At 52.0% G+C, this 70,508-nt stretch overlaps 1 protein-coding gene across 2 annotated transcripts; it reads right to left on the bottom strand.

Moving 5' to 3' along the window:
- Positions 1–17,973: 17,973 nt before the first annotated feature.
- Positions 17,974–62,490, bottom strand: NEURL1B (neuralized E3 ubiquitin protein ligase 1B). Of its 2 annotated transcripts, XM_027519994.1 has the most exons (5): positions 62,288–62,490; positions 39,936–40,481; positions 25,106–25,825; positions 22,678–22,803; positions 17,974–22,350 (listed from the first exon to the last, which is right to left on the bottom strand). In XM_027519994.1, exons 1-5 carry the CDS (start codon positions 62,316–62,318, stop codon positions 22,106–22,108), a joined length of 1,668 nt encoding a protein of 555 aa, XP_027375795.1. In that variant the 5' UTR covers positions 62,319–62,490; the 3' UTR covers positions 17,974–22,105. The 2 variants fall into 2 exon arrangements, with proteins under 2 accessions (XP_027375795.1, XP_027375797.1); XM_027519996.1 differs by lacking the exon at positions 25,106–25,825 and having other exon boundaries at positions 62,288–62,487.
- Between the last annotated feature and the right edge of the window lie 8,018 nt (positions 62,491–70,508).

Raw genomic sequence — 70,508 nt, 5'->3', positions numbered from 1 at the left:
CTCATTGGGGTCATAGGAGTTGAGCAGGGTGAGACATCCCCTCCGACCCAGACCCTCAGGAGGACCCCTCCCACCTCAGCCATCCCAGACCTTCCCTCAGCCCTGTCCCGCCCTGTTCAGCCCCTCAGCTGACCCGACCCTGTCCATCTGCCCTCTTCCCCGTCCCGCCTCCTCCCTTCCTCCCCACCCCATACAGTAAGCAAACCAACCCTCTCTCCCGTTTACACACACCTACACACATCCACACTCACAGGCCTTCCCATACACGCACCTTCACCCCACACTCACCACCCACACATTCACACACACACACACACACACTTTCACTGCACCCCCCACACACACACTCACACTGAATACATCCACACTCACCCTCTCACACCCATACGTGTTCACTTTCACATTCATCCAGACTCCACACCCCTACCCCCACACAAATACACACCCATGCTCACATATACACACTCATCCATGAACATTCATTCACACACATTCACCCCCTGATGCTCACACAAGCATCTGTGCTCACACACACACTCACACCCGACACCATCCACCCTCAACACATTCACATGCATGCTTACCACCCACGATCACTCACTCACATTCACTGACACAAGCAGACACGTAAGCTCACGCACTCCCCGCGCCCCGCCCCATCTCCTGTTCTCTCTGAGGTCCGCGAGCCTGCCTCTGCACCCAGCTGGCTGGCAGCTGCTCTGAGCCGTCCCTTCCCTCCTGCCTGCCGGGACGCGATACCCTCTAGGCACCTCAGGTGGAACATGTTTCCGCCGCACGCCAGTGGTGCCCAGGAGCCCGGGGGTGGATTCATATACTCCTGACTCCTCCTCCTCCATGGAGACTCTGCCACCTGACCCTGTCATCCTCTCCTGCCTCAGGGTTGCCTTTGCCAGTCCCCTGGACGCCCCTAATTCACAATGACTGAGGTCACTTGAAGGGACTCTGATACTCATGGGAGTGGGTGACCCTTCCAGACCCCAGGCTCTGCATGCTCACCCCTCCAAGTCCGGTGAACTTCCCATCCCTGCACCTCAGCCACCTACCCCACTGCAGCCCTGGACTCTGGTTTCAGAAACCGCGGCTCCATTGATCCCTCAAGTCCAAATGCCCAGCTCCCGGACACCAGCTTACGCACCCAAGAACCCCTGTCTGTTCTCACTTTCACCCTCCCCATTGCTCCTTCCTCCTCCCCCAGCTTAGATTTCAGGGCCCATCATTAACTCACTTATAAACACCCCCCTCCTCTCCAGCTTGCTTGCCTGGCAAAACCCTGACCCTGATGAACCCAACACTTGGCTTCTGCAGACCCATCCCTGAGCAGTGGATCGGTCCCAATGCCCAGCTCACTGAGGCCACTTTCAGTTCAGCTTTATGATCCAAGCAGTCAGGAGGTCCTTCCCTGCTACACCACCGTGGTTCTGTAGAAGTTTCCGTCTCCATCCCAAAAGCGCAGTTTTCCTGGGTCTCTTTCCTCAAAGCCCTGACATCTCCCACACGCTCAGCTGGTGACCTCAGCTCGTTTCGCAGAGTAACAGGTGTCTCTGGGGCAGACCTCACACTGCCCCCATCACACCTCCCACCTCCTTGCATCTGACCCACAGCGGCAAAAGTTCTCCCCACCATCCCCACCACACGTTTTGGGTTCTAAATCCCCTCCATCTTTTTCAGGAGACTTATTTGGCTTTTTCTTTCATCAGCACCACAGATGCCTTCTTTAACTGGTCCCCACCAGCATGCAGCCATGCCAGGGCAGGGATCCACAAACCCCAGCTCCAGGGCCAAGCTTGGTCTGCTAACTGCACTTGTAAATAAGGTTTTATTGGCATAGTCAGACCTATCTGTTTGGTACATCAATGGCTGCTCCTGCACTAGAGCAGCCGAGTTTAAAAGTTGTGACAGAGACCTGATGGCCTGTAATGCTGAAAAATTCTACTATCTGGCCCTTCATGGATCCAAGTTGCCTACCTCTGTGCTACAGCACTGGCTCCTGGCTGTGTTTGGTGTGACAATTACACATGAGGGGGCTTTTGGAAATGAAAGGGGTGGTTTTTGTTGTCACCTTGAGGGGCTCTACTGGTCCGTACTGGGAGGAGCCAAGGACATTAACATTTGGCAGTGCACAGACTAGTCCTGGGTCACAAAAAACTCTCAACTGCCAACCTCTCCTATGATTAAAACAAATCAATCCATCCCACAGTCAACAGTTCAGACACCGTATGTGCCCAGCTACTCCATTTCTCTACTCACCTTTACAACCAAACTTGCAGAAAGATTGGTTGCGCGGTTTCATCTTCCCTTCCCCGGTCACTTTCCACGACACTGTCATCAGACATCTGTGTCCACCATTCCATAGGAATCGTTCTTCCCAAGTTCCCTAGGCCCATCCCCACCCTTCCCTGTTCTCACCATCAGAACCTTCTAGCAGCATTGTGGCAGTTCATGTCTCTCCTTGAGAAGTTCCGCTCAGCTCAGGACACCACACCAGCCTGGTTCTCCACTGGCTGCTGCTCTCAGATCTTGGGGATCCCCAAGTGTGGTGCTGAGCTCCCTCTTTCTCTCCAGCTGAGCCCATACAATCTCATGATTTTAAGCACCTTCTGTTTATATTTCAAATCTAGACTGTTGCCTCAGCTCTGGCTGGATTCATACATCCATCTGCCTGGGCCACACCTCCTCTTGAATGTGTCACAGACAGCTCATAATGTATACATCTCAAACATAAAGCGTAGGCTCCCTGCTAAAACTTGCCCTCTCAGCCCACATTTACCAGCACCACCATCAACACAACTGCTCCAGTTGGAAACTTAGGAGTCATTCTTGATTCCCTCCTTCTATCTATCCTGATAGATTTCCCCAATCTATCAGCACATTCTGTTATCTCTGCCCCTAAAACACACCCTCCCCCTGTCCATTCGTGTCTGCTGGCCCCAAGTCCCCTGAGTGCAGACCACCTTCCTCCCCTGGACCGCTGAGGGAGCCCCGCACCTCTGTCTGCCTGGCTCTTCCTCAGATCAGGTCACTGTCAAGAGCCCTCTTCGCAGACTGACTGAACACCTACCATGAGCCAGGTGCCAGGGGAACAAAGTGAATGAGACAGAGTTTCTCTGCTTCCCTCACCTTCAATAGGGTGAGGGAGAGAGAGTGAACGGACGGAACGTGATAAATGCTATGGAAATACACAAAAATCCACATAGCGTGGTCATGAGGGGTATTCAGAGTAAATGATGTTCAGGCTGAAACTTTGACTTGGCAAAGCCTTGTGGGCCCCCTCTAAGGGGCTTTGGGCTTTCTAGGAGACTCTTGAAGGATTTTAAGCAGAGGAATTATATAATCTGGTTTATGTTTTAAGAAAAATCCCTCCAACTGCTGTGTGGACAGTGAATCTTGTGGGGCGAGGTTAGAGGAGGTGGAAGGCACTCGTGGGCCAGGCCGTGTGCACGGCTCTCAGCCGCAGCATGGAGATCAGCCAGCTGGATCCACGCAGATGGGGTGGGGTAGGGTGGGGTAGGGTGGGGTCAGGTGGGTGGCTCCCCTGGGGAAGGCTGAGGCTGTTTCCAACATAAACGGAAAGAAGCCTGGCCAGGGAAATAGGGTCAGAGCTGCCCACGTCGAGGACCAAGGGAAGTGCATCAGAGGCAGCATTCTGCAGATGCAGAGCCTGAGAAAGTAAAGGGCCTTCCGCAGCTGGGATATATGGGGGCTCAAGAAAGCTGGGAAAGACTGAGGGCAGGAGAAGGGGGCGACAGGGGGTGAGATGGTTGCACGGCATCACCGACTCAGTGGACGTGAATCTGAGCAAGCTCCAGGAGATGGTGAAGGACAGGGAAGCCTGGTGTGCTGCAGTCCATGGGGTCGAAAAGAGTCAGACACGACTGAGCGACTGAGCAACAGCAAGAAAACTTGATTGAATGGAAAGCTAACGCAGACCTAAAACATAAAGGGCTGTGCAGACCAGGAAAGAGAATCTTCCTTCTCTTCTGCTGATTTGGGAGGAGAGTGAGGGAAGGGGCGAGAGCTCTCTGCGGTGGTTCCTCAAGGATGTCTTGCCTACAGAGCTGTGGCCCACCTGGCCCAGCCTGAGAAAACTGCTGTGAGATCAAGACCAGAGTCCAATAAACAGAAAAAGCAGTGTCAACGCAGTGTGATTCCTCCACTTGTATCTCCCAGGCACCATCAAAAGGACTAACTTCCTGCCTTCCTCTCCCATCCATAGTGCTCCCGCCCTGTCTCCCAAATTCCACCGTCCTCCCTGCATGCCTCTGGTGCTTACCTGACTCTGCCTTTCTGTGGAGAATCTTCCCAGAAAGGAGGCAGGGGAAAAGTGGGACCCATTGAGCGGGTAGGAGGCAAGAAAGTTTCAGAAAACATTCCCAGAGGAGCCACGGTGCCCCAGGCATGGCCTGACCTCCCCCAGGCCGGCCTTCCTCTCCCACCAAGCAGTCTTTTGTTAGAGTGAAGAAGCGTCTGTGGGGCGTCTACCAGGAGCTGGGCGCTGTTCTGAGCATCCTGGGGAAAAGATGAACTAGAGGGGCTTCCCTGGTGGTCCAGTGGTTAAGAATACACCTGCCAACTCAGGGGACACAGGTTCTATCCCTGGTCTGGGAGGATCCCACGTACCAGGGAGCAGCTAAACCCGTGAGCCACAACTACTGAGCCTGTGCGCCTGGAGCCCGTGCTCTGCCGCGAGAGAAGCCGCTGCAGTGAGAAGCCTGCTTGCCACAACTGGGAAAAGAGTTACCCCCGCTCGCACAGCTAGAGAGAGCCCACCCGCAGCCATGGAGAGTCAGTGCAGTCAAAAATACACAAATTAAATGCTTAAAGAAATGAACTAGATATTTCCCCTGCCCTTGAGAAGCTAAGGGTTTACTGAAGGTGATGGAGAAGTAAGCAAATTACCGCAGATCAACCCAATCCGGTGGTGTGGGAGTAAGGGGTGGGATCTGCCGGGAAAGGGTTTCTGAAGGAGAGCAGATGGAAACTGTGAGGTTTGAATGGAGAGCAGGTGAGTAGGCGTGATCCAGGCAAACCGTGTGTGTGTGTGTGAGAGAGAGACAGAGTGTATGTGTGTGTGTGTGAGACAGAAAGAGTGTGTGTGTGTTTGTGTGTGTGTATGGGTGTGAGAGAGTGTGTGTGTGTGTGTTTGTGTGAGTATCTGCACTTGGTATGTGGGTGGGGGAACATTCCAGACAGACCGAGAAGCATGTGGACAATGGGAATGACTCTCACTGCATTAACCCAGGCATGCATGAACTTCATTTTTATTTCGAGACCCCATTCCGCTGGGGTTCTCTCTCTTCCCGCAGGGTCACGGCCAGGCTCCAGGGGTTTGTGCCATGCCAAGATGTTGCTGGGGAGTAGGCGTGGGACACAGAGCTGATTCTCAACTCCAGCTGCCCTTATGGCAGCAGAAGAGTCCTAGGCCATCTGTGTGCACTGCTTCCTTGCACCCTGGCTGCTCCCTGCCCTGTGGGAGGGAGGAGAGAGAGACCCCAGGTACGGGAGGGAAGTGCGGGGCTCAGGGAGACTCAGGTAACATTTAACAAGTAGGAGCCCTCTGCATTTGTAAGGCAGTGTGCTCTGGCTAGTGTGTAGCAAAGTGGAAGCTGGTGGGGGTGGAGGAACAAGGGGAGGTGGACCCCACACATCCTCTGTCCTTCATCCATGAAGAAGGGGGTAGCCAGGACTCGACAGTTGTCACTGCTCTCTCCAGAGGACGTGGGTGGGCTTTTCGAGGCACCTGGGGTCTCACAACCTCACTCTAACCAAATCATGCAATAGGAGGTCTTCTAGGTTCTTTGGGGGCTCTCATGTATCTATCCTGTCATCGGAGAAACTGAGGGTAACAGGTGCCGATGAGTCGTCCACCTCTCACCCCCAACCCAGGGCACCACGTCTTCCCTGGCAGACAAGTAGGGAATGATACACAGCCCTGGAGAAGGAGACTCCTGCTTCTGATTTAATTGAACTTACCTTCTTAGCATTAGCTGGGCAATTTGCAATTTAACAAGGAAACCACAACTCTGGGGAGAGGCTTAACAAGTGAATTAGAGCTTAAGTGTTTGCTGTTCTATGTGAAGTAGAAAACAAAAGTGAAGGGAAAATAAAAGGGACTATTCCAAAAGCTATCCTCAAAAGTGGAGTATATCACCCTCTCCTAACTGGTTCCTATGTGATATCTTTGATGGTGTTGTTTGTTTTTTGGCCATACCACATGGCTTGCGGGAGTCTCTGACCAGGAACTGAACCTGGGGCACAGCAGTGAAAGCACCAAATCCTAACCAGTAGACCACCGGGGAGCCCGGGTTTTGTTTGTTTGTTACTGGCCCGATGAGCCACCAAGGCTGGAAGGAAGCTGCCTCGGGGCCTCCGCACGGACGTTTCTTCTGCCTGGAAACCATCCCTCTTCTGTACCTGGAAACCACCTGTCCCCCTTCAAGATGCTCCTCAAGAGTTCCCTCCTCCTGGAAGCCTCGCCTACCGTCTCAGCCGTGATGAGCGCGCCCACATTCTCCTGGGCTTACCCCAGCTGTGGCGCGGGCCGCTCTTGCACCGTCTGCCTCCGTGTCTGCCCCTGCCCTCTGACGGTGAGGCTGGTGTGGACAGGGCCTGTGTGTATAGATGCATCAGCCTGCTCACAGGGCTGCACTTTGCCCGCTCTCTCCTCCTGCCAGTTCTCTTCGTAGGCCTTTCTTGCCTTAAATAACTGTAATAGTAGTTTTATTGTTCTAATGGTGATGTATATTCCTGATAGAACTTTTTTTTTTACATGCAGAGAAGCAAAAGAAAATCAAACCACTCAGGGCACCACCATCATCTCTCCATCAAGTTAATCGCTGTTCACATTTTGGCATACTTCTTCCAGCTTTTTTTCTGGAAGGGTTTACTGAAGGTGATGGAGAAGTAAGCAAATTACCGCAGATCAACCCAACCCGGTGGTGTGGGAGTAAGGGGTGGGATCTGCCGGGAAAGGGTTTCTGAAGGAGATTTTATTGTTGTTTATTTTAATGTTTATTTTAATGTTGTCAATTTGTTTATAGGATCTGTATTTTCCCCTTTTAATAGCTCATCAATATTCTTCTCCTGTTAAATGTGCTTCAATGAGGTGGACTCGAAGGAATTGAGCTGTGATGCCGGGTAGAGGAGCTCTGAGCGGAAGTTGGGAGGGTGTGGCCCTGGGGGGTCAGGACTGCCGTGTGCAGAGGCGGTCACGGCCGCACCCCGTCCAGCCTCACCTGTGGGTTTCCACTCCACACCTGGCCATCAGTACCATCCACTGCTTCCACGACGCAGGCTACTCGTGCTGGGATTTCTCCACTTCCACCCAAAAGATGGTTGCGTTTACTGGCTCATAGCTTGTCACAAACCTACATCAGACTTCCTGACTGGTTTATCTCACTTAGCATAAGGGCTCGAGGGTTTTTCTTGTCTTCCTTGTCTTCCTTTAATGTGCCTGACACAGGGCTGCATGTGGGTTAAGCAGAGCCGATCAGACCGGTGGCCCGAGGTGGGGACCAGAGCTGGGAGCCGTGTCCCACCCTCCCAGCACCGCGGGGTCTGGGGAGGACCCCGTCCTGGCCCCAGCCTGAGTCCCCTGCCACTGTGTCCGCCACCTCAGCTCCAGCCCGACCAGACTCAGATGGAACCTCAGCACACCATTACCCTAACATGCCTCTCCGTAAGCTCACGCAGATCCACCGTGCCATTTGCAGAAGCCTGGATTCCCGGGTCACCTGGGGACATCCGAACACTGCTGGTGATGCGGTGGGAGGCAGTAGAGCCCACCCAGCACGTGGACCTTGACTTTGATTTCTGCCACCTTGTGCCAAAGCCACTAGAGGGCAACAGTGCTCCATCTTCTAGAAAGAAACCTCTGCTCCCTCTCAAGGAGGAGCCAAGAAAGCCCCCTTCTCTGGAGCCTGGGACTTCCAGGTCACTGCCTAATGGTGGGAATGGGGAAAGGTGATCCCAGGAGAGGGCGCCCCCACCCAGCATCACAAGGCTACCCTCCAAGGGCTAATCCCTGGCCCTTGGCCCACCCTTCTGTCTGTCCCTCCTGGAGCCCTGTCTTCAGTCTGTCCAGGAGCCTCCGGGTAGGGGAGTCGTGGGAACCTCTTGGAGGAAGAGAGGCTGGTTGGAGCAGAAGGAAAATGTCTCTGGGGACCTTTGCCCCGCCTTGGACAGCTCCTTAAACAGCTGCCCGCAGCCTCTGTGCTCACACCACTCTATTGCTGACCCCACTTGCTCGGTCTGATCCTCTCTGCTTGCCAACTGCTGTCCATCCTCCATGGCCCAGCTCTTGGGCAACCTCCCCAGGGAAGCCTCCCCCAGCACTGGCACCTCTGGGAACAAGCCTGGGAGCAGGGAGTAGGGCCGACAGCAAGGCTGGGCTGGAAGAGATGGCCCTGCAGGTGGCTACAGACAGCCTTGGGACCACCTGTTGGGGGACAGAGGCTTGAGGGAGACCTGGATTGTTCAGAATTATAGAGAAGATTCCTTTTCTTCTGGAGGTGGGGATGACCCTAGCAAAGGCAGCAGCAAATCTGAGGGTAGATGGGGACCACCAGAGCATCTCCCCGGCACCTCCCTGCATTCCTGCCCTGTGGTGGCATTGGGCATCCTCCCCCGGAACCCGTCTCCATGGCTCCACAGTGGGGCAAGTCCCCCTTAGGGGATGCCAAAGGGGATGCAGGCCAGTGCCAATTTGAGGATGGCCCTGGGGGCGGGCAGCTCCCTGCTCAGCTCAGTCAGTGGGGGAGGCCTGGCCCTTCCCACGCCCTTCCTGGAATGCAGGGTTGCTCCGGGGAATTGAACGAAAGTGTGACTTTCCCTCTGGAGTCTGAGGTCAGTCAGCCTCCCAGGCCTGGGCCAGCATTCTTGACAGGGAGCCAAAACAAGCCAGGGGCGAGGGGCTGGGGCCAGCTCAGAGGCCTGGGAGCCCCCGCCACCTGATCGCCCCTCACTTTTATTCCTTGTGGGTAGGAGGTGGGCTACTGCCAGAAATTCCACGCTGCGGGAGGGAGATGTTGAAACCAACATTCTGCTGTTTGGGAGCCCTGGGCTGGTCACCTGCAGAGGCTTCCAGCGGTGTCCTGAGCGCACTCCTTGAGGGAGTACAGGCCCAGAGGGAGGTCCAAGGGACTTCAGGGGGCAGAGGTGGATCCCCGCCAGGCTGCGAAAGGGAGAGGGGAGTGGCGTGATGGCCTACAGTCCCGGTAGAAACAGTGACCACCACACTGAGTGCCGCCGACGTGCCAGCCACTTCCTGACACAGAGCGTCCTGATCATCCACGGGGGCTGACACCCTTCCCTCAAGGATGCAGAGGCTCAGAGAGGGCCTGTGACTTGCCCCACAGCAGAGGCAGGACAGGACCTTCAGGCCTGTCTGTCTCCCAAGCCTGCGTTCTCATCCCCTGACCCCCACCCCATGCTAGACTTCATCACACTGGATCCACCTGCTGGGAACTGAGAAGCCAGGGTGTAGCCCCCTCAAAGGGCTTCCCTGGTGACTCAGACGGTAAAGACTCTGCCTGCATCGCAGGAGACCCGGCTTTGATCCCTGGGTCGGGAAGATCCCCAGGAGAAGGGAATGGCTACCCACTCCAGTATTCTTGCCTGGGAAATTCCATGGACAGAGGAGCCTGGCAGGCTACAGTCCATGGGGGTCACAAAGAGTCAGATAGGACTGAGCGACTAACGCTTTCACACCAGCTTGTTCAGGACCTGGGGAGTGAGTGCTTCTACAGCCCCACCTAGAGGCAGTGACGCGAGGCGCAGAGAAGGCGCCTCCCACTCTCATCCACACAGACTCCACATGAACGGCGCCCCCCTGGAGGCATCTTGGGGAGACCAAAGTACCCCAGCTTGTTGTTCTGAGTGCGGCCATGACCTCTGGCCTGTCTGGCTGACTCCTGAGTAGTTCCCCCAGACTCCTCAAAGGATGGCTGAAGTCTTTCCCTAGAATGGGAGACAGGCAAGAGGGGAGTCTGAGGCTCTGAATTCAGAGAGAAAGGTTTAGACCTGGGCAGGTCATAGCCAGGAGGGGCAGGGGCTGAGGAAGTGGGACCAGCCTGCTCAGAGCACTCTGTTGCAGCTGCCCCAGGGGCTTCTGGAAGCTTCTCCTGGGTGCATTTAACAGCCAAGATTGGGGCTTGGTTCCCATAGCTGGATGCCTGGAAAGTTCATGTTTTCCACATCTCTGTGTGGGAGCCAAGATCAGCTTCCAAGAGCCAGAAGACGAGCCTGAAGGGAGAGGCAAAGATTTTCTGTCCCTGGAATTGGACTAGTGGACATTATGTAAGCTAAGGGCCCAGCCTGACACAGCTTTTCTCTCTCCTTCCCCTTCTAGATGCTGAGTCTGGTTCTCTCCTCTCCGCTTCTCTTCCGTCCCCTCCTCTCTCACTTTTCCTTCTCTCTCTTCTCTTTCCCCTTCTTCTCTTCCTCTGCACCCACCTCCCCTCCCCACACATAATTTACTCACAGACAAGCTGTGATGCCATGGAAGGAGCCAGACTTGATTCCTATCCTGGGCTCCACAGCTCAGAAGTTGTATGATTCAGGCAGGGCAGTGTACTCTCTGAGCCTCTCTTTCCTTGTCTGTAAAATGGGACCATAATACTTCCCTGAATGGCTGTTTGTAGGGTCAATGAAAACACAGGTGCATAGGTTTCAGGCCCACTTGCCCTTGAAAAATCACTAAATTTAGATTCTGGGAAATCATTACTAAAAGAAAGTGAAGAAATTCTTTTGTTTTTGAGAGGCCATAGACCGTGGGGAAAAGTTACTTAAGCTCTCTGAGTCCTGGTTTTCTCTCCATTTGTTTTAGTGTTATAGTTGTTAAATCATGTCCAACTCTTTCGCGACCTCATGGACTGTAGCCCACCAGGCTCCTCTGTCCTTGGAATTTCCCAGGAATATTGGAGTGGGTTGCCATTTCCTTCTCCAGGGGATCTTCCCAATGCAGGGATTGAACCGCTGTCTCCTGTACTGGGGGGCAGATTCTTTACCACTAGCACCACCAGAAGCCCCACCACATAGTAAGTAGTCATTAAGTGATTTGCTATTATCATTGATTGTTGTCATGCAGGAACCCAGGGAACGAGGAACGAGGAAAAGAGAAATCTCCATGTATATACTGTGGCAAAATTCCTCTGAGGCCAGCTGCGTCAGGGATGCTCGGGGTCAGGGCATGGGCTTTGTCTGCTGAAGCATTAGACAAGAATATGATGTGACTGGGTGTGTGGTTCAGCTTGAACTTCCAGGAAAAAGAAGGATGCTTAGTGCAATTATCACCAAATGGTCCAGAGCCTTTGTGATTGGATTTGATCCAGGAGCCTCAGAACTGCACTGGTCTGGAATGTGTCTGGTTTTGGGCTTCCTTCCCTTTCCAGATTGGTTGATTCTTGAGGGAAAAGGCCATGTCATACCTAGTTTTGTATCAGGTGTGGGTATGTGACAGAGATTGGTTCAGGGGATTAAGCTTTTCACCGAAGGGGTCAATGGAAATACAGACAGCCCTGAAAATTTTCCTGAAACTTTTTGAAAGAGCACTAAGCTGGCATGATATAAGCTAGGAGCTACTGGAGGATTTCTTTGTTAACACAAAGGGAGAGCCTGCCTGAGCATGATGTCAGCCAAGAGGACAGCAGAACAGAGAGACAGGGGCAGATTTCCAATAACACCATGTGAACACCGGGATCCAGCCGTTCCTGAAGCTAGAACGACTTGTTTAGTTGTGTGAGTTGTTTCTTAGGTTAGGTTTTTTTCTGGAGATGGGTTTCAGTCTCTTATAACCAAAGAACCAAGATAAATATAGTCTCCCCCCGCTCCAGTTTCCTTAAAAAAAAAATCTTGATTATTAGATGGCATCCGTGAAAATATCTCCTGGCCCAGTACAAGTGGCTGATATCATGAAAAGGAGACATAGGAGGAGAGAAAGATGCCCATGTTCTGGGCAGACTCTGTCGTCGAGACCTAAGGGATGGGTGCACACTGTACCTCTGACAGATTTGGCCTTTACTCTGGAGCAGGCATTTGTTGTTGTCGCCAAGTTGTGTCCAGCTCTTTGCGACCTCAGGGACTGCAGCCTGCCAGTCTCCTCTACCCTCTGCGGGAGCAGGCATACCTGGGGCCTAATACTACTTATACCTTGGAGGGGGTCTGGTTTCCCCCCTGCCAGTTAAAGAGACAAATATGTTTGTGCAGGTTCATTGAGAGAATGTGTGCAAATCATGATTTCTTCTGTTTAATAAATCCTGGTTCATTTCTCTTTCACCCCTAAAATTCAATGTCACCAAGCTGGGCTGTTCTAACAAATCAGGAGGAATATGCCTGGGCAGTGTCTCACTTCCCCCTTTGCCCCATGCCTGATAGCACTGCAAAGTTCCACCCCAGAAATCTGGGCCCTAAAGCCTGTCCTGGAGGAAGCCCAACCAAACTGGTCAGCCTGGCCTGGCCTCACCTAGAAACTTACAGGTCCTTATCTCTAACCTGACTAAATTTGGATCTCAAATGCAGACAATCAGCCTGGGAATTTCTGATGAACTGCAGCAAGGGCCAGTTGTTCCTGTTGGTTTTTGCTGAGTAGAGAGGTAATTTTTCCTCATAAGAAGTTTAAAAGTAATAATTGGTTATTAAAGAAAAGTTGGAAAACATAATGGGAAAAAAGTTACCAATAAGGCCGTCACCCAGATACATCCCCACGGGCATTTTGCTTCTTTTCTTTTGATCATTCCAATGCTTGGTCAGATTTTGAGGCTATTGGTCGTTAATTTTTTAAAACATCCATGAGATCAGAGTGTAGGTGCAACTTTGTTTTTTGTTTGTTTTCGCTTTGTCTTTTGAATTTTTATTGAGGTGTAGTTGATGTACAATGTTGTATTAGTTTCAAGTATAAAGCAAAGTGAGTCAGTTATACATACACATGTATCCAGTCTTTTTTTAAAAATTCTTTTCCCATGTACGCCATTACAGAGCATTGAGTAGAGTTCGCTGTGCTACACGGGAGGTTATTATTTGTTACCTATTCTGCACATAGTAGTGTTTATATGGGGCTTTCCAGGTAGCTCAGCTGGTAAAGAACCTGCCTGCAATGCAGGAGACCCCAGTTCGATTCCTGGGTTGGGAAGATCTGCTGGAAAAAGGCATGGCAACCCATTCCAGTATTCTTGCCTGGAGAATCCCCACGAACATAGGAGCCTGGCAGGCTACAGTCCATGGGGTTGCAAAGTCAGACATGACTGAGTGACTAAGCACAGCACATCACAGTGTGTATATGCCAGCCCCGATCTCCCAATTTATCCCACCCTCCTCTCCTTATCCCCTGGTAATCATAAGCTTGTTTTCTACATGCATGACTCTACTTCTGTTTTGTAAATAAGTTCATTTGCACCCCCCTCCTTTTTTAGATTCCACATATGAGCAATATCACATGATATTTGTCTTTCTGTGTCTGACTTACTGTCACTCGATATGTTAATCTCTAGGTCTGTCCATGTTGTTGCAAATGGCTTATTTCATTGTTTCTAATGGCTGAGTAATATCCCATTGTATATATGTACCACATCTTTATCCATTCCTCTGTTAACGGACATTTAGGTTGCTTCCATGTCCTGGCTATTGTAAATAGTGCTGCAATTGGGATGCAGGCGTGCTTTTGCATCATGGCTTTCTCTGGGTATATGCCCAGGATTGGGATTGCAGGGTCATAACTTCCGTACTCTTCTCCATAGTGGCTGTACCAATTTACATTCCTACCAACAGTGTAGGAGGATTCCTTTTTCTCTACACCATCTCCAGCATTTATTGTTTGGAGATCTTTTGATGATGGCCATTTTGACCAGTGTGAGGTGATATCTCACTGTAGTTTTGATTAGCATTTCTCTAATAATTAATGATGCTGAGCATCTTTTCATGTGCTTTTGGGCCATCTGTATGTCTTCTTTGGAGAAATGTCTATTTAGATATTCCCCCATTTTTTGTTGGGTTGTTTTTCTATGTGCAGTTTTATATCTTGATTTCCCCAGTATATTTTAATATAAACATGTTCCTGTGTTATAAACTGTTTGCTGAGTTCCAGATGCTGTGCCTAGCACATCACTTGAATGAGCTCAGTAATACTCACGTTCATTCTAAAACCAGGAACTCTTATTATTCTTGCTTTGCAGGTGAGGAAACTGAGACACAAAAAGGTTAAGCGTCTGGCCCAATGTCGTGGTGAGGACCTGGCTGTCCGGCTTCACAGTCCACATTATTACCTGGGGATGTATCTGTATCATGTTTTATTCAACATTCTTTAAACATCTGTTGTTCCTCCCTGCCCAGTTTTCCTTCTTCATTGCTCCAATTTTCCCCACCCCCAACTCTTAATTTAACAGGTGTGGCTATGGGGTGGAGGTGAGTGCATGTCTGACCAGTTAGAGCCCTGGATCTCCCTGGCTTCCATGACTGGCTAAGGAAGGGACACATGATGCACTTTGGTCCACTCGGGGATTTCCTCAAAGGCAGGGTGTAGCCTGGATCTGCTGTCGGCTGTCTCGTGGAGCTTCCTGGGAACAGGGGACAGAAGAGAGCAGAGGTAAAAGGGGAAAGGCCACATCCTGTCGCAGCTTTTCAGATTCCAGGTCAAAAGGCACCCAAAGTGAGTTCTTGGGTTTTGATATGGGAAGTCTCAGTTACCTGAGCCTTTTAATCTCCCCAAAGCCAGTTCCAGCTGGGTTTCTTTTTTTTTTTTTAAGAATAGTAAAAGATGTTTATCAGTTTTCACAATCAACAGTCAGACAAAAAGTAAAAGATAACTACAATTGCAAGCCATAATGGAAACATGATTAACCTAACAATATAAATTACAATCTGGGGGGTTAAGGAGACTGATGTGGTAAGTGGAAGTGCATACATGAACACGTTCTCATCCACCCAGCCAGTCCAGTCTATGTCTTCCGGTTGATGCACTTAATCCATTTACATTTAAGGTAATTATTGATATGTATGATCCTATTACCATTTTCCTAATTGTTTTGCGTTCATTTTTTGCAGGTTTTTTCCTTCTCTTGCATTTCCTGCCTAGAGTGGTTCCTTTAGCATTTGTTGTGAAACTGGTTTAGTGGTGCTGAATTCTCCTAACTTTTGCTTATCTGTAAAGATTTTGATTTTTCTGTCAAATCTGAACAAGATTTTTGCTGAGTAGAGTATTCTTGGTTGTAGGTTCTTCCCTTTTATCACTTTAAATATATCATGCCATTCCTTTCTGGCTTTTAGAGTTTCTGTTGAGAAATCAGCTGATAATCTTATAGGAGTTCCCTTGTATGTTATCTGTTGTTTTTCCCTTGTTGCTTTTGATACTTTATTTTTGTCTTTAATTTTTGTTAGTTTGATTAGTATGTGTCTTAGTGTGTTCTTCCTTAGTTTATCCTGCCTGGGACTCTGCACTTCCAGGACTTGGTTGACTATTTCCTTTCCCAAGTTGCTGCTAAGTCGCTTCAGTCGTGTCCGACTCTGTGCGACCCCATAGACGGCAGCTAACCAGGCTCCCCCGTCCTTGGGATTTTCCAGGCAAGAGTACTGGAGTGGGGTGCCACTGCCTTCTCCGTTTCCCACGTTAGGGAAGTTTTCAGCTACCATCTCTTCAAATATTTTCTCAGGTCCTTTCTCTCTTCTTCTGAGACCTCTATAATGCAAATGTTTGTGTTTAATGTTGTCCCAGAGGTCTCTTAGGCTGTCTTCATTTCTTTTCATTCTTTTCTCCCTATTCTGTTCTGCTGCAGTGATTTCCACCGTCCTGTCTGCCAAGTCATTTATTCATGCTTCTGCCTCAGTTTTTCTGCTCTGGATTCCTTCTGGTGTATTATCCATCTCTGGTTGTTCTTTAGTTCTTGCATCTTCTCCATTCTTTTTCCAAGATCCTGGATCATCTTCACTATCATTATTCTGAATTGTTTTTCTGGAAGGTTGCTTATCTCCACTTCATTTAGTTGTTTTTCTGGGGTTTTATCTTCTCTCTTCCTCTGGGGACACAATCCTCTTTGTTTTCATTTTGATTAACTTTCTGTGATATAGTTTTCATTCTGGCAGCTACAGGATTGTGGTTCTTCTTGCTCGTTCTGTCTGCCCTCTGGTGGATGAGGCTTGTGTAAGCTTCCTGATGGGAGAGACTAACGATGGGAAAAACTGGGTCTTGCTCTGGTGGACAGGGCAGGCCTCAGTTAAACTGTAACACAATTGTCTGTTGATGAGTGGAGCTCTGCTCCCTCCCTGTTAGTTGTTTGGTGTGAGGCAACCCAGCCCTGGAGTCTATAGGCTCTATGGTAGGGTTAATGGTGACCTCCAAGAGGGCTCATGCCAAGGGGCACCTCCCGGGACTGCTGCTGCCAGTGTCCCAGTCCCCATAGCGAGCCACCGCCACTGTCAACCCATGCCTCCACAGGAGAGCCTCCGACGTTAGCAGGTGGGTCTGGCTCAGTGTCTTATGGGGTCACTGCTCCTTTCCCCTGGGTCCTGGTGTGCACAAGACTTAGTGTCAAGACTGGAGTCTGTGCAAGTCCTATGGTCAAGTCCCACTGGCCTGCAAAGTCAGGTTCCCTGGGGATTCCTATTACCTTTGCTGGATCCCCAAGCTGGGAAGCCTGCTGTGGGGCTCAGAACCTTCACCACACTGGAAGGACTTCTTTGGTAGAACTGTCCTCCATTTTGCAGTTGCCCACTTAGTGGAATTTGATTTTATTATGATTGTGTCCTTCCTACTGTCTTACTGCGGCTTTTCCTTTGTCTTTGGATGTAGGGGTACGTTTTTTTGGTGGGTCCCAGCATCCTCCTGTCAATTGTCCAACAGCTAGCTGTGATTTTGGTGCTCTCATAGGAGGAGGTGAGTGCATGTCCTTCTACTCCACCGTCTTGAACCAGTCTTCATGCCAGCTGGGTTTCTGTCACTTGCATCCAAGATCTCTGACAAGAACAGTTGGTTCACCGTATTTGCAGGCTCTGCATCTGTGAATTCAACCAGCCTCAGATGGAAAGTGTTTGAAACAAAAGTTTCAGAAATTTCCAAAAAGCAGAACTTGAATTTGTTGCACGGGCAGCATTTAAATAGCATATGTGTTGTGTTAGGTATTGTAAGTACTCCAGAGATGATTTAAAGTATACAGAGGGTGTGTATAAATCAAATGCAAATACTACACTATTCTATATAAGTGATCTGGGCATCTGTGGCTATCCCAAGGTGGGGTGGTGGTGGTCCTGGAGCCAATCCTGTGAGCAAAGAATGATGAGGGACAACTATAAACCCTAGTTGTTGGTCATTAGGGTTGTTTCTAGTTTTTCATTATTATAAATAATGCTGTAATGACCATCCTTAAATATGGAGCTTATCCTCAATAAGAATTAATTCCTGAGGATATTTTCTTAGGAGTTCCTAAGCAAAAGGTTTGAATATGCTCAGGGTTCTATAGACATTTTGCAAATTATTTTCTCAAGGCGGGCAATGATTTGTATCCCTCACCTCCACTTCCCGACAATGTAGGTAACTGTGATTTTTAAAAACAGTCCTGAAGAGACTTTGTCTTTTAACAAGCCAAAGTTGTATTTGTTTTTTTTTTTTAAACAGGAAAATTATGTTAATATAAAACAAATAAAAACAGACAAATCGAAACACACAACACACAAAAGCACAACACGCAGGACCAGCGCAAACCCTTCCCAACCCACTGCCCTCAGGCTTAGAAACCTTTATTATAGACCCCCAAAGATTAGTCTGTGTTGGAGAGGTCACAGTATCGAATCAGAAAAATAAGAGAAACACATTTTTTAAAAGGTCTGTACACAGGTAGTGGAGGGGTGGAGTGGGGAACATACACTTCTTCACGCCAACATCAAACACACGAGGCAGAAGCTTCAGTGATCACCACAGATCTCTAGAACACCACCATGTATGCTAGTCCCTGGCCCACTTTTTTTTTTTTTTTTTTTGCTGGCCCACTTTTTAAAGTTGCTCTTAAAGAGGGTTAAAAGTGCACAGACACTTTCATAAGGCACGGACAGATTGTTGTACAAGTCATTTCGTTAGAAAGACGGTGAGACAATTAGACACGGAGAGAGGCCCCGTGTTCCTGAGCCAGAGCCTCTCTGCCAGAGCCAGGGCAGAGACCAGACTGAACGGCGGAAGGAGACTGCCTCTCATTTGCCAACTCTGTACACGCCTATTCTGGAAATGACTGCGGGTTCCCTGGCCACTTGGGGATTGATCTCCAGCCACCAGTCCCAAGGCCTGAAAGAAGCAGGTAGCCCTCTCCCCACGTCTCCCTCCCTGGCAAGGCCTGAGGGCAATCATTAGTTGGTGGGGCCCTGAACGGTTCTGCCAAAGGCCATCTCAGCAGAAGTTTGCTGCCTATAAGGTGCCCGGCATTCCTAAAGCAGAGAAGGATTTTTGAAGTGTGCAGGGGTCTCTGGGTCTGGAAAGCAGTTGTGTACTGACCAAGATAGACCCCCGAGGCAACAGAAGGGCCAAGAGAGCCCTCGAACTCTGCCCCAAATGTCTCATGATGTCCTTCCTCTGATGTCAGAGCTGGGCTCCTGTCCCTCGGTTGGTCCTCCTTGTACTCCACAGGCAGTAGATGCTCAGCACATGTTCACTGAATGACTGTGTGCACGTGTACGTGATGTTTTACCAAATCCTTGAACACTCATAACCGGATCTCTGGACTACTCAGGAAACCTTTAATGAGTACCTACTATGTGCCATCACAGGACCCAGCACTGGACGGGCCAAATACACGTCTACAAATCTGTCCACCTCCTGCTCTGAGCCACGAGCTGCCCGCAGGCTTGTCTTTTGACCCAGTTCCCGTCCCTGTGTCCAGAACACAGGCCACGCTGACCAGGAGTTGTAGATGGCTGAAGAAGTCTTGCTACACTTCGGGGAGCAGTGCCCCAGGTAGCTAAATCCCAGAAGACTCCCAGGCTGAGAGCGGGCTAGACAAAGGTGTTTGTCTTGACTTGGAAACAGCCAGATTTCTCTGGTGGCACCAGATCACAACAAAGGGGGCATCTTCTGGTCTCCCCTCCCCACCCCCAGGGGGCCCTGCTTAAGAGGGTGGTGGTCACAGGGCCCAGGAAGGTGAACAGGACAAGGCTCTCCCCCGGGCTGCCCCAGATGGGTGCCCACATATAATAGGAAGAGGCCAGGAGAAGGTGGCAGTGGGCAGATGAGCCTGAAAGAAAGGACAGGAGTCTTCCCAGGCTTTGGGTGGCAAAGAGGCGTCAGTCTGGGGCTGGAACCCTCACACAGGGGCATGTGCCCGGCTCTCTCCAGGGGCTGCCCAGGTAAGCTTCAAGGAAGAAAACTCAAGCGATTGCTTGAGCTTTCTGGACCTGGGGAGAGGCAGTGGAGAGCGTGGGGTTCGGCACCAGGCACCACTGGGCTTGAAGCCCAGTCCTGCCACCTCCTGCTTCACTTCGTGGACCTCAGTTTTCTCACCTGCCAAATGGGGTAATAGCAGATTCCACTGATTGTAAAGAACACAGCTTTTCTACATAACATGTCTGAATAAAATGAGTTGTATAGCTGTGGCACCTTACAGTTAAAATTGGCAGTGTTTTTCCCTTAGTGGCACACAGAATGGTGTATTTTATAATCGGTGGTGTCTTCAATATAGTACAAAGACCTGCCTCGCAGGGTGACGTGGGGACACACCTCTGCAGCGCCGTGCAGGGCACACAGGGCTGCCAAATAAAGGAGCATGGTTCCTGTCCCTTTACTCCTGCCCCTTCTCCAGACAGAACCTAGAGGGCAGTGTGGGCAGCTTCTCTGCAGTGCTGAATAAATCAGTTTAGAGGAAATGTCTAAACTGGAAATGTCTGGTTTTGAACAGATAAACACCCCTTTAATTCCTCTTGGAAATCGGGATGCTACTAATAGCGGCTGCAGAGCGAATTACACAGGCCACGAGCTCCCTCCTTCCCAGGTGACAAGTCGCCAGGCACACGTCCTGGTCTGCCCTGGGTCCAGGCCCCAGGTCCCTGGATTCCTGGCCGTGGCTGCACTGAGCCCGGCTGGAACCTGAGGTGACAGGAGAGAGGCGCTGGCTGCAGAGACTTCCGGGGCTGTGACTGTGGCTCAGTCCAGCCAGGGGAGCTGCTGCCTGGAGAACACCAGCCTGGGGGGGTGATGAGCTCTCTCTCCTGGGGCCTGTGTGTGGCTTTGCCCACACCCAACATGAGGGGGAAAAGAATTCAGCTGGCTGCTGAGCACTGCCTAGGTTTGCAGACTCTTAATCTGGCAAATGGTGAGGTGTCAGTTGCTCCCCTGAAGGTTCTGCTGTGAAATTAAAATCTGGATGTAGTTCCCAAGTTCACAAGGGAAAAAAAAAAAACAAAACAAAACAATCAGGGATTCCTGCAGGGGCAAGAGGAGGGTTTCTGAAGCTGAGAGCAGGTCAGAATACCAGGTGAAGAAGCAGATAGTCCAAGACCCGGAGCACCACAAGGGCATGGACTGACTGGCCTTAGGAGACTTGATCTACAGAAGGGGCCTCCAGACACCCAGCAAAATGTGTCGTATGAATGCATAAACTCTGAACGTCCTCCTTTGCTTGTCTTCCTCAATAGATGAACAGATTAGGAACTGGGCTAAAAATACCTGTTCTTCACAAGGTGTCCTGGGCTTTGTAGAATGTTGTTCTGGTCCTCCCAAGAGCTCCGGAGTGGGCAGGTACTAGGTTTCTTCTTAGATCGGGAAGTGAGAAACAGAGAGGCTCGGGGCCCTCCCTAAAGATACAGCACAAGACAGGGAAGGTGGGGCCCAGAACTGGGGCCCAGATGGGAACTGCAGGCCGGCCAACTTGTCAACCCAGGCGTGGTCTGGGAGTCTGCAGAGACGGGCCTGGGCAGGGGTGAGTGGGTAAGGGAGGGGAAGCAGGGCCAGGGGCCTAGAAAATGCCCAGCAAATTGCCCTGGGGACGGGGAGAGTCACAAGGTCAGCATTTTCAGAGTGTCTCAGTTCCTAGCTAACATCCTAATAATCAGTTAACATCTCAGCAATCAGCAGAGGAAGATGAGCTGAGAATCAGAACAAAGATGGTGGCAAAGCCGCGCTTCCTCCCTCTACTTGGCAGCAGGTCACCTTGGTGATGCTCACAGCTGCTGGCGAGTGCCAGGCCTAGCATTTCAGCAGGAAATGTGGAGAGCTGAGGAGTGGCCCTTTCCAACCCCAGGGGGCTCACTGGCGTCTAGGATTCTTTCCCGCCCCCAGGAAAAGCGGACCTGCTGTTTTATTTTCCTGCAGATGGTAAGGGTGGTACAGACTGAAAGCATTTGTGGGTGGAGTCAAGGGGTGTAGCACTTACTATTAGGTGGTCTGGGGGTGGAGGGGTGACAAGGCTTTAGAGGGGACACCACCCAGAGCTCTGGCCCCAGCACTCCTCAAAACTGCTCTCTGAGACTGAGAGACTGAGTTAGATACTAAAAAAGCAAATTGTTCTTTTAGGTTCTCCACCCACCTTCCCCCTGCCCCCCGCAAGGAGTTGCCGCTTTGGAGCTGTAAACAATGAGCTATTTTTTCCTCGCCTTAGAAAATCTGAGTGTCCCTTTCCTATACCATCCGTGGGAGTTCTGTTTAGGTGCGGGTTCCGTATATTCAAAACCAGCTGACGTCATAGCACCAGAAAGTGAACAGCTTCTTGTCCCACTGCCGTCTGGGCTCCAGATTGCACATTCCTTAGTGTTAAATAACCTCCCAGAGCCAGGATCCCTGGATAAATACCAATGGGTTTCTCTCAGTCATTCTCAGCCCGCCCCCTCTCGCACTCACACTCAACCAACCCCAGCAGAAGGCATTGCGCACGGGACAGTTTCCCAGCTGAGACCACCGGGGGACGGCCTTTTGGGGGCACAGCACTTTCAGGCCAGAAGCAACCCTCACTTGAACTCAGGCCCCCGGGGGCCTCATCTCCATGACTGTCACGCCATGCCCACCACTGCAGGGTGGCGGACGAGATGGCAGTGCCCTTGGGCTCCCTGGCGGCCATGGTGGTTGCCTGGCCCAGGGGGTGGGCTTCAGAAAGCTGACCTTGCTCTGGTCAAGGCCCGTGGGCGGGCCAGGCTACGGCCTGTAGGTCTTAATGACGTCCTTGATGGGCCGCCGGCAGATGGGGCAGCAGGCCCGGGCCTGCCTCTTGAGCCGCAGGCCACAGCCGTGGCACAGACACATGTGTCCGCATGTGTAGATGACCGTGTCCACCTCGCCGTCGAAGCACACGGTGCACTCGCTGCTCTTGCTGCCCACCAGCTCCGGCGGGGAGGACACGGGCGACACTGGTGGGCTCAGCGGGGAGCTGGGTGCCGTCACTGCAGAGAGGGAGAACAGGCAGACCTCAACTCACGGTCCCAGGTGGGCTCTGCTGGGCAACCCCACGAGGGCAGAGCTTCTGTGCCAGAAGCCATGGGGGGCAACTCTGGGAGACACGGCGTTCAGTTTTCCTCTGGGTTTGGCCCCTTTTCCTATGCTCCTCCCCCCAAGCAGCGAGCACCGTTATCGCCCTTTGGAACGCCACGTCCAGATGTTTGTCCTCCCTCCAGGAAAGGGTGCAGGGGTTGGGGCAAGGGCAGGAGGAGCTGGCACAGCCACCAGTGCAGCCCATCTCCCTGCACCCCCGAGGGTCCACACGTCCTTACCCAGGGATGACTCAGATGCCGAGGAGGACTGGTTGACACTGAAGGCCATGTCGGAGTCGCTGTCGTCCTGGGAGCCGCTGAGGGACCCTGATGGGGATGTGGTCGCAGGGCTGGACTGCAGGGTTCCTGAGACCACAGAGAATCCATCAGGGACATGGGAGGTGGGCTCTGCTCTGCTAGCCCCTGGCTCTTTACTGCTTTGCACCTTCACTACCTCATGGATCTAATGGAGAACAAGAGCTACTGCATAGGATTCTGCTGAGAATTGATGGCATCGTACAAGTGGGGTAGACATCTGGTCTGTGTCTGCCTGACCTCCATTCCTGTTTCAGAAACACCACTGGAATTTTGTTAGAGGTCCTACTTCACCCTCATGCACATGATCCAGGCCAAGCCAATAAGAAAGAACTTCTACTCTTGGTCTCAATGGTGGTTCAAGGAAAGTGGAAGTGAAAGTCGCTCAGTCATGTCCGAATCTTTGTGACCCCATGGACTATAGCCTGCCAGGCCTCTCTGTCCATGGAATTCTCCAGGCCAGAATACTGGAGTGAGTTGCCGTTCCCTTCTCTAGGGAATCTTCCCAACCCAGGGATTGAACCAGGCCTCCCGCATTACATGTGGATTCTTTACCATCTGAGCCACCAGGAAAGCCCAGGAATACTGGAGTGGGTAGCCTATCCCTTTTCCAGATCTTCCTGACCTGGGAACTGAACCAGGGTCTCCAGCATTGCAGGTGGATTCTTTACAGTGAAGGGCGCATAACTCAAGCGAGGCCTGCAAGCCCAAATTCTGTGATTTTCACTAGCACCACTAGGAAAGAAGGGACCCATTCCATCGAGAGAAAAGCCTGGTGCTGTAGGGTGTGCCTGAGAGGGAAGGCAACATAGAGGAAAGTAGAGCTTTGAGATGGAAAGAGAAGTAGAATCCTGATGACATACTCTCAGCACCTAGATCCAGCTGTCCCTGAATCCATCCAATACACTACCAGACTTCTAAGGTATGTGGGTACTCCCCAAATTCCTTTTGCTTATGGCACCGTGAGTGGGGTTTTGTTACTTGCAACTACAAGACTCCTGACTAGTGTTCAACGTGGATGGGTTTTCTTCCCTGAACTGTTGGTTCAGGAAATGATAGTTACTTCTGACATGAAGAGACACCCCGTTCTGTGCCCTACTAGAGGACTGATGGACAGATTACAGCACCAGAGCTGCTGTCAGATAGGGATCAGGAGGGCAAGTCTCTGGCCTCTAAATGCTGTTCTATCTTCTCCTCCTGACCACTCAAAGGCTCATTCTGGTTCGCCTAGGGGAGCTGGGGAGAGGGAGAAGGACTCTAGGCTTAGTTCTTGCAAAGCCCCAGTGGGAACTCAGGCAACTTATTTCAGGCTGAAATGATGACTGTATTTGATGGTCCCTTAAACAAACCCCAAACCAACCAAATGACAACCACTGCCACCCTGTTCCTCTGTCCTCGGTTAAACAGCAAGTCACTGTCATTACTAATGCTACTTACTAAACACGCTGCATGTGGCAGTTACCTGCTAAAAGCATTATATGCACCTGATCATTTCATCCTCACAAACGCACGATGCAGGTCATCGCTCCCTTTCTACACTGAAGGCATCTTCGTGGATAATGATACTGGTTTTACAGGGTTATCAGGAGGATCAAACTGAATGATGTGACATATGAAGCGTTCATTATTTCTGTCATTGTTTGGACTTTCTAAAACTTGAAAACAGAGCTATGCTCTCTGGAAGCCTTCCCTGATCACCAGCCCGGCTCCACCAAGCTGGAGCAAGGAGAAGCCCCTCTGCTGTAGCGAACATCACACCGTGCAAATCTCCATTTGGGTGCCAGAGAGGATGTGAGGAGGTCCAAGGTCTGTATCCAGTCCTCTGCCCTGCCCATCTTGGGAGCTCACAGATTGGCCCATAGCTGGAGACGGGGTGCACTCCGTGTTTATGTGCGGCATGAATGAATGCAAAAATCAATCTGAAAACGTGGTGGGTCCAGCCTGCACCCTATTTTCTGTGGATGATGTTATTCTCATTTTCCTCTTTTAAATGCAGCTGTATTTTCTTTATCTCTGGCACGTAACATACTCTATATAATGTGAAAATATGCATATAATAAAGCATAATAATGGGGGGAAAAATTGCCAGGTCCTAACACCAGCGGGTTACTTGGGTTGGTATGGACAGGGTGTGGTCCAGGGATGAGCATCCCCGGGGCCCTGGTTAAAATGCATCTTCTGGGGACCCACCCCTACTGAATCGGAAACTCTAAGTGGAGGACAGACGGTTCTGCTGCGCGCTCAAGTCTGGGGGACTGCTGGCTGGGCTTCAGCGGCTGCGGGAGCGGCTACCTATCCAGAGGCGCCGGGTTTCCGGGGGCGAGCCCCGCGCACGCGCAGTCGGGGGACTCACCGAGGAGGCGCAGCTGGCCGGCGGCGCCGCCGCGCACGGCGAAGAAAGCCCAGAGCGCCTGCGTGGTGTCGACGCACAGCAGGCGGCCGCGCGGGCGCCCGTTGACGCCCAGGAGCACGTCGCCGCCGGGCCGTAGCGTGAAGCTGAGCGCGTCCCCGCCGCTCGGCACGGGTCCGGCGCGCGCCACCACCCAGTACTCCTTGCGGTCGATGAGCGCGTCGGGGTCTGCGGGCAGCTCGGCAGGCCGGAGCCCTCCCGGGTCGCACGACGTGATGCCGAAGGCCAGCGCGCCGGGCGCCGCCAGCCCCGGGCGGCCCACTTCCACGAAGAGGCTCTCCCCGGGCCGCAGTGGGCGCTCGGAGAAGACGAGGGTGCGGCCGCCGTCGGGGCGCGGCGCGCAGGCCACCTTGCGGTCGAGCGACAGGCTCACGTCGGGCCCGCGCGTCGCGTGGAAGCGCAGGTCGGCCTCGAGCAGCGCCGGCGACGACGAGGGCCGCTGGCGCTCGCGGGGCCCGCACGGGATGGCTGCGGCCGCGTGGTCGGCGGGGGCCGGGCCTGGGGCGCGGCCCAGCGCCAGGTGGCCCAGCTTGGCCACCACCTGGTTGTTCTCGAGCTCGTTGTTGTCGAAGTTGGCCGCGTCGTGGCTGCTGGGCGGCAGGCAGGCGCTGAAGCGGGCCTGGCCGAGGCGCGCGGGCGTCAGCGTGTCGGCGAACCCGCTTTCTGCGCGAGGAGGGCAGAAGAAGGGCGGTGAGCGCGACCCCGCAGAGCAGGCCCGCGCCCCACCCCGCCCGGCCCGCCAGTTTCCTTTCCTGATTCCTTCCTGAGCTTATTTAAGATCTCCCGGTGCGTAGAACTGAATTAAGCATCGCCCCGAGAGCACACTGGCATAATCGTATCTTTGGGGTGGTCCAACCAGGCCCTTCATCCCTTTTTCCTTCTCTTACTCGCACCCCTCCATCCTTTCCTCTCCCTCCTTTCTCTCTTCTACTTTGCCCCTTCTTCTTCCTTCCTCCCCCCGCCCCACCCCCCCGATTTTGAAGATTTAAAGGGCGTTTAAAAATCATTACTGTCTCCCCAGCGAGTACAGAAGCTCCAAGGGAAGGAGCAAACCCTTGAGTTTGTGGCCTTACTCTGACAGGGCGTTACTTTACGCTCCTTTTCACAGATTCACATTTAGTCTTCATGCTATCTCTGAGGTGTGTACCGTTACCACCCACCATTCATTCACCAAAGAAGGGAGCTGAGGCACAGGGGCTAGGGAACATGACCAAGGTCGCCCCGCAACTAGGTGACAAAGTCAGGACTGGACCCCGGGGCTGTCGGGTTCCATGCTGCCTCTGAAAGGCCTGTCCTCCTCACTGATGTGTCTGCAGCAGGGAGCACGGTACCTGGGTGCTGTTCGAACTTTTAATGTGTAAGGTTTCTGCAAGAAAGGGACTCATAGAACAGGACACCAAGGGGGAGTTTTTTAAAAGTCACAGTCATGAAAATATTTTTTGAGTAACTTAGTAATATGAAAAAATGTCTTGATCTATAGTGTTTGTTATTCAGGTAATACAGGTCTTCATGCTTTGGTAGATTACTTGTTGATCATCTCCCCACCTACACCGTGAGTCCGTGGAGGGCGGCGTCTGTGACAGTCTGTTTACCACCAAGTCTCAGGGCTTAGCAGAGTGCTTGGCAGATAGCGTTCATTATTATGTAGTATATTAGATGAGTAAGTGAATGAGGTCTCTAGAAGAGTCTGACTGCCGGTCAGTAAGAGATATCAGGGAAAGAAAGAATTATTTTGAAATTGTTTTTGTGATAAAAATATTCTTGTTAACAAGTAAATGAAACAAGAAAAAGTGTTTTCTCAAACTTTTAAAACTGGACCACTCCAGCTAAGATTTTCTTAGCATTCTGTCATTTATATCATGGGAAAAAATATTTCTTTCTCTTTAGTTTTTCAAATATTAAATCATAACAGTAAACATGATTTTCAAAAAGCACGCCCGAACCCCTGGTGAGAGCCTCATACGTTATTCCCTACCCCGACTCCCTCCATCACCAACTCAGTGGCCATGAGTTAGAGCAAACTCTGGGAGATGGTAAAGGACAGGAAAGCCCGGTGTGCTGCAGTCCACGGGGTCACAAGGAGTCAGACATGACTGAGGGACTGAACAACTCCCTCCATGTACAGGGCAGGCCATCCAAGTTCTGATGCTGGTTCACAGACCTGTCTGGTTGGCCTACTGGTGTTCTACCTTGGTTTTGTTTTTCAAACTTTTTGAAAAAAATAAATGCATACAATTGATTATAGAAAACATACCTAATCATTGGTTCTTACCCAGATTTCACAGTTATCATTCATGACCAATCTTGTTTCATTGATGCCCCCATCATTCTCCCTCCTGTTATTATTTTGAAGCAAATCCTAGACATGCCATTTTATCTTTACAAATTTCAGCATGTCTGTGTCAAATTTAAAGACTTCTTGTCAATATTATGTGTGAGAATATGCTTTTTTCCAAGTTTGTCTGAATGAAGATCCAAATAAAATCCACTCATTGTCATTGGTCTCTTTTAAGCTATGGATGTCTCTTCTTTTTCCCCCTTCTGTTGGTTTGTTAAACAAATCAACACTTGGTCTTTAAAAAAAAAAATTTTTTTTTTTTTTAAATTAGTGGCCAAGACTTGTGATTCAGGATATTTCACTTTAAACTGGATTTGCAGCCTCTTTTGGAAAATCAGTTCTGGTAACGCCAGGGTCTGGATCCCAGCACGTCACCAGTGGGTGAAAGCTTGCTCCCTTTCCCCACGACCCTGAGCTGGCCCCTTTGCCCATCTCGGCTACTTGGTTGGGTTCTGTGGACGTTTGAGTTTGTCTTGTGTTAGAGGATGCTTCCCCGTAACATGAAGGAAGAAGAACGATTTCCGTTTGGTCCTTAGAAGAAGTGTATATGTGTGTGTGTGTCTCTATCTGTCTATACTACTATATGTGCAGAGGATATCAAGGTCTAGAAAACATAAAATGTTAATGGTTATTACTTCTCAGGTAAGGTTATGAGGGTGGGTAAGGTTATGAGGAATTGTCTTCAGATTTTTCTGTATTTTTCAACTTTTCTGCAGTAAACATGGATACTACAAAGTTTTATCAAAACCCCTGATATTTTTAAAAATCAAGTTTTCAATTAATATTTAACAATGTGGGAAAATGCCTTGATACTGAACAACAAAGAATACTAAACTGTATGATTTGGTTCTAATTATGTGGGAAATGTGTGCATGGGATGCACAGGAAGGAACGAAATACATAGAGATTTGACGGTGATTGTCTCTGGGTAGAAATTTGCTTCTTAAGAGTTTTCAGATTTTCTCATTTTTCTTTAATGAACAGATATTGATTTTCTGGGGCTTCCCTAGGAGCTGGTGGTAAAAAAAAAATCCACCTGTTAATGTAGGAGACATGGGTTCCATCCCTGGGTTGGGGAGATCCCCTGGAGAAGGAATTGGCAACCCATTCCAGTATTCTTGCCTGGGGAATCCCATGGACAGAGGATTGCAACTGTGGGCTACAGTTGCAAAAAAGTCAGACATGACTTAGCGACTCAACAAAACAACTGATTATGTAATCAGAAAAAAAAAAAAAAAAGAGTAGACTAACATAAGCACTTTTTTTTTTTGAAGAAGCATTTAAGACAAGTGGATGTTTCCAGGAGCCTCTTGGTGTAATGCATTTTCCCAGGGTTCCCTGCCTACCACAGTCATCCTGTGAGGCCATGCCCAGAGCTCTTCTTCCTCGCCCCTAAGAGCTCCACGGAAGAGCCCGTTCTTCAGCAGAGCACCCTAATCAAGATCATGGCCTGGAGATGGCTACACTGAGGTTCAAGTCTTGGCTTCAGCCCTTCCTGACTGCGTAACTGTAGGTTAGTCACTTCAGCTCTTGGAATCTCAACTTTCTCAGCTTAAAATGGAATAATGGTGATACCTGGCCTCCACACTCCTACCCATGGTGTTACATAGGTTAAATTAGATGCTTTTATAGAGTCTAGCACAGCATGGCACAGAGTAAGTGCTCAAAAGATGTTAATTATCATTATTCCTTCAACATTTATTAACAAAATGTATAGAGTGCTTGCCATGTGCCAAGCAGTGTGCTGGACCCTGGGCAAAGAGAACAAGCGGGCACAGAGCTCCCATTCCAGTGGGAGGGACAGACGGTGATGAAGCATCTGACAGAAAACTAACTCTTCTTCCAAACTGTGATGAGTGCCGCCATACAGGTGAGAGCTGCCATCTCACGACGCTGGAAACATGGGAACATGCCAGTAGGGGACTTCGGAGACTCCGAGAGGCGAGGTGAGTTACTCCAGGTCCCGCAGCCAGGCAGTGACAGAACTGGTATTCTCTGAGTGTATCGAAGGTCAGAAGTGGGGCCTGAGAATGGGTCAGAACAGCCCTCTTGGAGCCAAGACACAAAGGCTGCGGGAATGGTGGCTGGGGGTGGAGCGTGAGCATTCCAGAAGAAAGAACAGCATGTGTGAAGTCGGAAGCAGTGCAAGCTTGGTCTGCTTTCCAGGCTAGTATTAGAGTGTGTGATAGCACTTCACCTCGGACCTGGCCCCCAGTAGTCCCTCAGAAAGGCTGGGTCTCCTTGCTTTATATAGGGCGCTCTGTCCCCATCAGGCATTGTCCCTGAGTGAGACAGGCCCAGGATGGCAGAGTGCTGGTTTACGCCTGACACTTGAGAATCTACCTATCAAAGATTCTCTGGAGAAATCAGACAGGTGGCTACAGGCAGAAATCCAGCCACATCAAGAGACCACCTCGGAAGCTTATCAAAACTGCCTGGCTCTAACCTGTGACTCGACTCCAAACACGCTCTCTGGACCTGGTGAAAGTACATACAGCCATTTACTTAAGCATCAGTCAGAAGCAACTCCATGTGTTCATTATCCTTAGCAATCCTTACCACTATCCCATGCAATCACATTTCACGGTGGGAGGACACTGAGGCTTTGTGAGGTAGAGTGTAACTGAAGGTCACCTAGCCAGGGTTGACAGAAATGGGATTCCATCTCAGGCTGTGACTCGTAAGCCAGGCTCCTTATGACTAGCAATACTGCCCCCCAGATGTAGCTATCTTTGTTGTTCTTTGAGCTGCCCAGCGCGGGAACTCAGTCCCAGGCCAGGTGGAGCTGTTGTCCCCAAGGGACCTGATTTCCCTGAGGAAGCGTCCAACAGGCATCCCTTTCCTCCACGATCACCCACCAAGCACCGCCACACAGCAGCAGTCCCAGGTGGGGCACGTGGAGGCTGGATTAGCTGGGATGGTGCCCTGACTTCCCAGTCTCTCTAGGCCACCTCCAGGCCTGCTGCTGGTCTGCGATGGAGTTCAGTTCCTCCCCTTCTGCCTGGCTTTCTCAGATCAACCATGTCTGGGCCTGGCAGTAAAGCAGAATTTATGCCACGAAAGAAACTATCTTTGTGTGAAGATGAAAATGAGGACTGAAGAACCGGAGACAAGGGCCCACCCCTCAGTCACTTCAGTGTCTCAGAAGGGCTGCTTTGGGATGTGTCCTGGAGGCAGACGTGACAGAACAGTCTGACAGAAGGGGTGCTGGATGAGAAATCAAGCATGACTCTTGAAGTTTGGACCGATGCACCAAGTGGGTGGTGCCATCCACTGTGACGGCTGTCTGAATGTGTTCTGTGTGGGAAGCCTCTTCAGACGCTAGGAGGAGATGTGAGTAGGCAGGGCAAGTCTGGAGTTCACGTGTGGCATTAGGGCTGGGAATATGGATTTGGGAGCCAGCAGCTTAGACATGGGATTCAAGGGCCAGATCATCTGGAGAAAGGAGGGGAGATGATAAAAAATACTTTGCCGACAAAGGTCCGTCTAGTCAAGGCTATGGTTTTTCCAGTAGTCATGTATGGATGTGAGAGTTGGACTATAAAGAAAGCTAAGTGCCAAAGAATTGATGCTTTTGAACTGTGGTGTTGGAGAAGACTCTTGAGAGTCCCTTGGACTGCAAGGAGATCCAACCAGTCTATCCTAAAGGAAATCAGTCCTGGATGTTCATTGGAAGGAGTGATATTGAAGCTGAAACTCCAATACTTTGGCCACCTGATGTGAAGAGCTGACTAATTGGAAAAGACCCTGATGCTGGGAAAGACTGAAGGCGGGAGGAGAAGGGGATGACAGAGTATGAGAAGATTGGATGGCATCACCAACTCAATGGACATGAGTTTGAGCAAGCTCTGGCAGTTGGTGATGGACAGGGAGGCCTCGCATGCTCAGTCCATGGGGTTGCAAAGAGTCGGACATGACTGAGCAACTGAGCTGAACTGAAATAGAAATCGCCTTGCCTCAGTTGTTAAATTGGAGAAGGAAATGGCAACCCACTCCAGTGTTCTTGCCTGGAGAATCCTAGGGACGGGGGAGCCTGGTAGGCTGCCATCTGTGGGGTCACACAGAGTCGGACACGACTGAAGCGACTTAGCAGTTGTTAAATTGTACGGTTGTTTATGCACTTTTCTCCATGCATATTTAAGTAAGATGACGCTTTAATAGTGAGAAGGAAAGAGAATGAAGAGGGCCTAGGACAGAATCCTGGGGCTTTTAGCATGTGGAGCCAGGCAGGGAGGAGCCAGCAAGTGGGCCACGGAGGAGAGGCCCAGGAGGTGGGAGAGGTCACCTGGGGCAGGAGCGAGGCCTGGTGAGAGAATGGGGACGACCGCTCTGGGCTTGGCAGCACAAGGCCGAAGCCCACTGAGCAGCGGGGACGGCTCCGCTGCAGCCAGATTTTGGTACATGAGGGAGACGTTTCATAAAATGGGAGTGAGAAGGGTTTCTGGTGGTCCACGAGCACTGGCTGCCCACGTGTTACTGTGGCGGCTGGGAACACCTCTCCTGCCTCGCCACCCTGCTTCTGGCCCCAGGCCTCCAGAGCTCCTGGTTCTCCTTCCACCTCCTGGGCCTCTCCTCCGTGGCCCACTTGCTGGCTCCTCCCTGCCTGGCTATGGCACTTGGGGCAGGATCGAGGCCTGGTGAGAGAATGGGGACGACCGCTCTGGGCTTGGCAGCACCTGAGGGTGCCACAGCCAGGAGAAGACGAAGTTGAAGGGCTAACGCTGACCGAGATAGGGGCGTGGGGTGAGTCAGGCCAGATCGGTCACTGATGACTACGTGGGTAACTGGTAGAGATCAAGTGTTGAACCTCCTCAGGATCCATCCATTGCTGCACATACGACAAAGCCTGGGAATATAAGCAGCTGTTTTTGGTTTAACTTCAAGAGAAAGCCTTGTTGGCAGAACCTAAAAATTACCGGCTGGTACCTGCCCCACTGTTTGAATGGACGATACACCAGGCTACGGACCCACCATTTCTTGTGTCCTTCAGCTCCTAAGCAGATTCAGTTTTCCCCACAACTGCAGTCCTGTGTCAGTGCAGAAACAGCAGAAACTGTCTGGAAGCACTGCGATACGCAGCATAGAACAAACATGGTCGAAGAGGGTTTTGAGCTTATCTCTTCCCCAGTTCTTAAATTGCTAGCTATACTTTCTATTGTTTGAATAGTAATTATGAGAAATCAGAGGGTGGTGTAAAGGTGATAATGTTTCATTTCCTTTGGGGTCTACTCATACTGTTTTGTACAATGTTAAAGTTGCTTTCTATTTGTGTCTTTTTAATTTCACATTCAACATTTTTTTTTTAATTAAATTTCACTGGGCTGAGCTGAAGCAGGGATCGGGAGGGGGTGGTATAGACAACACCTTTAAGAAAGTTTCGCTCTGAAGGAGAGCGGAGAAATGGTAGTAGCCAGTGGAAGAGATTGTCAAGGGCATTTTCTTTAAAGATGGGAGCTACCTGTGTGTGCTCATGGGGATGGTTCTGCGGAGAGGGAGCGGGAGGCTGGAGAAAGGGACAAATGACCAGAGAGTGTCCCTGAACAGGCAGAGGGGGCAGGAGCAGAGCTCCTTCCACCATGGGCACGGGAGGGCAGGCAGCAGGCAGGGTGCTGGGGACTGAGACGGAGTGAGGATGTCGGGCACTGAGCCTGCGCTTTTCTGCATGCCGCCTAGCTGCCGACCAAAGGCGGGCTGGACAGGTCAACAGACAGACCTCGGCTGGTCCCTGGCAGTGCCGGCTGTGGCCTCAGCTTCCCCTTGCAGTGTGGGGAGCCCCACCCCCGCCTCCCAGGCCTGTGGGGAGGACGGATGGCAGAGCTGTGGAAAGAGTACCCATGTGCCTTGCGCTGCACCCAGCACACAGTGGGCCTGCAGGGCCCCTAGTAGGACATAACCACAGAGCGGTGATCCCACTCCTGAAGGGGAAAGAAGCCTTCAGGCCAGCCTGCCAGGCGGAGGCCTGACTGGGGGGGCGGGGCTGGCGCTGGGCTGGGCTGTTTGTAAAGGAAACAGTAACTACCGAAGCGCATTGCTCTGAGCCGGTCCCCATCAGGCTCCGGATGAAGCCAGCGGCAGCCACTACTGCCAGCCTGATGCTGGTGCTCACAGGTCCCACGCCAAGGCACCTCTCTGCGTCCCGGGCCACACCCTATCACCCCCCACAGCCACTGGTGAGGTGGCAGGTCCCTACCCCTCTCTGGGCCTCAGTTTCCTCATCTGCAGCATGGAGTGATGCACTCAGACCAGCAGGTCATGATTTAGATCGACAAGTTTGTCTTTATCACATAATTTGTTCATAACCCTAATGAACAGATACTGACTCTGGAACCACCAACCATTAGGTGACCTTGGCCAAGTTATCCATCCATGCTGGGTGTGCGGATGGGGACAAAACGGTTTCCTGTCTCATGGGGTTCTTGTGAGGACTGGAGGTCATCACCAGGTAAAGCCCTCAGAATGGTGCCTGGGCTGAGTAGGTCCAGTAAGTTAACAGAAGGGCTCAAGGCTTTGGGGTCAGTGAATGACTCCCATATAAAGCCTTTGGAGAGCTGCTGTTACTGGCTTCTGGCATCCAGTCCCTGCTGCTTCTGGTCTCAGCACCAGCTTTTCTTTAGAGGGAACTTCTCCCCGCCCCGTTCCACTCAGTACCTTGAGCAGGGAGCCTTAACTTGGCCAGTCCCTCTAGCTCATCCCTCTGGCCATGGAGATCAGTGAGGCCAGATATTGAGATTGCAGCAGCTTTCCTGCTAGACTTGTTAAGTTCACGAGACATGGAACTGGAGATACTGGTGGCCTTGCCCCCACCCCAAAGGGAAAGCCTGCTGGAGGATGACACAAAGACAGGAAAGTAGAGGCAGGCCGATGTTCTGGGTGCTATTCCTCGGGCCCCTGCATTGAGCCAGGCTAACAAGCAGTTGCTTCCTGGAATTTGCAGTCCATGAGACATTAATTTCCTTTATTTTTGCTTGAGTGAGATTGAACCAGTTTCATCTCTTGAAAGCAAAGGTTTCTGAAGCACAGTTTGTGATGCTGTGGCCTTGGGCTGGTGTCCCATATTCATTCTGACCAGCATTCTGCCACTGGGCAGCGGCCCTGACGTGGACCACTCCCGAGCTGCCCACAAGAGGGACAGGGCTGCCTCAGGACAGCATGAGGCCTCCACTCCAGAGCTCGGGGAAAGGGCTTCTTCAGAGAAAAAGGGGCCAGGAGAAGGGGGACAGGTGTGCATGACTTGGCTGAACCTTCCTCTCCTGGGTCCCAGAACTGCTCGACTCAGCAGAAAGTAATTTGCTCTTTTTCTTTGGTCCAGAGGAGCATCCAGGGAAATCACAGGCTCTCAGGATGGACCACTCCGGACCCCACTAAGCCCATCCTGATCAGTGCCCCAGAGAATGTAACCCCAGCAGCCACAGGGCAGCCCTGGGGAAGAATGTATCCAGTAATGCTGTCTGCATGGGGGCAACCCAGGTATCCGTCAGTTAGGAAACACGGAACCAGACAGACAGACACTGATAAATCTTAAAATGGGGCAAGTGAAAAAAGGGAAACAGAGTAAGATCTTTAGCATGATACCATCCACCTATGCATGCCAAACATACAAAATAGCTCTATGTATTTTTTAAAAATACATGCTCAAGGACTTATGCCAAACATCAAGAGTGGTGCTTATCTGGGCAGGGGAAAGCGTGAGTGGGAGTCGGGATTGGAGATGAAGCAGAAAAGTCAGAACAAGAGAAGGAGCTTGTGTGATGCTGCCATGCCCTGAATTAGAGGTCTGAGGAACTCAACTCGGTACCAGAAAGGGAGGAGGAACAGGAGCTCGTGCAGAGAGGATCATTGTGATCACAGTCCTAGCTGCACCTGGGGATCACCCCAGGAGCCTTAAGAAACCTGGATGCCCGGAGCCAACCCCTAGGTTCTGATCTAATTGGCCTGGGTGCAGCCTGGGAAGTGGAGTTTTGAGAGCCACAATCCCCCCACCCCCCCACAGGTGATCTCAATGTGCAGCCAAGGCTGAGACCCACCAAACTAAAGGGAGATGCACCTAGCCTCTAATCCTGGTTCTGTCACTCTCAAACCAAGATACTTCCCTTCTCCAAGCCTAAGTTATTTCCTCCACCAGGGGATCTTCCTGACCGAGGGATCGAACCCATGTCTCCTGTGTCTCCTGCATTGCAGGTGGATTCTGTACCCACTGAGCCATCAAGGAAGTCTTTCTAACATAAATCCACAGTGATGAGGGAACAGACGCTATGATTTCAGTACTTTTAGACCATGAAATTATTGTACTTTATGTCCAGCGTCTCCTAGTTTACAGTCTATGGGAACCTGAATAGAATTTGTATCCTACTGTTGTGTGAAAAATGTATAAATCCTAATTATGTTGAATTGGTTCATGGTGCTTTTCAGGTCTACTATACCCTTCTACTTTTCTGTATATTCATTCTGTTAATTTTTGAGAGCTTGATACTGAAACTCCAACAAAAAACCTTAATTTATCTACTTAAAAAATAATTTTAATATATAGTGGAACCATAAAAATAAATAAAAAGGGGCTAAGTCACCCTGTCTTGAGGAAAGACTGAACGTCACAAGAGGGGGTACCCCAGGGTCTGGCCTCAGAGAGGCGGTGCTCTCTGCTGCACTTGGAGCCCCGTGCAGGAGGCCGGGCTGAAAGCACAATTCCAGCATGTGAAAGGAGCAGGCAAGGACTACGAATCCCTTTTTATTCCTGAGACTGAATTTTGGCTCAAGATCCAGGGTGAATACAGTGCACCCCCATTCCATCAGATGAGGGCTGCCAGATAAAGTATAGGAAGCAAAGTTACATTTGAATTTCAGATAAACAACAAATTATTCTCTACCGAGTTTTCTGTAATAAGCTATATGGGGAAAGAATCTGAAAAAGGATGGATATATGTATAACTGAATCACTTTGCTGTACACTTGTAAATCAACTATACTCCAATACAAAATAAAAATTAAAAAACCAAATTCTAAGTATGCCCCAAATATTACATGGGATATACTTCAGGAAATTATTCATCATTTTTCTGAAATTCAAGTGTAACTGGGCATCCTAAACCTGACAGCCTTACCCAGAGGCTGCTGTAGCTTGTTGGCATTGAGGCTCTATCCAGTGGGACCCGAGAGGTGAGGGAGGGACAGATGGACGGTCCTACACTTGAGTCGTGTCTGACTCTTTGTGACCCCACAGACACATGGACCCCGCCACGGACCACACGGACCCCGCCAGGCTCCTCTGACTATGGGATTGCCCCTGAAAGAAGACTGAAGTGGGTTGCCCCTTCCCTCACCATGGGATCTCTGGGCCTGGGGTTTGAACCTGTGTCTCCTGCACTGCAGGCAGATTCTTCACTACTAGCGCTGCCTGAGGTGGGGATGAGGGGTCCTTATTCTGGAGTCTCACAGCTAAGACTCTAGAGGAACTGTGTTAACCTTCTTGTTCCTTGTGAGAAAAAGGAGGCCAGAGCCTCCTATTTATCCAGGCAGTACAGTGGACACCACCCTCAGAAGCCCAGTTCTTCCAGGAATTGGGAGGGTGGGACCCCACTTATGGTGGGATTTCTGTGGTTCTCATGCTGTGCTGGCAACAGCAGAGTACCTACTGCCCAGACTCAAACCATACAGAATCATGACTACTTTACTTCCTTATTTTTATTATAACTTTTTTTTTTCTGATTTAAATCATTGTTGATAACTTGGGAGAGGAAAAAAAAAAAAAAAACCACCCATAACCCCTTCACCCTGATATAACCAATGTCAATTTGCTCTTTCCCTGGGAAGGAAACATTTATTGAGCCTCGATCACATGTCAGTAAGTTCTCCATTATCTCATATAACCTTCAGAAAGGAAAGTAACTTTATTGCCCTTTCTTCTTGTACAAGCAATATCAGCCCTTTCCATACGTATTAAAAAGATAACTCAGAGAGGTATAAAGAAGGAAGTGAGATTCACCTATGCTCCCTTCCCCTGTGGATGGCATTCTTTCTGATCTCATCTTCCCTTCCGTGTGTCATTGTGAACATTGTCCCACGACACCAGTGCTGGGTGCTCCGCATCAGCCGCCCATCACGGGCACTACTGGCAGATTAGAAAACGGAGACTCCCATCTGCCCCCTGACGCTGGTGCTCCACAGGCCCTCTCCTTTCCTCCCAGGGGCGTGGGGTGCTGGAGAGGCTCGGTAAAGGCAGGGAGGTGAGAGTCCATGACTCCTCACAGGTCTGTTCAGTTCATTAAGTCATCAGTAGAGGCTGCTTCCAATTTGTATTTTTTTTTAAAAACCCTAATCCACTTGTGCTGATTATGGAGTGGCTATGATTTCTCGGCTGGTACCGAGACTTGGGCTGTCTGAAGGAGCAGGTGAATGAGGCCCGATTGTTTCCCCGCTCCACAGGAATAAAGAGCTTCAAAAAAGAGTGGTCTAGAGCGGGGTCTAGACAGGGGGTCTAGAGGAGGTTTTTAGAAACCTGCATTTCCTGCGGGTAAAAAACCAGAACCTTCCATGGAAAAGAGCATGGGGGAACATGGTTAAAATGCCCGAGTAAGGCCCCAGCTTGGAGGATGGGTAGCTATTTATACTTTGGTCTGCCTAAGCCTGGATTTCAGACATGTGCCTCAGCGCCCGTGCAGACGGGCAGAGATTCTCATTTCTTAGCTATTACTTCTTAAGCGCCTTCCATGTGCCAGGCATCATGCGGTGTCCCCTTCATACACCATCTCATGTCCCCTGCCAACACTCCCTTGAGGTAGGTACTATCATGAACTCATTTTACAGATGAAGAGACTGAGGCACAGAGAGGTTTGGTCACCTGGCCAAGGCCACACAGCTGGCAAGTGGAGAGCCAGGTGTGGAGCAGAGATCCACGGGACTCCCACCCCTCTGCTCCTAGCTGCTCGGTTCTGCCGCCTTTCTTCTTCTGGGGAGTTGGGGGCCCGAATGCATGCATCTCCCCTCCCTGCCCAGTGGTGGTGTGGGCAGTGGCGGGGGCAGCAAGGAGCCCAGGGCCAGGGTTTTCCCTCAAGATGCAGGGCTGAAAGACCAGAAGCCGCCCAGACATTCAGATATACAAACCGTACTCCATCCAAATCAAGGCATGCTCCTGGGCAATGAAAAAGGAACACATTTCTGATACAGTAACAATGTGGATGAATCTCAAAGATCTTGTGCTGAGATTAAGGGGCCAGTCACTAATGCATATACTGCATGGTTCCATTTATGTGACGTTCAAGTAGTGGTGCAATAGTCTATGGTGAAAAATCGGAACAGTGGCTGCCCTGGTGGGGAGGGGGCTGCCTTAAAGGGGCAGGCAGCAACTTGGCTTATGGTGTACAGTGTATAATTCCATCAAAACTCAAACTTTAGATCTGTGCATTCATTGCAGGTAAATACATACAGGGCTGTGTCCCCTGAGAAACCTGCTCTCCTTTTTCTCCCCCAGAAGTGGAGGCTGGGCTGCTTACGTGCAACCCGAGTTCAAGAGCTAATGCCACAAAGAGAAAGCAGGCCAAGAGCTGGGGGGAGGATGGGAGTGGCAGCTTAATGGGTATGGATTTCTCTTTGCAGTGAAGAAAATGTTTTGAAACTAAACAGAGGTGATGGTTGTCAAAACTGTATGATGAATGCCACAAAACTGGACACTTTACTTTTGTGTTAAGGGAATTTTACCTCAATTTTTAAAAAACTTTGAAAACAGAGAGAAATAGGGTCTTAAGAGCAACAGACTTGTATCCCGTGAGTTCTCACCACCAGGACTTCAGCATTAGTCACTCCTCCTTTGTTGGAGCCAGGGCCACACTTACCTGCCTGCATCCCCAGTGGACCCTGAGCCCCTTAACCATGGACCTTGATATGATACCTACTGTCCACTGCCTGGGCAGTGTAGGGACTAGAAGATTAGGTCGTGGGTTTGATTGCTGAGTGAGGAAGTGGATTGTGAGAGAATGAATGAGCAAATGCATAAACAGATATGTGAATGAGTGAATATATGAATGAGTGAGCAAAAGAATAAATGCTTGCATGAATGAATGAATGAGCAAGTGAACAAGGGAGTGAAGGAACACACCCTGGAACGGATGAAAGAATGAGTGAGCGAGTGAGGACACAACTGAGTGAAGGAGCAAGTGGAGGGGCCTGGACCGGACAGTGGACTCTGGGCCACACCCGTGTGGATTCCCACCCAGGTTTTGCAAGGCAAATCGTTTAATCACTCCGGGCCTCAGTCTTCTCATCGGTAAAACGGGGATGGTGGGTTGTTGCCAAAGATAAATGAATGGAAATGTGTAAACTGCTTAGAAGACGCCTGGCAAAGGGAGCCCTGGGTATTCCTGAATGTTAAAGAAACACACCCTCATGCGCACCTGGTCCCGGCGGGGCCACCCTATCTCCCATCCAGTGGGGACCACGACCTACCGAGGAGCTGCACCTCATCGGTGATGCCGTAGACGTCGATGAGCGCCCAGAGCGGGCCGCCCACCGCCACGCCGCAGTGGAAGAGCACGGGCTCGCCGTCGTTGACGCTGTAGAAGACGCGGCCGTGGCGGTCCGCCCAGTAGGCCAGCACCGTGTCGCGCAGCGCCAGGTTCTCTGGCAGCGCCTTGGCCCAGTAGCCAGGCCGCGTGACCAGGTCGGGACAGGCGTACTTGGGGATGTCCTGGGCACTCATGAGCGACGGGTCGTGTGCCGTGAAGCCAAAGCGCAGCGCCCCGCTCCAGCCCGGGCGCACGGCCACCAGGCGCAGCCGCACCTGCTCGTACAGCCGGATGGGCCGCTGCGTGAACGTGACCCCGTTGCAGAAGCTGTTGCGCCGCGTGGCTCGGCGCGAGTGGCCGTCTAGCCGCACGTTCTTGCCCTTGGCCTGCGCGTGGAAACGCGGCGCTTCGCCCAGCACCGGGCGCCGCTCCGGGCCGGGGCCGCAGCAAGGCCGGGTGGCCAGGAGGCGCGCCGGCGGGCTGGACTCTGCGGGAAGAGACAAACAGGAGGGTTAGGCCCCCTGGCGACACTGTGGCCCCGATTTGTCTTTAATCATGTTGTTTTTAAATTCCATCTTAATTTGACCTGTAATTGCAAGTTTCAGTCACTCCAAACTGCTCAAGACTGCTACAGCAAACTCACTCTGCCCACTTCACAGATGAGCAAGAGCAAGGGTTAGTGTGTCTGGGTCCGTCCAGTGAAGCACTGTTCAGAGCCGTTTCACTCGCAGACAGGCCAAACCAGTGAGCTTGTCACGACAGCCAGCATGGGGCCAACTGACTTTTCTGTCCCCATCAAAACCCTCCACATCTAGAAAGAGTGTGAAAGTCGCTCAGTCGTGCTGGACTCTTTGGGACCCCATGGACTATACAGTCCATGGAATTCGCCAGGCCAGAATATGGAGTGGGTAACTGTTCCCTTCTCCAGGGAATTTTCCCAACCCAGGGATTGAACCCAGGTCTCCCATATTGCAGGTGGATTCTTTACCAGCTGAGCCACTAGGGAAGCCACTTCTAGAGGCTTCCTCCAAAAGCCACTTCTGGACTGCAAAGTCCCTCTCAAGGCTACAGCAGCCTTGGATTCTTGAGGAGTAGTGGAAGGTGTTTGGCTGCTTTTCTCTGTGTAATTTTTATTAAAAAGGCAACTTGGGGGCCCTCTTGGGATCCCCAGTACAGCCTGGAATCTCAATTCTCTGGCACTTTCTGGCGTGCGACACACAGCAGACCCAATCACTTCTCTAGCGTGTTTCCTTGCCAGTAAAATGGGAACATCAGCTTAACTCACACAGCTGCTAAAAGATCATGTGGGTGAGTTCCTTGAAGACTGCCTGGCACAGAGCATGTGTTTAATAGGCAACTAATAACACGAGTATAATACTGAGTTCCAAAGGACACCCGAGCCAGAATTCTGACTTCTCCTCCCCTTTACCCACAGAAGAGGAAGGCATTCTTTATAAGCAAGGCTGGCTTTTCTAGAACATACACCTTTCATAATTCATTTCTATGGGGATTGTGCCCTGAAGGCCCTGGAGAAACTTGGGACAGTCTCCTTACAAAGGATCTGGTCGCTGGCCACAAACTGGGGTGACCCGGTCTGGAGGTGGGGGCATCGTCCTTCCCAGCTTTCCTCCTCCGTCACGGGGGCAGCTCCTGGGAGGCTCCGGTAGCCTGGGAGGTAGCCAAGTGGGTGATTACTGCACAAGTCTCTAGTGCTTGCTCACAATAGCAGCTGAGAACAATTTTCAAGGCAAAGGCTCACAACTCACAGCAGCCCCTGGCACACAACGGTCTACAGAATGGCGACCATGGGGAATGAGAGCCCACTGCAGGATCATTCTTCCCACACCAGCCCTGGGGCTCACTGTGCCCGGGGGGCATCGTGGGGTTCCACTAACACTGAGGTTCTGGGGAGTGAGGACAGGAGAAAACGAAGAGGGACAGGCAGTGAGAATGCAGGCACATCACGGCCCCCAGGCCTGGGGGGACGGAGGCCCCGGTCACTGAGGCAAGGGTTCCTGCTGGAGGTCCTGCCGCAGACGCAAGCCACCGACCCACGGAAGACAAATAACAAGCAGGAAAGCCAAGAGGAAATAAGGAAAAGTAACCCTGAGGCTTCAGTCATTCATCCACTCAGCAGGTGTTTAGCAAGCACCCGGAAAGTGCCAGGTGCCATGTTGGGCACTGGTAATGCAGCTGTCACCAAGACTGATACGGTTCCCACTTGGATGGCGCTGTCGTTCCAGTGGGCAAAGTAAGACAATAAACAAATCATACCTGATGGGATGCAGTCAAAGGAGGGGGAAGAAAGCAGTGCTATGCCAGACAGGAGTTTTCAGGGAGGGCCTCTCTGATAAGTGACTTTTTTTTCCTACTTTTTTGGTCATACCTTGCAGTGTGTGGGATCCCAGTTTCCTGACCTGGGGTGGGACCCGCGCCCCTGCAATGGAAGTGTGGAGTTTTAACCACTGGATCACCATGGAAGTCCTTCTGATGAGTGACTTTTGAGCAGACCCAAAGGTGAAGGTATTTGGGGGAAGAGCATTCCAGGCAGGGGTAACACCAAGTCAAGGCCCTGAGGTGGGAATGTGCTCGTGTGGGTGGAATGGTGTCAGTGGGTTTGGTGTGGAAGGAAGTGACTAGAGCTGGAAATTCCAGCAGAGCAGGAATGGTGGGGGGTGGGGGATGGGCTGGGAAAGAGACCCTCTGGTTGTGGTCTGTTTTTTCTTTCACCATTTCACTCTGAGTGAGATGGGACATTACTGGAGATTTAGAGCAATGGCACCCCACTCCAGTGCTCTTGCCTGGAAAATCCCATGGACGGAGGAGCCTGGTGGGCTGCAGTCCATCGGGTTGCTAGGAGTCCGACTCGACTGAGCAACTTCACTTTCACTTTTCACTTTCATGCATTGGAGAAGGAAATGGCAACCCACTCCAGTGTTCTTGCCAGGAGAATCCCAGCGATGGGGGAGCCTGGTGGGCTGATGTCTATGGGGTTGCACAGGGTCGGACACGACTGAAGTGACTTAGCAGCAGCCGCAGAGCAAAGAAATGGTAGGAAAGTTCAGGCCACAGGGTGGAGAGTAGACTGTTGGTGGGGGGCGGGAGGGCGGGGTGGAGTCTGGGCAAGGAAGCTAGGGGCTAGGACAAGGCTGCAGGATTCCTCCAGGGTGGAGATCATGGTGCCTCAAATGTGGGGTGGGGAGCTGTGAGTAAAGGTGGTGAGAAGGGGTCTGATTCTGGATATGTTTTGAAGGTAGTAGAGATTTGGAGGTTTTAGTTTTTCATGAGAGAAATAAAAAACATTCAACACATAGTCGGCCCTCTGTGTTTTCCAGCTCTGTATCACTGAAGTCAACCAACCACGGATTGAAAATATTCAGGGGAAACAGATTCCAGAAAATTCCCAAAATCAAAACTTGAATTTGCTGTGAACCGGAAACTACTTACATAGCATTTGCATTGTATTTACAACTATTTACATAGCATTTACATTGTATTAGTATTATAAGTAATCTAGAGATGATTTAAAGTTATAAGGAAGGATGCGTGTAGGTTATATGCAAATACTACACCATTTTATATAAGTGACTTGGGCATCAGAGTTGGGTTATCTGTGGGGGGTCCTGGAACTAATCCTCCTGCCCCCAGGATACTGAGGAATGATTGTATTTGCTCTGGATGTTTAAGCTGTATACAATAAATACAGCTTAAATTATAGTTTAAAAGTATACAAAATTTTTAAAAAGGCGTCTTGGTTCTATGACAGATACTGGAAGTGGCAAGGAAAGGATGGGCGTTACCAGGTGTGGACCCTGGAAAGCAGGGGCTTGTCTATTTCATCTGTGATTCCAGTGCCCAGCAAAGGCCTGGCACACATCAGGTACTTGATAAATGCCAGCTGCTGCCTTTATTATAGTTAGAGCAGACTTTGGAGAGCATCTCCTTGAATAAGTCCATTTTGCAGATTGAAAAAAATGGGTCCACAGAGGGAGAAGGAACCCGCCCAATCTCAAGGTCACTAAGGGCCCGGGCAGGAACCCCTTCCTGGGTTCTTCTGGCCGACTACCCCTGACACAGGGAGGCAGAATGTCAGCGGTCACTCCTACCCAAGGAGGGTAAGGAGAGCCCTGGGCGGGGTGCTGGCCACGCACCACCTCCCACAGGCCCTGGGCCATCGTGAAAGAGGTCCAGGTTCTGCAGTGCCCATGGCAGGGCAGCTCTGTGGGCACATGCTGCCCCTCCCTCCTCCTCCACAGGGAGGAGAGATCTAGCATCTCTCCAACTAGTGGGTTGATCTCACCCCAACTCAGAAACTGGGGTGTGCCTCAAGCCTGGCCAATCAGATCACTATAAACTTTTCAGGTAGGGGAGCCTTCTTTTGCTTATAATCCAGGTTGAGCTAGGTTTTTGATACTTGCAAACAAAACTGTTCTGACTGACAGTTACCATGCATTCAATAACCTTGTATAGAATACCAGCTTTGGCCTGGCTACTTACCATGCATTTCCTCATTTAATCTTTATAACCCTTTGAGGTAAGGACGACCATTAACCCCATTATGCAGATGAAGACATGGAGTTTCAGAGAGGTTGAGTTATTTGCCTAAAGTCACACAGCGGGCTTAGCTAAAGGCAGAGCTGTGACTGAAGCCACATTTGTGTGACCTCCATCGGCCTTTTGAGCTATTTTACCATGTTCTCTCTGCCCTTTAGGAATCAACACAGGATGGACAGAATGAGCTGTAGATCCCTGATGTAGAGAGGGAAGCAAGAAGCCACCTATTGATTCCTTGTACCCCTAGGTGGGTCTGCTAAGCATTGGACAGGTATATGAGGGCAGCAGGGAAGATGCTCACTCCATTATTCATGCATCCATCCACCCACCTATCCATCCATGTGTCCATGCGTCCATCCATCCATCCAGTCATCTTCCATCTACCTATCCATCCATCCTTCCATACATCCATCGTTCATCTTCCTATCCATCCATCTAACCATCCTCCCATCCATCTATCCAACCATCCATCAGTGCATTCATCTATCCATTCATTCATCCATCTGCCCATCATCCATCCATCATCCACCCATCTATCCATCTTTTCTGAGGATATATCTGCTGAAGTGAAGCACTGAGGGAGCAGAGGTGAGGGCACAATCCTGCCCTTGTGGAGATCTGAGTCTTTCCGTGGAAGAGAAGACATACAGGTGAATAGACATGAACATTAGGGACGAATAATAACAATAGAGACCACATTAGGCATTGGGACCGGGGAGCTATCAGGCCCAGAGGAGATCCCAGATTTAGCCAGGGGCTGGGGGGCAGGGGGTGATGCCCGCAGAGCCAGGTGTTAAGGGAGGAGATGAAATACTCCAGGCGGTAGGGGCAGAGGTTGGGCAAGCTAGACCTGGAAGGAAGGTTTAGTCCTATGGAAGGTGTGGCAGAAAGCATCTGAGGTTAGGCAGCCACTGCTTTGCAGGGGTGAGGGCCGAGGGGTGAGGGTGCGGTCAACGTCATGGAGACCAGATGGGAGGGCCCTGAATGCCTGCCAGGGAGGCTCAGAGTACACAGCATGGGCAGAGGGAGCCACAGGCTTCCAGCAGAGCAGGCCAGCACTGTCTGTTAGGGAAGGTCCCTGAGGCGCAAGGAGGGTGCACACAGGGCCAGGCTGTGGGCCATCTGCAGAACCACAGGGATGAAAGCAAGGGCCCGCTGGACAGCAACACCCGTGGGACAAAAATCAAGCAGCTGGGAGAAATACTGCCCAGTGTGAACCGTCAGGAGAGGCTGCCCAGGACGGTAGAGCCTGCGTTCTCCATGCCCACTGCGGCCTTGTGCCAGCCACCTGACTCTGGATGGCAGCGTCCTCCAGTGTCCAAGAGACCGGACTCTCTCCAAGGTCCCCGCGGCTGGCAGACTCTCCAGGAAACATTAAACAGGACCGCAGATCAAAAGCACCAAAGACCACAGGCCACCCTTATTTGATGATTTTTATCTCAGCTCCCATCATTGTTTTTCTGACCTTATCTCTTCATCAGAGTTTCTTAAGGAAACTGGCTTGGGGACCCTGAGTAGATGTCCCTTCAGAGTGGCCTGGTGATTTCGGTGGATGCTGGAGTCAGGAGAAATGCTCCTTTGTTACTATAAGGGGAAGTTTCCTGCTAAACCAGCTATATGTTAGGATAAAAGGCAGCCAAGAAACCAGGGAAGTTTACGTATTTGTTTAATTTTGATTATAAGATCCAGCTTCCTTCAGGGAATGAGGGATAAACACTATTTTTCCCCCCTCCTCTGAGGCCAGAGTCCTGATGGGAGATAAAGAAAACCAGAGTGGAAAAGTCTATAAGAGGAAGTGTTATTTACTCAAACTGAAACTGCTTAAATTAAAGGAACAACATGGAGCTGCCTTTAAATTGTACACCCGCGTCAGCTTAGGGGAAGCAGCTTCTCCACGAAACAGAAAACTGCAGCGTGGACCCCAGGGGGCCCGTCCGGGGATGTCAACAGAAAACCTGAACTTTATTAAGTTACAGCAGTAAACACTACAGCCATCCTAGAGAAAGTTTGGGAAGAAGGAGAAAAATTCCCATCTCCCCACACTCTCACCTTAACTCATAATACATTTTGCATCGTCCCTGACTGGCCCTCATCCACAGAAGCACCACTGGCTCTGCTCTCACTATGCGCCACGTCTGGAGCCGCATGTTTCTGCTATCATGGTGGTGGTGGTGGTTTAGTCGCTAAGTCGTATCCTACTCTTTGTGACCCCATGAAAGGTAGCCTGTCAGGCTCCTCTGACTACGGGATTTTCCAGGCAAGAATACTGGAGTGGGTTTCCACTTCTTTCTCCAGGGGATCTTTCAGACCCAGGGATCGGACCCACGTCTCCTGCATTGGCTGGTGGATTCTTCACCACTGAGCCACCTGGGAAACCTTTTGATAACCTGGTGATGGTGGTTTAGTTGCTAAGTCGTGTCCGACTCTTGCGACCCCATGGACTGTAGCCCGCCAGGCTCCTCTGTCCATGGGATTCTCCAGGCAAAAATACTGGAGTGGGTTGCCATTCCCTTCTCCAGGGGATCTTCCTGATCCAGGGATGGAATCTGGGTCTCCTGCATTGCAGGAAAATCCTTTACCAGCTGAGCTATAAAGGAAGCCTTTTGATAACATGGTTGTAGTTAATTCTCAAAACAAATCTTCACCTACAGGATTCTCATCTGCATTTTCCAGGAGAAAACACTTCCTGCAGATCTAAGGAGCAGCATTGAGATGTGAACCCAGCTCGGTCTGACCCCAAACCAGTGCTCTTTCCTCTTGCCTGACTTTCTTCCATTTGTAGTGTGGAAGTACTAAGCATGAAGTAGTACTGAGTACTCTTTCTAATTTCCTTGCAATCAGAGAACACAGTTAATTCTGCTTCCTGCCTTTTCTAACTCAACATTACATAAAAAGCATTTTCCGCACATGGCTCCCAAGCATTCACTGTTCTGTTTCATGGCTGCAGAATATTCCACTGAGAGCCAAAAGGCCCCCCACTGTTCCCCTCCTGGGGATCACTTCAGCTGTTTCCCCAAATGGCTGGGTCTGTGAGCACCGAGTTTCCTGGCTGCTGGTACCAGGACCAGATTCAGATGGACCCCTTCTTACTGGTGAGAAAACCTTCTGCCAGAAAGGGGCCACAGCCCATGCCAGGGACCAGACCTTTCCCCCCAAACAAGGCCGAGTCCCAGCTGGCCTCATGGGGGTGCTGCCTCTGGCCGGTGAGCCCCCTTGCCCTCTGGCCAGGAACTGGGTCCTGGGACTCCAAGAACAAGGCAGGGGGAGGAGACTTCTCTGCAATGGGAACCAAGAGGAGATCTCTGCCTCAGTCCCTTCCTATGGGTAGGAGGGAGGGCACCGTCCTGGCCCACCCCTCAGAATTAACCAAAGGCTGCTCCAGCCTGCCAAGAACAGAGGGGCAGGGCTTTCCAATATCTAGTCACAGAAGCAATGCCCCAACTCAAAAGTGTAGGAGCAGAGGTCTTCCCTGGCGGTCTAGTGGTTGAGACTCTGCATTTCACAGCAAGGCTCGCAGCTTCGATGCCCAGTTGGGGGAAGTTCTGCACACCGTGGGGTATGGCCAATAAAAAAAAAAAAAAAATTGTATGAGCAGAGATGTGGGGGCTAGAGGATGAGTGGCTGTGGCAGTTAAGGAGAAAGGGGCTCTGTTTGAGAAAAACAAGTGTTGGCACTGCCAACCTTGGGCTAGCTGTTCCAGAAGGCAGGGGGACAGCAGAGCTGTTCCCTGAGCCGGTCCTTCAGGGGTGGCTCTGCAGTTTACTCGCGTGTGCTTTAGAACAGCCTTCATGGGCTCTGGATTTGAGCCCTTCTTGGCTGCTCACTAGCCTGAGGGGCCTTTGGGCAAGTCACCACCTGTTGATGGTGTGTGAACACAGACCCCCCCCCCCACTCCCCGTCCCCCCCCGCCCCCCCCACCCCGCCCAGCCCCGCAGGCTGCAGGGACGGGCGGTGAAAACACAGAAAGCGCCCAGCGGGAGTCCCAGCACACCACAGACGAGCACTGAACATTCACCCCCTCCCTTATGGGCAACATCGGGGTCCAACCCTTGGGCAAGCCCCTCACGCCATCTCTCCCACACTTTTATTGCCTAGATCTCAATTTGAGAAGTGGTTAAAAAGAGCACAGGCTTAGAGTCAGACAAGGGTTCAAATTCTGATTTTTGCCATTTTGCAGCTGTGTGATCTTGAGGTACATGCTTAACTTCTCCGCGCCCCCCACCCAGACCTAGAAAACTGGTAAGAGTCACCTCCACCCTGCATGATTGCTGTGAGGACAGATGAGGCCAGCTAGTCAGACATGGCATGTGGCACATAGTAGCTGTTCAGTTAACCCTGGCTTCCTCCCTTTAGCTGCCTTTTGTTGTTCCTTTATGGAGAAAAGGTTTACTCCTGGGTCAGAGATGGCTGTCTGTGGGTCTGGAGAATACATCCTGCAATGTTTCTCCCTTGGAGGGCTGGAAACCTTGGCCAGGAAAGGCCTCTTGAAAACCCCAGGGTCAGTTTCCCTGTGTCCAAGGACAGAAGCCTATTTTTAAGCCACCCCAGCAGCATCCCAAACGCGCACTGTACCACCCTCTGAATGATGGCGCTCATTGCCCCAACCCAGCCTTTCCTTTGATCTAAAAAGAGTCCAAGGAGATGGCATTTACCGCCAGGAGGATGGCAGGAAGCACAGCTCTGGCTTCTCTGGATGCCGAGCTGACGGCCTCCAGCGTGCTGGCATTCAGCAGATGGCATTCTGGCTGAGACTTTCAGCAGATTCCACTCCACTGGTAAAGGGAATTGCCAACCCTGAGGACAGTCTATCCTGCCCCCTCCCTCTCCCTAGAGGATGTAACTAGCCTTTTACTGAGCCCTGGGTACACACCCGCATGGCCCTCTGTGTGTAGAGCTGACAGTCTTACAACCCTTCAGGGGGAGACTGCACTGCCTTCACTTTCCAGATGAGGAGGCCAAGGCAGCAGAGCCGGGCAGTGGCAGGAGGGGCCCTTCCCCACCCCCGCCCCTCTCCAAGATGGCCGGGGCCTTGCTAAGGGTGATGAACGCTGTGCCAGCCTCTCTCCCCGGAACACACCCACACGCCACTCACACAATTTGATGGACAATGTCTGGGGCTTCCCGAACCCACACACATCTGACCTCAGACTGTGGACCTTCAGTAAGAAGTCTCTGGTTCAGTGGCAATGGGAGGAAGCAGCACGGTGCACGTGTGTGTGTGTGTGTGTGTGCGCGCGCACACATGTGTGCACACACTCTAAAGAGAAAAGGCAAGGCCGGTATTGGCAGGCTTTCTGTCACCCAAAGCAGGGCAGGGATGTCGGTCTCCTTCGAAACACCTTTTCTATTGGTGGGTTTGAAAGTGGGTTAGAAAGAAAACAACCACGCCTCCCTCACCTCTGCCAAAAAGAGCAGTGACATGCACCCAGGAGACAGATGCCAGCCTAATGGGACTTTGTTCTCTGTTTCCAAGGCCTGGTCAGCAGCACTCGGGATGGAAAGGGGCCAGCCCACGCTGGAAACCACCACCCGGCTCCTCCCCGCTCCTATTCTTGGCAAACAGAGTCCGGTCAGTGCAGTGCAGCGGCCTGACACTCCTGTCGACAGCTGCGAGGAGGCCTGGCAGCGGGGCTGGAGGTCACGCGGCACTGCTCGTTGGGAGAAAAGGCTGCTCCTTCCAGGTCTAAGCGGCAGCCCTCTTGGCTCAAGTGGGCTCTGATGCACTGAGTTCCCAGGGGGTGAAGTCATCCCCACCCCCCACCCCCAAGTCTGGTCAGCAGAGTTGGGATTCCCAAGCTGGCTCTGACCCTCTTCTGGGCCCCTCGGTTGAGGTCTCTTCTTGATAAAGGGGCCCGGGAAACTCCAACTTCAGAAGCGCCGGCTCGCAGGGTCAGGGCCCCCTGCTGTGGAGGATGGTGGGGGGATGCACCCTCATTCTTTCTCGAGGACATCACTTCCTCCTGCATCTGACATTTACAAAGCATCTGCTCCAGGCCGGGGCTGCGCTGGCTGCAGGCGCTGACGACTCACACGCAGAGCCGAGACCAGTGCGGGGTGGACACAGACACCATGATTTCATGTGGGGGTCAGCACCGAGGGCTGCAGCCAAGCTTCTCAGGGGGCCACTCTGGGGGGTGACAAACAGTGGGGAACTGTGTTTCAGGCTGAGGGAACAGTACAGAAAAAGGCCTGGAGGAGAGAACAAGCTGAGTGCCCTTGGGGAAGGGCAGGGAACAGAGTGTAGAAGGCAGAGGGGAGGGTGGAGAGGGAGTCAAGGGCTCTATCACAAAGGGCCTTAAAGGCTGAGCAGAGGAGGTTAAGGTCCTCAAGAAGCCTGGGGGCCTCTGAAGGGCTGGAATCGAGGAAGGAATCCCCAAGGATCCATCTCTCTGAAGAATGAGATTCAAGTCCTGGGTCTTCCCATAGAAACTGTCTTTTCCTCTCTTCCCTGCCTATCAGAAAGACCTGGCAGGGCGGGAATGGGAAAACCAGGCCAGGTTTCAAACACTGCTTCCAACGGCTGGCACAGTCCTGCCCTCGGCACCTGCTTCTCCTCCAGGCAGCTTCTGGCAGCCGCCTGCTGATAAGCCAGCTGATTGGCCAGCAGGCTCCTTGTCTTTGCCCTGAGGGCAGCCACTCCCCCAGCCTGGGTGGGGCCCAGAAGCCTGACAGTTCACTCCTAGCCTCAGCCCTAGGGGAGCCTGCAGGGACCCGGTCCCAACTTTGAAACAACAGATCCACTGGCCCTACTTTTCAGGATCAAATGCAGCTGGAAACTCTCCTAGAACTTCACTGCTCTGGCTTCTGGAGCTGAGGAAATGCTCTTCATAAGCATCAGGGGTGGGTAGTGTTTGCTGGCCCTGAGGGGTGGGAGCCTACCCCTGCAGCTCTCCCAGTGTATACCAAGGGTGAACCATGCTGCCCATTCATTTATGGCCTCACCCTGCCAGGTGGCTTCCTCAAGAGGAAACTGAAGCCCAGAGAGGCAGACATCCGGGCCAGAGGCCACCCAGACTGTGAGGGCAGTGCCTGTCTTTGAATCTGGTCCTGTCTGACCCTGGAAGTTTCATCCTTCCTGTTTTATGCCTCATTCCTCCCCAAGGTTTCTCACTTATCCCCTGAACTGCAAGGAAAAAAAAAATGGCTATGTATAAGAGACAAAGGTGGAGTAAGGCCTGGCTTGGTCTCGGGGGGTAGGGGGGCGTAGGCAGGGGTGGTGTTGCTTGTCATCAATCAGCCTGTTTTGAGCAACTCAAAGGTCAGGGGATGGCAGAACTTGGGATGAAAAATCAGCAGCATCTAAAAAAAGAAAGCAGATTATAGCAGGGGGTGGAGCCCCAGTGCCTAATGGCCCCAAGGTCAGAAAAGGGGATTGGAGGTGGGCATGATCAGAGAGGGACACTCCCAGGGGCCACGTAGAGCCCGGGGCTGGTCCTCTGCCCACCAGATGTCCTATGACCCTCCTGAGAGCACTGAAGGAGGTGACTGCTACCAGACCTACTGCCGCTGAGGAAGGAAGGCTCAAAGAGGCTGGGAGAGCGGCCCCAGGCCACTGGGCCAGGAAGTGGTACAGTCAGTGTCAGAACACACGCCAGCCGGGCGCCCACGGCTAGGAAGAAGACGCTCTGGGTGCTTCGGGCAAAGGGTAGACGTTATCCCTACAGGGAAGGAGCAGCACAGTGCGTGGGTCCTCAGCTAAGGTCGAGTCCTTCCCTGCCATGTTTGGCTCTGAGGCCCGCAGAGAAGCACCTCAAGGGCACCCCTCCCACTCTCCTCCCTTCTCCAAAGATGCAGGTTTCTCTTTCTTCTGCCCCAGACCCGGCAGGCTGGCCTTTCTGCAAATACCCGAGGGCTCCAAGTTGGTGAGTGTAGGCTGAGGATGCCTGAAGGAGTCTGCATGGCTTTCTGCCCTCTGACCTGAGGGGTAAAGGGCAAATGTTGGAAATACACACTCCGGAGTCCTGATAAGAATCTCCATTTCATACATCCTCAGCACTGACGATCCTAGAGTTGCTGGCTCCCTGGGGCCTCTCTACATCCCTATGACCCTTTTTCTCAGATGAGAACATAGGTCCAGATGGGGAGGGGTTGGCCCAGGGTCATGGTGCAGGCAGACAGCTGGGTCAGGATTTGACTCAGATTTGAATCCAAAGCCATGCCCGCTCTTGACACTATGTGGCATCGCCTCCCTAGCCAGCCAGGGAGTACTTTTGGACTCGTCACAGGGCCTTGAGAGTGTGACCCCACACTATTGGGTCCTACTGCTCCTCTCTGCTTCACCAGCTTCAGGAGCACAGATTCCTTGCCTTCAGTGAATTTGAAGTCCACTTATGGAGTCCCCATCTTATATCGGCTCAGACTTCTCATGGAGTCTCCTATTTATTCCTCATCAAACTCCCATGAGGGAGGCACCATCATTCTCCCCACCCTAAAGATGGGAAAGCAAGGTTCAGAGACGGGGAGTGACTTGCCAGGGTCACACAGCTTAGACATAGAACTGAGATTTGAACATAAGACTGCCTCCAAAACCAGTGCTCTTTCTACCCCCTCTCTTAGGGATTCCAGCCGAAGACCCCATCTGCAATCTCTCTGTGACCCTTTGTAAGGCTCTGGGCCTCAGTGTTCTGATCTGTCAGATGGGAGGTGGGACGTGGTGATTCCAAGCATTCTCTAGTCCTGGGAACAGAGTCCCTGAGAGACCTGTCTGCAGGGATGAAGGTCCACACCATCCCCAGAGACAGGGAAATTCTGCTGTTCCATGCTCTGCCCTTGAAGCACCCAGAGTCTTAAGGGGAAGGGAATGTCTTTTGGGGGTAAGGATCTGCCCCTGTGGGGTGGAAAGTTACCAAGCAAACCGGGCTTGGAGACCCAGGGCACGCGGGTGCCCACCCATCTCATAAATCCATCATCCTTGGGGAAAAGGAAAGAAAATGTGTGTCTGCGGGACATAATTATGATATAAACAACGCGTAATGTTGAGGACATAAACAGAACACACATGTTAATGGCTGTGGGCATTCTGCCAACTGCCAGTGCTGCCCCGACTCTCCCACCCCACCCATACCCCCGAATGGCTTACTCATTAAAGAACTTTCTCCCCTCTGTCCAGCATGAGACGAGAGGCTGCCCTGAGCCCCAGTAAAAAGGAGAATGAAAGGGAAGGGATGAGAGTGAGCTGGGACTGACATCCAAGAATGGCTGCTACTCAGAAGTACCTGCTGCTAAGTGTGGGAAAGTGCTGAGGCCTGGAGGTCACGGGGAAGGTACAGACCCAGAAGGGGGAAGGTTGCTCCATCTTTCTGTGCCCCAGCTTCCTGATCTATAAAATGGGCCTAAAACCTCTCAATATGCAGAACTGGCAGGGGGATCATATAAGCGAGAGATTATGAAGGGCCCTCCATGTGTTCAGCAGATGAGCACTGGGGAGCACTTCCTATAAGACCCCAGGGTCAAAAGGCACCTTCGCGGACAATTTATCCCAGACCCGTCTGCTGCTCCAGTTGTGTCTGCCACGTCCATGTCAAGCCCCAGTCGGGCCTGACGCCAGTGCTGCTCCAGCAAAGGACAATTCCCACCCTGCCCTACTGCCAGACAGCCTCCACAGTTAGAAAGTTCTTCCTTTGACTGAGCTGGGATCTCACTGATGTCCACACATGTCTGGTCGTGTCTGTGCTTGGTCCGTAGTGCCCTTCCCTATCAGTCTGCTCCCCTGCCTCATGCATCTGAGACATGTAGGATGTGAGACAGACAACTACAGAAGTTGAAGAGCAACTAAAAAGAAAACTGCCAGACAAATACAAATGTTCACAGTTTCAACACTCCGAAGGCTTCCAGGGCAGATGTGAAATGCCCCCACCTGACCCCCTGTCCCGACCCGGCAGTCATCCATCCAGCATCAACACCCCTTCCTTCTCATCGGAATCGCACTGGACTACGTGTGCTGTGCGCCCTTAGGCAAGTCACTTTCCCTCTCTGTTCTCCCAACAGTTATATGGGGCTAAAAGCAGTAGCTGTCTCACAGGGCTTGTCCTGAGGGCTCGATGCAGGTGCCTGCTGAGAATAGTGTCTGGCACAGACTGGCTGAGTGATACGAGCTGGTGGTTATTATTCTTCTTTTGTGTCTGTCTCCCTTGGGAGTGCCGGGCTCAGCAGGGAGCAGGGGCTGGCTTGCTTAGTGACTACACAATCATACCAGGTGCCCCCCTGAGCATTCACTATCTGTCAGACACTTTGCAGGCCTGAGACGTAACATCATTATCTCCTCTCTGCAGAAAAGGGAATCGAAGCAAAGAGAGGTCAAAGCGTTTGTCTGGAGAATAAGACTCAGACCCAGGGATGGGGGCACCCAGCCCATGCTGCCACCAGCTCTGCCAATGATGACAGCACAGCATGGGGACAGGATTCTCCTGGCCTGCAGGAGAGCCCGGGTGCGGGGTGACGAAGTGCCCTTGCTCGGGCCACGTGCCCTTGCTGAGGGACTGGCAGGGGCTGCCTGTGGCTCTGAGCCCCGTCAGTGGGAAGGATGCGGGTGGCAGTGGGGCTGGGGGTGACCAAGCACAGGCCAGCTTTTATCAGGCAGATGGGGCAGGAGGAAGGGGTGCAGAGCTCCAGTTCACCCCGTCTCCTCCAGAGCAAGATTCCCAGAGGCCACCTCCACCTTAGGAGTTAGAGTCTCCAGGCCGGGGGTGAGGCGGGTGGGGCTGGGGGCTGGGCCTTTCTATAGGCAGTTTCACTCTGGCTGCTGGGCACAGAGGTGCTTCACCTCCCCAGGACAGAGAAAGTAAAAAAGTGTGCCTGCGGGAAGGACAGCCTGTGGGGAGGGGGGTTCAGGAGCCCAGGATGAGGACAAGAGGCCCCGGGGGCAGTGTCCCAGTGACGGGGAAGGGGCTTTGGGGTCAGGCAGGCTTGGGATCAAATTCTGCTCTGCTACTTCCTTGTCTCCTAGGCCGGGGCAGTTCTCAGGATCCTTCTGAGCTCAGTGTCCTCATCTGTGAAGTGGGAGCCAACGTCTGGAAGACGTGTCCTGATGGTTTAAAGGGGATGAAACAGAGAAAGGGCCCGGCACGGGGCAGGCGTGCTGCAGTGCTGACCACTTGGCTACACCCCCCAGGTGGGTGCTCACAGCCTACAGCACGTTGGCCCCCTTCCTCTTCCCTCTCTGCTTTAAGCTCCTGCCACACACCTGGCCTCTGGGCTTCTATTTTCAGCCCTCATAGAGCACCACCAAGTACAGAGAGCCCTTTGGTCCAAAAGAGGAGAGAGCTGACTCTTTCTGTCCACGGAGAAGATTAAACAGCCTGTTCTGAGCAGCCTTTGTGGCCCAGCCCAGCAGACACAGAGCTTCATCCCAGTGGGCAGTGTGGCATCTGAGAAGCTGAGTCTCCTGACTGCAGGCCAGAAACCCCTCTTCCTCTGACCTGATCTTCTCCCACCACTCTGACTTCATATTGCCACCCCCACTTGCACTGGGACCCCCAGAACTCTGCATCTCCCCCTCTACATGCCCTGTTCTCCCTCTCCTTGGGCCTTTGCACATCTAATCCTCTGCCTTGAGCAGCCTTTCCCATTCCGTTGTGGCTAACTTTTCTGCTTTCTGGTCTCAGCTGGACAGCACCTCCTCCAGGAAGCCTTCCCTGCTTCTCCTCCCAGCCCCTGCGTTCCCCTCCCCGACTCATCATAACTGCCCTGTCCTTGCAGCCCCTGCGTTCCCCTCCCCGACTCATCATAACTGCCTTGTCCTTGCTCGTCTCTCCCACTAGACCTGGCGGTCTGGGGGGCCAATGCAAACTGCAAAATGCAACCTGCCATGCAGATTCTTCTCATCAGAAATGAGATGTTTTGGACAGGGCTCAAGGAACCTGGGGGAGCTGCTGTCCGTGTTATGAAAGGGAGGCCTCCCAACCCAGCCCTTTGACTCAAGCCTTGTGGTCACCTGGGGCAGGGTTGTCAAGGCAGGAAGTGACGGGCACTTGTCAGTCACCCCCCTCTAGGGACCCCAGGAACGGGCATGAGGGCTCTCCTTTCCATGGAGGCAACAATAACCACGACAGTGGCCGCCCTGGGCGTTATGCTAAAGCCTCTGCCTGCTCTATGCTGTTTAACACTCACCCCGCCCACTGTGAGGGAGCTGTGCACCCCCACTTCAACTGAGGAAACTGAGGCACAGAGGGGAGTCCTTGCCCACCATCACTGCCCTAGGAAATGGTCACGCTGAGATGGACCCAGGCAGTCTGACGACGAGGTGCGTCTAGACCAGGACACCAGGCCTCCCACTGCTGCCAGCCACTGACCATGCTCATCACAGCCCTTAACCGCTGCCACCCCAGAGAGAAACGCATTTGTACTGTAAGATGCAACATACACACGCACACCGGAAGCAAAAATTTCGGAGAAAAGAATACTTCCCACCTGAATACACTTGATATTTTACTTTTTATCCTAGTCTAGGTAACTAAAGGGCTTCCCTGGTGGCTCAGCGGTAATGAATCTGCCAGCAACTGCAGGAGACCCTGGGTTTGATCCCTGGGTTGGGAAGATCCCCTGGAGAAGGAAGTGGCAACCCACCCCAGTATTCTTGCCTGGAGGATCCCATGGACGGAGGAGCCTGGTGGGCTGCAGTCCGTGGGTCGCAAAGAGTGGGACACACTGAGCGACCAACACTGTCGCTTTCATGTCGTTAAAGGCTTTTTAAAAGCTGGGCTCACACGATCCACAGTAGACCACCTGATCTGGTGGCCAGGCCTTGTTTAGGTGTCAGCCCCTCCCTCTCTGAGGCACAGGGTGACGGCACCTCCTGCTCTGCAGTGATATAACCAACCACCTGACTGTTTTACTAGAGCATTCCATCCTTCTTCCACCAGCGGCCAGTTCCCAGGGGAGGGGAGCTGCCAGCGGCTGTCCATTCATTCATTCCAGGGCTAGTACACAAGATGTGCCCAACAGATAAAGGAACGAAGATGCACACTCGGGAAAATGCAGAGCAGAGCGCACCCCAGGGTCATCCCAGCCTGGGTGCATAGCACTTAAGCAGAGATCAGGGTGGGGCAACTGAGAGATCAGATTTAGGGCAACTGAGCCACAGAAGACCCTGAAGGCAGACAGAAAAAGAAGACATTTGAGTTGGGGAAGGCAGACATGCAGTGGGATTTTCCTTCAGATGTCGCCTCCTCCAGGAAGCCTTACTTACCCCCATTACCCCCAGGGCTCCCTCCTTTCCTGCCAGGGGAGACAGAGAGGAAAGGAAAAGAAGTGGGATCAGAAAGAGGGTAAAAACAGAGGGAGGCCTTAGTTCCTTTTGGCTCCAGATTCTCCATGGCAACTTCTCCACGTTTCCTATGCATTAGACAGACTGTCCTTCTTTCTCAATTCCACGGATGAGTAAGACTGCTGCTCCACTCTACCCTGCCCCGCCCCCAGCATCCTCCCAGGCCATCACCAAGGAGCCTTGACTGGTCAGGGTCCCTAACCATGTGCTGACAGCCTGGCAGGTTTCAGGGCTGTCGGAGGAATCACTGTCACTTCGAGAGGCTCAGGCTCAGGCTCAGGCCTCAGATGGAGGGCTACAAAAGTGATTCTTCAGGACCTGTGGGAGGGAGGCAGATGGGGCCAGACAAGGCAGGCAGGCCCAACCGAACTTCGTACTGTGACTGGGTAAGGGAGGGAGAGAGGTGCAGAGAGAGAGGGACGGCACTGGCTGGGTGATCCGTGCAGCCGCCGGGATGGGAGAAAGGCCGCTGTCCTCCTGGAGCTAAGACCGTCCAGGTCTAGGGAGAAAAGTGGCTGCTGGGTCCTTGGAGCATTGGCCCCCTTTGCCAGAGGGCCGAAGACCCAGGAGGCCTAACACCCACACGGCTCTGGATCCACCAAATAGAGAGAGAGGCCGGGCAGGGAGGGCCCCAGAGCGGCCCTGGGGCAGCAGGTGCTTCTGGTCTGGACGCAGCATCTGCAGATTGACTGTCCGGGTTAGGAAGACTGGCTCTCCCCCTTATACTGGTATGCCTTTATCCTTTATGTCTCCAATCCTCCATCTGCTTCCCTGTAAGATGGGGATAAATATAGTCCCTCTAAAGGGCATTAGGAGGATCTGAAATAGGTGATGTGGGTAAAGCCCCTGACTCAGGGCACAGAGCAGGTTGAGCATGCTTCCCATACTCCGGAGCTTCGGGACACCGCTCACTGATGTAACACTAGAGAGGGCTGTTGACTTGGTCGAGCATGGACTGGCTTAATGATTAAACCCAACCAGCAGTTTGAATTCAGCCTCTTCTCCAACCAGAACTACCAGTGAGTCCTAGAGTGAGCCCCAGGGGTGCACGGAGGGAAGGGACTGAAATGGGCTGGTGGGAGAAGGGGGAGAGTGCCTCCCTCCCTCCCTCCCTCCCTCCCTGTGGAATTCTGCTCTCCCCTCCCCCGCCCTGTGTACACTTCTTATTTTTTTTCCCTTGCAAAACCCAGATTAAGGCTAACGGAGTGCAGGAAAAAAAAAAAGGCCATGTGGTGGTATTAGAAGAGAGGCCTGGGTCTGCTGAGCCCAGCTTTGCCACTGCCTAACTGTGTGAGTTGGGGCAGGTGTTGCAACCTCTCTGGGCCTCAGTCTCCTCATCTGTGAAGTGGAAGAGAATGACAACTTATTTTGCAGGACTGAACTGAAACTAGAAAGGGAATGGGTAAGCACACAGGAAGAGCATAGCAAACCTGAGTTCCCATGCTGACCCTTAATGCTTGTTTATAGGGCACTGCAAGGGACCGTAACGGTGCTGCCCCTCAGTCGATCACAAAAGACATTCCTTTTGGGGGGGCATTTCCTTATCACATGCAATAGCACAGCAGGTGTACTCTGGGGCACTCAATAAATGGTATCTGAACCATCAGCTGGGAGGCTACTGCATGTCATGGGAAGACTGCAGGACTTTGGAGCTAAATAAACCTGGATTTCAATCCTGGTTCTGCCAATTGGATAAGCCATGTGAAGGGGAATGAGTCATTTTACCTCTCTGAGCCTTGGTTTCCTTATCTGTAAGATGGAGATGATAATGCCCACTTTACAGGGCTGTTGCGAGAACTCAGTTCATTCATTCATTCAACAAATATTTACTGAACATCTATTATGTCCTACCCACTGCTGCAGATGCTGAATATATGGCAGTGAACAAAATAGGCAAAATCCTCCTGGGGGAGACAGACGATAAACAGCTAACTACACAGCCCATGTAGCACGTGGTGATCCACGCTAAGGAAAAACCCAAAGCAGGGGAGGGAGTGGGGAGTGCTGGGGGCAGGGGCAATGACAAGAGCTGCCTGGAGCAGACACCATGTGGAGGTCTGGGGGAAGAATGTTCCAGGCAGAGGGAACGGCAAGTGCAGGAGCTTTAAGGAGAAGTGTGCTTGGCATGTAAATAAAGCCACATATGCAGGAAGCCTGGCATGGAATCCAGGTGCTCAGCAAATGCCAGCTCTCTATTTCAAGTCCCATAGAAGGAACACCACGCATGTGTCCTTTCCCTGAGAATGAAAGCGCAAGGATTTCTATAGGGCAATGCTGAGCCAAGGGCTCTTTCCGCCTAAGATGCAGGCAACATGTGAGCTCCACCACCAGCTTTGGGGCCCCACTGAGCCCGGCTCTGCGCTGGGCAACCAGGGATATAAGATAATCAAGATGTGGTCTCTGTCCTCAGGTAGCCCCAAGGAGAGTCATGGAGGTGGGTGATGACAAAGCAAAGTGGTCCGATGAACATGCAGAGACAAGAAGGTATTGGGGTGGCAGAGTAACAGATGGGATTGGGCGTGGGTGGTCAGGGAAGGCTTCCTGGAGGAGGTGACGACTGAGCTGGGTTTTGAAAGATAGACTAGACAGTGAAAGGATATTCTGGGTGTGGAGAGCGTCAGGTACTGAGCACAGAGGTGTAGAAAACGGCCCCGCGTGTGTGAGAAACTAAGTACAGGCAGGTCAGAAAACAACACATGGTTCTTCGTGTTCTTGGCACCTGCAGCCTGATGTGGCGCAGGAATTCCAGTTTTAAACGCAGTGCAGGCTTCAGTCCCAGTGGAGTCTGAATTTTTCACGCTTAGCTACTGCTGTGAGTAACCAACCTTAACCCCAGGTTCCCAGCCCCGGGGTGACCCAGTCCAGAGAGAGAGGGCTGAGTGGGATGGAGACTTCATAAATATCCAGCTATATTTAGCCTGCCTGGCAGGCGTCTGTCCCTTCATCTACCCCAAAGCCGACCCACAGGTGGCAGAATGGCTTTTTTTTACTAGAAGAGCATAAATGATTCTTAATTAAGAAATCTCACAAAGGGGGCTCGTATCTTTGTGGCTGGGAGGACATCTGCTGTTCTATTTGCCAACATCCCCGGACACCTCCAGACTGGGTGGGTGGGTTCTCTCCATCCCCATTAGGGCCATAGCCCTGGCCATAGGGGGCGTGGCCACACTCGGGTAAGAAGACCTGGATTCGAATCCCACCTCTGTCACTGACTAGCTGGAGACCCTCTGCTGGCAACTTCACCTCCCAGAGAATTGGTGAATTCTGTGTGCATTGGCCTGAAAGCTACCCAGGGGCTTATAAGCAGAAGGAGAGGCTCCTCTTCTATAAGCCAGCTTTGGGAATGCAGGACTCAGCACCATGCATTTCAGTCCCTCCCAGAGGAAGAAACAATTATTTTTTATATATAATTATTTTTGGGTATAGCTCTAGAGCAGAGATGGGGTGATACCTTCCTTTCCTCCTAAAACCTCACATATGTGACCCTCACCTTCTGCCCAGGATGCTACAAATGCCCAGCCTTAAGGCAGAATAAAGACTTATTCTAAAGATTCGGGGGCGGGGAGAAGGGTAGGCAGACAGACACAGATCCCAATCTCAACGCGGCCCCCCCAACACCAGCAACATGACCTTGGGTGTGTCATTTCCCCTCCACAGAGCCTCAATTTCTTCAATATAAAACTGGGATACACATCTTTACCGCGAAGCTTCTTTGCATGCTGGGCACTGAGCCTCCAAGCCTCTGAGCAGCGCTGATTTATTCCTACAGTTACCTGGTATTTTCTAGCAAAGCCTTCTCTAGCCCACGCCCACCTCTTCCCAGCTCTGAATCCCCCTACTGTGGCCCTGAAAATTCTGGGGTTGTATTAATTAGAGGGCGATGCGCTCAGCGGCGGCGACTGCGAGGGGTCTAGAGAGCCCCCAGCTGAGCGGACACCAGAGGGGGGCGCAGCCGGGGTGCGCGTGGGAACGTGGCCAAACCAAGCAGCATGTGCCGCGGGGGCGCTGAGCGGCTGGTAACTGAGGTACGCCTGCGAGCACCCCCCGCCCCCGACTCTCAGCCGTTGCAGTCCCGGCACAACCGGCAGCTTCTGACCGTCGGAAGCTCTGAGAAGCCTGGCTTCATTCACGCCCCGGGCTCCTTCATCAGCGCCCCCGGGCTGGAACAAAGGCAAAGCGGGGCGCGCAGCATCGCCCCAACGGCCCCTTCGCGCATCTAACCAAAGCCGGGAGAAGGAGCACGGGGGTCCCCAAGGTAACCAGGACGCGGTACCCGCCCTCCCGGAGCGCAAAGCCCAGCCGCTCCGCGCGCGCTAAGCCGGGAGTCGGGAGGCACTGGAGACTCTAGCCCACTGCGCCCGCCGAGAGCGCTAAGGGGAGTGGGGGTGGGGTGGCTCTCCGGAAGTCACCCAGAGGGTCCCCCGAGGAGAGGAGAACCCCAGCGCCTGCCTCTCGGGCAGGGCTTCCCGGCGTACCTGGAAGGGTCCTGTGCACCGTGTTGCCCATCGCTGCGTCGGGGCGCGGCGTTGGCGGTGGCGCCGGCGCCCTCGGGACGCAGGGAGGCTAATTACGTGCTGGGCCGGGGACCCGGGCCGGGGTCTGGCTCCGGGGCATCGCGGCTGCACCGGCGAGCCGGCGGGCTGCGGCTGGGGCGGGTGCTGAGAGGGAAGCGGCGGCAGCAGGAGGAGGCGGAGCCACAGGCCCGGGCCCGCCGGCTCCGCCCCCGCCTCCCGCCGCCTCCAACCACGCCGGGAGGGGCGGGACCGCGGCCGCCGCATCTTTTGAAAGTTTGCTCCGGGAGGCGGGAGGGGAACCGCCGAGCATCCCGCTCTCGCCGCTCCCGCGCCCGGGTCAGGAAGGCGCGCTGGGCAGTTGGGTGCCCTTGAGGGTGTCAGGCTCGTCAGCCAGCTGGCCTTTCAGTCATTAATTCCAACGTTTTGAGAAAGCTTAATGTATGCCAGGCTCTGGGCCACAGGGGGCCAGCCCCTCGCCCGCAGAGCTTCTGTGCGGGGGTGGGGGCGTGGGAAGGGTCTGGAACGAAAACACCCAGCACAAGGTCACCTTGGACAGTGTAAAAAGCTTAAAAACAGTCCAACCGGGGTGACGGGTAGGGGTGGGACCTTGCACTCACAAGTGGGAAAAACCTAGGCCGGGTCCAAAGATTGGGAGGAGGGAACCTATAAATCATTGATTAAAATATGTATTGAGCACATCCTAGGTGCCATGCGCTGTGCTGGGCACTGCAGATACAGACAATGCATGCTAGTGGTGAAGACAGCAATAACAAACAATTAGGATCAGATAATACAACGATCAAAGCCAGGACGGAGATAAAACAGGACTGAGGGGGTGACTGTGGGGCTTAGGGAGAACCTGGGAGCAAGGCCAGCTCCATCTGAGGAGCAGCAAAGAACCAGCACGGGAAGAGCTGGGGCTGCGTCCCCGGCAGAGAGAGTGACAGGCGTTCCCCATTCATTCATTCACCCCACCTCCCCAGTAGGGGAACCCAGATCACACTCAGCAGGGCATGAAGCCTGCTAGCCCCTGGCCTCACAGGACAGGGCTCCATTTTTCAGATAAAAACATTGAGGCTTGGGAGGTGAAATGACTTGCCCAAGAAAAGCTAATTTCAACCCAGGTTTTTTCCGACTCTATTTTCCATGCTCTTGTTTCCCTTGTGACTTTATGAAATATGTTATCACCCCCACTTCTCAGACAGGCAGATTGAGCCTCAGAGAGTGGAGAACAGGTGCCTCAAATTTCCGAGTAAAGCTGACTGGAGCTGTGTGAATGAAAGGTGGGTATCTGGGAGAGACACCTCCCTTGCACCAAGTTCAGTTTCTCTGGTGCCTTCTGCCTGGAGTGCCTGGTCCATCCCAAAGAGTTTTTGTTCTTCAAGGTCAGCTGAAAGCCTCCACCTCTGGGAAGACGTCTCTATTCCCCACCACCCCTGATTTATCACACATGCTTGAACATAAGGTTGTCTGGTGTCTGAGCTACTGATTTCTCATATTATGGGTGCTCTGTTAGTCATTTCTTTAAAAAAAAAAAAAAGAAACATGAGGTCCTGTTTGGGAAAGGTACATTAGTTTCATATATCCTCAATCCATGTGAGTTTGGGATGCATACAGAGGTCAGTATTATTATAAAAGGAGTCTAGAAAAGTTTCCTCATATAAAACAGTGCAATGCAAACAGTATTTTGTGACTACAAGTGTCCCAAAGGGAAGGTCACAAAGGGAGGGTGTTGTCAACAGGCCTTTTAAAGGTCACTTTCAGAGCGCTCAAATAAGTGGCAGTGCTGTGCAAATAAAAAATGCACGCCTGCAAATGAAGCCCCAACTGTCCAAATGCTCTGCAGATGATACCTGCAGAGGGAGCAGTGTCCCGTGGTCACCTGACACGTGGATCCAAAAGAGCCGTGTTTAACATCTTGGTCCCTGTGGTTAAGGTGTGCTCTGGAAAACCAGGAAGTCTTCCCCCTGCCCTTCCAGCAGGTGATGGTGACTCTGGTGTCAAAGCCATGTGCAAAGAATGTGAACCCAAGTAGTTTCTTGAAATTTAGACTAAAGCATTCTTTCCAAATTAATATTTTATATAAAGATGATTTAAAATATTTATCTCTCAGTAAGGTCTTCCCTGGTGGTTCAGTGGCAAAGAATTTGCCTGCCAGACAGGAGACACGGGTTTGATCCCTGGGTCAGGAAGATCCCCTGGAAGAGGAAATGGCAACCATTCCAATATTCTTGCCTGGAGAATCCCATGGACAGAGGAGCCTGGTGAGCTACAGTCCATGGGGTCGCAAAGAGTCAGACACGACTGAGCGACTAAACAACAGTCTCTCAGTAAGGAAATAAATATTACAAATAGACTTCTGACTATCTCACCCCCATCCTTAAAGTTTACATTGTTCACCTTTACTGTGCATCTTTTATTGGGAGAATAGAGATTGCCTTAACCTTTACTTGGGTTACCAAATAGTCGAGCATATACAATAGTTGCTCACTCCTCTGAGGTCCCTCTGCACTTTGTCTTTTCTGTTAATTACATCTTCAGGGGAAGTGGTTGTACCTGTTACCCTTCCACCCTCTCTAGTGGCAGATGAGAAGCGTCCTGTGGGCAGGACCCGGGACATATTCACTTATGAATCCCCAGTGCCCACAGTAAGAGTAGCATACACATTTGAACAAACTGACTGCAGAGAGGCATTGCTGTGAAGTGGGAGGGGAAAGGAAAGAAAGATGGAAGAAGGGAGGGAGGAAGGGATGGAAGAAGGAAGGGTAGAAAAGAGTTGTGAAGGAATGAATTTGGTTGATAGTAGCCCTGGACTGGGGTGTGATCAATAGTGATATGTGCGGGGAGAAACAAAATAGGGATGCATCAACAGAGGTATAGTCCATAGAACGAAGGAGGAGCTTGCTGTTCCAGTGCATGATTAGACCTTTCTGGGAGAAGTTGCTTTGGTTACAGGCACCACACTTGAGAAGGAAGACAAAGCTGCTTCACTAAGGTGGGTCAGGTGGCTTTGGGGGAGAGGGAGATCCCAGTCACCCAGGAGATGTGTAAACAGAAGCAGGGGATGCGGAGCATCCTTGGGCTAGGACAGCAGCCTCTAGTCATAACCTCTCCTGGCTTTGACTTTCACACAGCCCCCTCCCCCTTAGCCATATCCAGAATAGAAGAGACAATACTGCCCTCCTTCGGCACCAGGACCCATGCTTGGATTGCAGGGGCCCCTGGGTGGGGCTGCTTCTCTTGATTGTGCAGTGCTGGCACAGCCTCCCACGGCAGTGGGTAGAGGGAGGGCCTTGGCTGTGCTCCCTGGCATTGCTTCTTCTGGGCATGCCCTCGCAGATCCTGCCCCAGGCATAGCAGGCAGTCAGGTGCACCGAGCTGGTGAGAGTTTTGTCCAGTGTAGACTCCTGGATAAAAGACCCCTTCTTTCAGGGAACCCAAGGGCCTTTGCATAGGCTCCTCCTTGCAGCTCAAGAACACGCAAACCACAAAGCTTGGTTTTCAAATTGTTGCAGGAAACCTCTACTTTTCAGCAAACCCTGATCATCAAACCCTCGATTTCCAAATCCAGTGGTCTTCACCCACAAAAGCAATATCTTTTTCAGCTCCTGGTTACTAAGTGCCAGCCACGCAGCGGGTATCAGGCTGGACCCTCTGAGTGCTCCTCCTCACAGCCTAGCATTAACGTAATTCCTGTCTGACAGGAGAGGAAAGTGAAGCGCAGTGTGAGGAAGGAACTTCCGAGTTCACCCTGCCAGGAGGAGCAGAACCTCGAGGCTTCTAGCTCTCTGCTTACGCAGAGGAGGAAACTGGCCTCGGAACAACAAAGTCACCCGTCCAGGGTGGCACAGCGGTGAGCAGAGGGGCCATGTGTCTTGAGTTCTAGCTCCTATACCTTCATCCACACCTTGCTGCCCTCAAAGAGTGAATCATGTTTGTGAGCCACTGAATCTGGCCACAGTTTATGCAGCAGCCAAGACCAAAAGGGGAAGAAGCCCTGGCATGTGGCTTTTTCTTGTCCTGTTCTCTTGAGTACTTGGTGCCAGCATCATTTCCAAAGGGTAGCTCATCGCTGATACACAGGAGGAATGAATGGACAGACCCTTCCTCCAGAGTCTCCCTGAAGACACAGCGACAGCATTCAGATGGATGAGTCCCATATTGGCCATCTGAAAAGGCCACGCACTGACATTTTCCTGAAATTCAATGAAGGAGCTCTGCCACAGACTGGGGTCATACATGTCCTGGACTCAGCTTTCTCATAACATACAGACGGAGCTTAGATGCTCTGAGACACACGGTCATGATGGCCATGGAATGGAAGCCTGAGGCAGGGGCTGAATTTGAATCAATTTATGATCCCAGTAACCTGCATTCACTGTGTAATTACAATGCTAATCACAATGCAGTAATAGCTAATAACATTTATTGAGTGTGGTATGCTGTTTCAAGTCCTTTAGATGCTTTAAGCTCACAATGACCCTAGGAAGTAGTGTTACTAGTGTGCCCATTTTATGGATGGAGAAACCAAATCCTAGAGACTGTAGGTAGCTTGCTGTAGCCACGCAGGCAGAGAACAATCTGACTGATCATGTTAGGTTCTGATTTATTTAATCCTCACAATAACCCTATGAGTGAGAAAAGGAGTTAAAGGTTAAGGAGCTGTTTTGTATTTTTGCCGTTTAAAATCTTCCTCTCCTCCAAGCAGGGTTAGGGGCCCTTATCATACCTATTCTATAAGGTATGCTGAGAGGCTCAGAGAGGTGCAGAAACTTGTCCAAACCACACAGCCAAGACAGGAGGACCTGGACAGGAGCCCAGCCTGCTCTGATCTCAGAGTCTGTGTGTTTCTCCTGCTGACCCCCCAGGTGGCTGAGAGCTTGCAAAGAGCCCGGCCCGGAGTAACCTGAGGGCTGGCCTGTGCTGACCCACCCCCGGGCCCAGTGCACAGCTTGTCCCAGCCTGTGAGAGCCCACTCTCTGCTGCTACCCTCCCAGAGCTGTAGAGACCCACCAGGAGGGACCTGGATTTTTAAAGAAAAGTTGGAATAATGAATGTGGAAAGGGCCAAACCCTAGCTACGCTACTTACTTACTTCCCTTGAACCTTGCTGGCTGTGCATCTCTGTACAGTTACTTTACCTCTCTGAACATCGGTTGCCTCATCTGTAAAATGCGGATGATAATTAATAATGCCTACCTGATAGCTGCTGTAAACTTCTAATGAGATTATGATTGCAAAGTGTGTGGCACAGAATACGTGCTCAAGTGCTGAATGAATGCATGGGTTGATGAATCAATAAGTAAACCCCAGGGATGGGGGTTGGATCTCATCCGGAGAGGTTGAGGTGCTGGCTGGGGGCTCAGGCCCTGGGTTCACAGCCTGACTTCCCTCCTGCCTAGCTGTGTGGCTTTGAGAGTGTTACTCAGCTTCTCTGTGCCTTACTCCCCTCATGGATAAAACGGGCTAGTAAAAGGACTAGCCTCATTGCATTGTTTTGAGGATTAAATGAGGTAATACATGTCAAGTGCTCAGAACAGTGCCTGGCACATGGCAAATATGCAATGAAACTCAGTCACTGTAGAGAATTTCGGGGAGAATGGCTCCATGTACATGTATGACTGAGTCCCTTTGCTGTTCACCTGAGACTATCACATGGGGACATGACGGGGTCCAGTGGAGGAAGCCTTGGACACTGTGGTGTCTCCTCTCTTGCTGGAGCTCCTCAGAGCTGGGTCAGAGCTGCCAGTTTTGTGGCTCCTGAGCAGGAGATTGGAGGGCTTGTGCCAACCTGGGGACCCATGGTGCCACTTCAGACCATGTGAGGTGTGGGTTATGCCTGGCAGGCCTGAGACCAGTGGCTTCCTGCCACCCTCAGGCCCTGCCCTGGTCAGAGCATCAAGGGGATCACAGAGACTCTGGGGCCTTGTGGGCTGCAGCAGGCAGCTGAGTGGGGACCCCGGGTTGGCAGGGATCTGGGGCAGACTGGGGTCCAGGGCAGCTGGGGTGTGCGTGTCTCCGTGTGCAAGGTCCTGTTGTGCAAGGGCCAGGCACCGTGGATGTGTTCCAGTGCGCTCTGGGCTGCGGGGGCAAGCAAGGTCTTCCTCCGGCTCTGACGGGGGACGCTGCAGGGAGAAAAAGTCCCGCTCTGGGTCCCTGGCTGGGTGCATACCAGCCCGCTACTGCCCAGCCGAGGGTCTTGGAGTGTGTCACATGCCAACTCTGAGCCTCAAGTTCCTTATCTGTAGAATGGGGACAGTAGTTCCTAGCACGAGAATGAAATGAGAAGCAGCCTGGGAAGAGGTTGGCTCAGAGTGGATGCTTAGTTCAGACAAGCTGAGGCTAGAATTACTGCGAGTTTGAAGTAAGATCCAGTGAGGAGCACACTTTTGCTCCAAACCACAATCTATAGTATAAAGCGCGATTGGGCTGCATTTCTTTCCAGGAGCCCAGTGACGCTGGTAACGGCCAGGGAACAGAGGCAGATCTTGGTGGGGCAAGTTGGGGGGTGGGGAATGGGAGGGTGAGACCACAACAGCACAGCAGGAACCCCGAGGCCAGGTTGGAGTGTTCAAAACTCCCTCATTGTCCTTGCTTGGCTGTGTGATGTCTGGCAAGCGACTTCCTTTACTAAGCCTCAGATTTTTCCTCTGAAAAGGGAGGCGGGCCAGGGTCTGTTGCTGCTGTTGTTCAGTCACTAAGTCATGTACAACTCTTTGCGACCCCATAGGCTGCAGTATGCCAGGCTCCTCTGCCCTTCACTATTTCCCAGAGTTTCCTCAAATTCATGCCCATTGAGTCAATGATGCTATCCAACCATCTCATCCTCTGGCACCCTCTTCTCCTTTTTCCTTCAACCTTTCCCAGCATCAGGGTCTTTTCCAGTGAGTTGACTCTTCGCATCAGGTGGCCAAAGTATTGGAGCTTCAGCATCAGTCCTTCCAATTGGCAAGAGCATGTGAGGTCAGCATTCCTTCTGTGGCTCCAGAACCTGGTGTGGAGACTGGTTCAGAGCAGTCTCCTCATCTCTGGCAGCTATTGTAACCATCTCAGGAGGAGAAAGGCTGGGGCCTCAGCCTGCTCTCCAGGCTGACGGACTAGACTCCTTATTTATTTAGGGATCCAAGAAGCCACCCCAACCCATACTGGAGGCTCCTCCCCATGGTCTGGTTCACACTCAGAAGTTTCTTCCTCATCGTCTGCCCAGCTTGAAAGGAGGTGTCTGGGCTGCTGGCTGGAGAAGCTCAGACACTGATTGGGACTTGGAAAGCCCAAATCAGCTTGAGGCTTAAGCGCTTACCCACCCAGACCTCAGACGGGCCGCAGCGTCCTCATCTGTAAAATGGCCATGAAAAATCAGTTTCTGGGTTTTGGGGGATCGGATGAGTGGGGCTGTGACCCTCAGGCCATGGGTATTGCAGCCTTGCAGTCGGATGCACAGGGCCAGGTTGGAGTCTAGGATTTGGTCCCACAGACCTGGGTTCAAGTCGCGATTCACTTTCTTACTTGCCCTGGTGTCTCAGAGTGATGGGGACTCAATGACAAGCCAAACTCTTGGGGAACAAGGACACTCTGTAAACAAGGGACATTAATGCTCTCAGAGAAATAGATACAGGAAGGTAAGTATAGTCTTCTCTCTCCCACTCTGCCCCCCACCAATTTCTGGTTCCTGCTTGCTCTGTCCCTACTGGTCCCGTAACTGGGGGAAATCTCCAGAGGACTCTTTAAAACTCCGTCCCACAGGCGTTGTTGGGGCGGTGTCGCCCCCTAGCTGGCTGGGGAGAGTCAGTCAGTGCAGGCAGGATGGGAGGAGCTGGGACTGAGCCAGCAGGGGGCGAGGGGGGCATCGGGAGGAGGCCCCAGAGCTGGTGCGACGAATGGGCTGCAGAAGCCCAGCACCGGGGAGCAGGTTCCAGCTCATCGAGACATTTCCCTCATGGCCTCTTTGCCCGTTTCCCTGATGAAGAAGCTGAAGCTAGGAGAAGGCAAGGATGTGCCTGTGTCACACAGCTGCAGCGGACTCACGCCTGTCGTGGGGCATGTGACTCACCTCTCACCTGCAGAAGGAAGAGGCTCCTCAGGCCAAGAGGAAGGAGACCAGGAGAGGAGGTGTGGGTGTCTCAAAGAGCCCACTTTATCTCCCATCCTCCCGGAGTGGTTAACAGTGGGAGCCCAGGAGGCAG

This window comes from Bos indicus x Bos taurus, chromosome 20 (assembly GCF_003369695.1).
Source record: "Bos indicus x Bos taurus breed Angus x Brahman F1 hybrid chromosome 20, Bos_hybrid_MaternalHap_v2.0, whole genome shotgun sequence".
Classification (NCBI taxonomy): domain Eukaryota; kingdom Metazoa; phylum Chordata; class Mammalia; order Artiodactyla; family Bovidae; genus Bos; species Bos indicus x Bos taurus.
This window is presented reverse-complemented; position numbering and strand designations above follow the sequence as displayed.

What these genes read in the sequence shown, in the direction of transcription:
- NEURL1B (XM_027519994.1), bottom strand. Translation starts at nt 62,318, where the DNA reads ATGGGCAACACGGTGCACAGGACCCTTCCAG. An exon ending in CGATGAGGTGCAGCTCCTCG is followed by an intron (nt 25,826 to 39,935) that starts GTAGGTCGTGGT and finishes CTCCTCGCGCAG; the next exon opens with AAAGCGGGTTCGCCGACACG. An exon ending in CGGCCAGCTGCGCCTCCTCG is followed by an intron (nt 22,804 to 25,105) that starts GTGAGTCCCCCG and finishes CTGTGGTCTCAG; the next exon opens with GAACCCTGCAGTCCAGCCCT.